Here is a 72,089-nt window from a genome sequence, read left to right on the forward strand (position 1 = left end):
CAGAGTTACTTCACCAGACTTTTTAGTCTTTGCCCAGTGATGCCTGCAGAGTTTGTATTGTACAGATTCACGTCTCATGCTTCTACCCTAGAAATCTAGGACGGCTACAGTAAGGAGGAACCTTGATCATCTACACAGCATGAAGCTCCAGGAATCAGGAACTGGAAGCATAATAAATCCCTGACATTGTGCTCTTTGACTGGAATATTACATGTTAGATAGAGATCTAGCTGCAGAGTTCAGTCTTACCTCAAGCCATTCATGTCAGAGTCTTTCAGCACTGACTTTACCTTCGGAGGTATTTATATCTGTCTAGAGGAGGGCGGAGAAGGAAGTTGGTTTTGATGAAATAAAAATAAAACTTTCTGTTGTTTTTTAACCATGTGCCCCAAGTCTATGTAAAATATCAGCAGAGGTTCGTATAGCAGTGCTCGTCTACGCCAATTACCAAATAGTAAGCAACATTGTTAGGTAGCTGTGCTCGGAGATTTCTCTCCATGTCTGGTTGTGTGATTGCTCTTTAAGGAAGCCCATCTGGATAGACAAATAATAGAATCACCATCAAACCTACTGGCCATGAATAGACTCCTTTCTATTCTAGTAGAGAGTATCGTGGACTTATCGGGGTAGATTCAAGTAAAGGAAACTCCACATAACCTCATCAGACACATTTCTAGCAATTGACCTTATAATTTACCTTCTGAGAGGCTTCACTCAGTAGAAGGACCATTTCTGGTCCACTGAGTCCAAGGTGACTAGAACTGGACTTGTGCACAGGGAATGGGATAATCATTCCCTTAGAACCATAATGGTTAGGTAGGATTGTCACTGGTACAAGTCACTGATGACAAATTTCGGCCTCATGACTATGTAGCTGCAAAACCTTGACTTTGTAAAGATAACGACAAGAGACAATATCTCAAACATCTGATCATCTAAACAAAGAGTTATAATAAGTCAACTAGTTACCTTCTTCTTATAATCTTAATTCTTTTCTTCTAAGCAGAGATACAGTTCACGTCCCCTGAGCAGACCAGTTCTCATGGACATCTTTCCATTCTGCTAGAGCTTCTCCATTACTTTGGAATATTTTTATTTTCAAAGTTTTTAATAGAGTTTTGTAGAGGATCATCAGTGAGTCAGCATCTTATTCCAAGAACACTAAAGTAACTATAACCTGAAGAGATATGCTATTAACAAACATGCAGAACAAAAGCTGAGTTCCAATATATAGCAAACAACATAAGTAAGCATGTCTGGCAGAACCAGGGTTGAGGTAGGGAGAAGATGGACTGGACATGCAACGCGCCGGTCCGCAGGGGAGAACACGTGAGGTTCACGGTGGGCCGACGGGTGCAGCAGTTCATCGGTTACTCACGGTTTAGCAGAAGCCTCCCTGGGCCAGCAGTGAAGAGGAGAACAGCACTGGGTTCTCCGGGGCACACTCTATTATAGGAGACACCGGCCAGGTGGTGATCGAGGTGCCCTTGATAGTGATTGGGTTTCTGGGTGCTTGTGCAACTGGGCCCCTGACTTAAGTAATGTCGTGACGCCAGCACCTTGATGGTGCAAAATTATGAGAGTGGTAGTATGGAGATAGAAGAATGAGGCAGGGTTTGAATCCAACTCAGAACTTTACTGTAACCAGGATCTTGACAGCAATTTACATCCAGTTATAAAACTGTCTCTTATGAACATGCAGGTTGGATGTGATAAATCCCAGTAACAGGCTGTACATGTGGCTATATTTCAGGCTATAGTAGGAAGTTGTGTACTCACTGGTATTCAGCTCTTTGCCTTGCTTCAGTCTCAGTAAAGGTGGTTCAAGTCCTTGTCTTCTACACACAAGTGATGCAACGGATGCCTGTCTGTCCTTGAAGTAACGGTGAGGCTGCTGGAAGCTTATAAACCTTTACCTACATACAAAGGCGCCTAGAGCCTAGAATAATGGCTATTGCCCTCTCCTTCCCCCTTGCCCCTCACTCCATCTCCTCCTGCTTCCACACTCTAACTCCAACTCCCTACATCTCACCAACTGACTAACTAGGCCTGAACTGTGGTATATATACTGTGGTGCTACCCCATCTAGTGGTGGAATGTGTGTAATGCACCTGACAGCCTGGTAACAGGGATTCTACACAAGAATAAAATATAGCATGATACAACATATGACATAACAAGCTTTTGCAGTGCCCACGTACACTAGTGGGACGCTGCAGACAGATACGGAGACACCAGCATCTAGTTTCCATAGCAACCAGGCCAGAGCTCTGAGTTTAGGAGTGCCGGCCAATCAGATGCAGAACACGTGATTAATGGTACATCATATGACCTGCTTGGGGGGGGGGTGTATTTAAACAGGTAAATGCTGGTGACAAGTGCCTATGTATTGGATCTTGACCCTGACTCCGTTTGCATCTTGACGTGACCTTCTGTGCTTTACCCAGCTTGGTATCATTACTCATTTTGTCTATTGATTTGGGTTTGTTGTACTCTCCTGGTTTTGACCCGGTCAATCTGTTTATTCCTCCTGGTTTGCTATTTTCACCTGTCATTTTAGGTGCCCGTCTGTCACCTAGTCAGGAAGGGACCGCCGTCCAGTTGTGGGTTATCATTTAAGATGGATCGTGCATGGAGGTAGGGACTGTGGTGTAGGCAGAGCTTTAGGGTTGCACTATACTGCGTCCAAGACTGTTTCCAAGGACAAGAAATAGTTTCTTGTGCAGCTAAAAAAGCATAATGCTTCTGCTTGGCTCAACGGACCCCTTAAAGTTCAACATCTTTACTAAGAAGAGCTTCCCATGAGCACTTATCTTTATGGTAACCCAAGACAGTATGTATGAGGTGGTAAAGTCCAGACAAAAAGCTTGTTTTTATTTTCTCCAAGCATGTAGAGAGGAGATAAGAAACAGCTGCTGCCAGACACATCTGTTCTCTCTAGACCCCTCTGTCCTCCTCTCCAGACACCTCTGTCCTCTCCTCCAGACACCTTTGTCCTCTCCAGACACATCTGTCCTCTCCTCCAGACACCTCTGTCCTCTCCAAACACATCTGTCCTCTCCTCCAGACACCTCTGTCCTCCCCAGATACCTATGTCCTTCCAAGACACCTCTGTCCTCTCCAGAAACCTCTGCCCTCTGCAGACACCTCTGTATTCTTCAGACACCAATGTCTTCCCCAGACACCTCTGTCTTCCACAGACACCTCTGTCCTCCCCAGACACCTCTGTCCTCCCCAGACACCTCTGTCCTCCCCAGACACCTCTGTCCTCCCCAGTCCTCCCCAGACACCTCTGTCCTCCCCAGACACGCCTGTTCTCTCCAGACACCTATGTCTTCCCCAGAAACCACTCTCCTATCCAGACACATCTGTCCTCTTCAGACATCTCTGTCCTCTTCAGACATCTCTGTCCTCTTCAGACATCTCTGTCCTCCTCCAGAATCACCTGTCCTTCTCCAGACTTCTCTGTCCCCGCCAGTCAAGTCTGTCCTCGCCAGAAACCTCTGTCCTCCCCACACAACTCTGTCCTTCCCAGACACCTCCATTCTCCCTAGACACCTCTATCTTCCACAGACACCTCTGATGACCTGTCTACTGAAAAAACAAAAGTCAGGGACTCTTGTTGTTGGCCAGCTCTGACAAAATTGTGGGTTTTGTCTACAACATGTATAAGGACCTTAAAGGGGTTGTCCCATAAGAACATAAATGGCATAATAATAGGACATAACACAAATGTCTGATAGGTGCAAGTATCACCTCTGGGACCCTTTCATATATCATGAACAGGGCCTCTGTGAATGGAGATGAAGTCACGCATGTGTTTTTCTCTACTGCTTTGGGACTTCTGAATATAGCTTAGTGCTGGCTCAGCTGTATTGAGAAGTCCTATAGCAGTGAATGTGCTCTACGTTCATGCCAGGGGCCCCTGTTCTTGTGATAGGAGTGGGTACCAGAGGTCGGACCCATACCTATTCAGCATTTATGGCATGTCCCATTGATATTCCATAAATGCTCAGATAGGACAACCCCTTTAAGCCCTCTGGTCCTAGGATGGTGATGTGGTTGACATAAACAAGCACAAGGGTGGGAGCTCCATTATAATCTTTTCTGTGGGATAGTAGGGGCCCAGACGTTCACTCAGCACTATTATTGAAACTAAAGAGACATGGTGCGCCCAGTGTCCTGCTTTGATTCGCTCCCTGTTATGTCCACCCTACTCTACTCTTTATGCTGTCAAATTTTACACCTCACTAATCTTGTAAAATGTTTGTACACTCGCCAAATTTAAATTTAAGTTTTTCTATCGCATCATTATTTGCTCTTTGGGAGAGGTCTGAGAGTAAATTCTGGAGATGCCTTATTTTCACTTTCTCTTATCTGGACTCGACTGGATTTATTACAGTAAAAACTAGATAAACCCGAGATACAAGATGCTATGAAAAACTTCCAGTAAATGTGCTTGTTACCTATTTTCTTAGCACACTTCCTGGGTCATGTCTTCATGTATGATTTTTTTTCATAATCCTTGTTCTTTTATAAAACTTCTCATATAAACCGCTCACTTTCCAAGTTTCATTATACATTATTTAATAAAGATACACAAAGCGGTCAGCTCGCCCACTCCTCACATATAAAGCTCCTGAAGTGCATACAAAAGCTGGAGAACTCACCGGTAGACAAACTTCACAGAGATCCAGTGCCTCACAAGGTGGCATCAAATCTTCAATCCTTTATTCCAAAGACATCAACACGGATACAAACCGGTCTATCTGGCTACAAGCTACAAGCAAAAAATAACTGTTTGTATCCATGTTAATGTCTTTGGAATAAAACACTGGAGATTTTATGCCACCTTCTGAAGAGCTGGATTTTTGTGAAGTTTATCTACTCAATGATCGGTGAAGACTCCACATTGGATTCAGAGTCAGATGCTGAAGACAGAGAATGTCCAAGCTGTGAACTATACTAAGAATTCTCCTTGACCCAGACACAACAGAGCTACAAGAGAATAAGACCACATAGTTGTCCCATTTGGAAAATAAAGTTGTGAGACCTTTATTAGGCCTTTCATTATCCAGAAAGATGAACAGTCAGAGATACATTTACTACTAGGTCAACGGGATCTGTGTTTATTTAAGGTCTGGGGCTGTGTATTTGGGGGTCTGTATTTTGGTAGACTGCATTTAGGGGGTCTGCATTTGTTTTGAAGGTCTGATCTGAGGGTCTGATTTTATTCTGGACTATATCATTATTCAGTTTCTTCTTCTGGGTCTAATCTGAGGTATGAATGTATGTTGGGTTCTGTATTTAAGGGGCAACGACTGGGGACTGTAGTCATTTTTGGAGTCTGGTGTCTGTATTTATCTAGAGATCTGCAGCAAGGGTTGGGGTCTAAGGTATATATTTATTCTGGGGTCTGTATCTGAGGGGTCTGTGATTTGTATTTATTCAGGGGTCTAGTCTAACGTTTTGAACCTTTGACTTCCAGGCTCCATATCTCACCATCCACTACAGCTTCAGACGTGAGACTCCCATCATCCTATAGACAATCATCTTGGCTATCTCATACATAAATTGGACTTGCAGCTATTGATTACTTATGCAGATTCTTCTCATGTAACTGCATTGTTACTGTTTTGCTCCTAAAATTCAAATTTAGCTCTCAGCACCGCTCTCGATCAGATTCAAGCATGTCTCGACCGGAATCTGTTCTCAGGTCTCTTCTACACAATGTTGGTGCACACTGGTGGATTGGGTTGAAGTCTGGGGACTGTAGGGGCCAATCCAGCTCCTCTACATCATTTTCATAGAACCAATCTTGACTTATGCTTCAGGTTATTGTCCTGCTGGAACACTATTTCATCCTTTTCATACCCATAGTACTCGAGTCCAAAACAATGATAGAAATGGCTGCAGCTCTCACCTCTGACTTTAATCCACAAAGCACGGAAAAAAGGCCAGAACTGGGCCTAATAGAATATCCAACAGAAAGAGAGAATCCAGCTTCTTGTGGAGTAAAAAATAGTTCTTTATTGGCTCATCATATAAAATCCACCAAAATCACAGGAAAAAGGTGCAGTAACATGTTTCGGGCTACAGAATCCAGCCCTTCATCAAGACATAACACACATATTAAAACCATTCCTTTTTATGTAGCACAAGGTCCGACCCCCTCTAATCAGCAAAGTGTCCGCACCTGGAGCCTGGAATGGGAACCACTCAGCGGTCCAGAGGAGGAGATCCAGTATCACAGGTGATGCATACATACACATAATGAACATGTCTTAGGCCACTTTCACACCTGCGTTAGGTGCGGATCCGTCTGCCATCCGCACAGACGGATCCGCACCTATAAATCCAAACGATGGCATCCGTTCAGAGCGTATACGTCCGCATTCTATGTAAAAAAGTTTAAGTCCAATTGTTAGTCAGACGGACCCGTCCCGACCCCACACCGAAAGTCAACAGGGGACGGATGCGCCCGCAACCGCACCATATTGAGTCAACGTCAAACGGATCCGTCCCCACCGACCCACACTGCAAGTCAGAACGGATCCGCCTGGCTCCGCACGGCCAGGTGGACACCAAAATGCTGCAAGCAGCGCCCCGGTGTCTGCCTCCAGAGCGGAATGAAGGCGGAACGGAGCCAAACTGATGCACTCCGAACGGATCCGCATCCATCCAGAATGGGGCCAAACCAATCCGCCCGTGGCCGCCCGTGAGAGCCCCGAAACTGACCTCACAGACGGACACCGAAACGCTGGTGCGAAAGTAGCCCTAGCTGTATTGCAGAGTGAGGTCATGTTTTCTATTTAACCCCTTTGGCACGCAGGTATCAAGTGAAAACATCCAAAAAGTTTCCCTGCTAAGGAGTTTCTGTCTGCGGTCCCCTCTTCTTATGGGCAGTGACACCACTTCAATCCCCTGTGCACAAAACGCAGATGCGTCACCTCCGTGAACAGTGGCGAAGTGGAAAGTCGCTGCAGATACATTGAGAGTCTGAAGATGAGGAATATCACGGAGATGTTTTCTGATCCGTATTTTCAGCTCATTTACAGAGCATCCAACATATTGTACTTTACAGATTCTGCATGTAATAACGTACACCACAAACGCCGTATTACAGCTGACATATTGTTTTAGAGCGTATCTGTTATTCACTGTAGATGTGACCTCCTCAGTGACACACATGTATCGGCAGCAGATCCATTTCTTACTTCCACATTTATAATTGCCAGTAGTTTTTGGCCGAGGAATGGTATCAGTAAACAGGCCGGGGCTGAGGTTTTTCCCCACCGTAGATGCTTTCTTGGATACACACCTGATACCCGCAGACACCACATCTCTCCACTCCTCATCGTAATTGAGGACAGGGAGATGTTTACGGATAATTCTGCAGATGTGTGGATATTCTCTACTGTAGTTAGTAATGAAAACTGTAGGTTTTTTGTCCTCCTCAGCAAGGTCTTCACTTTTTTGACTTTTTTGACATCTATAGGATTTTTGCAAGGTCTGAGGAAAGATCAGAGATTCCCTATCTTTCAGTCTGGCAAACTCAACGCCTTTGTTAATGTTCTGGAGTGTATAGCCTCTGCTCAGGAGTCTCTGTGTAATCATCTCTGCTTCTTTTGAGAACAACCCCTCTGTAGAGCGATGCCGTCTAGCTCTAATCATTTCCCCCTTCGGTATGTGTGTAGTGTACGGGAACTGTAATACCCGTCACTACCAAAGTGTCACTTGGTGTGCTGTCGTCCCTCCTAATTATGGGGAAGTTGTTATATGTCAGTTTTATAAAATGTAATGTGATGCATGTATTTTCCTTATACTGAAACTTGCATGTACAGGCCTGCTGGGGTGTCATTCCTACTTCTAGTCCATAGAGGGAGCTAGGGAGCCCTAGTTTATATAAGGCCAGACAGGGAAGTGCAAGGCAGACGGAGTCTAGTGCCTGTAATCTACAGTTGGAGATTAGACAATGTCTGAGACAAGTCCAGGCCTGAAGCCTGCTGTCCAGGAGAAGATTCCCTCCTGAATTCCCATATGCAGAAACAGGAATATGTTAGATCAAGAACCTGAGGAAGTTTCCAGCAGCTGAGAGAGACAGAGGCAAAGATCAGGAAAGCCAGAGGTACTAAGAAAGACAGAGGAGGTACTTATAAAAGCCATAGCCAAGGAGATAAAGCCAGGACTAGGTTAATGGGCCTTGGTGAAGAATTGCTGTATTCCAGGATCAGACAGAATTAGAGTGCAAGCTCCTGTGCTGCAAGTCCTGTGTTCAACACTCTGTAATTACCCTGCTATAACTGAATTGCCTGCATCGACCGAATTGCAAAATCGACTGTATGCTTAGGAACTGCATTTCCAATATTGTCTCTGCTTGCAAAACTACTAAAGTTGGAGTTCTGTTTTAAGACTACGTTTCCTCAATTTATTCCTGCATCCGCAAACGGCGTGCCACCGTTTACTTGGCACTGGCGTCACGAACTATTTCTACCTATACCTGCCCTTGCAGAGAGTCAGCTGTACCAGGTTAGTGTATATTGCACTACATCACCCAGAAACACCTATTGCACACAACTTGAGTACGCTGCACCTCTCTTTTGGCGTCACGAACAGGATACGCACGCTTTCTAGTGCAAGAAGCGTGAACTTTGTGCCTTATACAGTTGCCCTGTGACCAAAGTGACAATTTGCCTGTTTTATGCAAGTGGACTTTGTGGACTGAAAATCATACCCAAAGTGTACCAAAAACCTCTAAAAAGCGCTGTGCAGTATTGCGCTGCACAGAGGAAGAAAATCGCCGCATTGGAGTGTGGTTTTGTGGACTTTAAACATTCCTGCTTGCCGTCAGTGAATAGACAGCGTTTGTACCTAAAGATGGCCGCTGAGCTTGCTGAATTTACTGCTGCGTCACCTTCATCCCGAAAAGGCGGGAAAAATTGGCGCCTTTCTGAGGAAAAAGCGGGAAGAAGGTCAAGGGCAGGCGCCACGGCTTATCTGGACATTTGCATGTCTGCCAGCATGGACACCGCCTTCCCTATACTGGAATACCTGGGGGGCGGCTCCCCAGTGCAGTGGGAGGAGCTGGCTACTCTAATTGACGCGACCCTATCGCTCTCCTCAGAAGGATCGAGCATGTTGGATTGTGAGCAGAGTGTTGCTGCAGCGTCCGCACCTGAAATTGAAAAGATGACTGACATCGGTGTAGAGCTAGAAGAGGCTCCACCGGCCTACGTTCCGGGACCGGAGCAACCCGCCTGCCGCCCAAGGGAGAAAGAACCCGAGCCCTACTATGGCTCGTGGAGGGACTTTTTCCAACCATCTTTTAAATGGTCCTCCCTGATGGCGGAGATCCGAGAGGCCGCTATAAAGCGGAATACAAAGACTAAAATCGTCTATGAGGAACTAACCAAGACCATACATGAGAAGCATACGCACACCCAACCCCGCCTGGAAAGGAGAAAGGGAGTGGTGCTATCGTTTGACAAACCCCGTGGCTACGGGTTTATTCAGGACTATCTAACTGGCAGAGACCTCTATGTTAATCGAAGGTCTGTCAAAAGAGACTACCTCCCTTCGTACCAGCACAGCCTCCGCGAGGGAGAGGAAGTGGAGTACACCCCTGCCGAGAGCCTATGAGGCCCTTATGCGACTGCTGTGACCCGTCCCAAGCGAGCACCTGAGGACTGGGAGGCAGAAGAAGGAGAAGACTACTCTGGCTGCGAGCGGGAACCTGAACGCTCTCCAGAGCCGGCCCATCACGCCTTTCAGGAGCGGAGCTCCTTCATTGGGCCTAATGTCTTCTGGCAGCCAACCGTGTTGGAGAAATGGGTGAGCCCCTATCCTTCCCCCGAGCTGCCTCGTCGGGAGAAGACAATATCGGAGCTGGAGCAGTTAAAAGGACTTAGTGCTACCTTTCAGAACATCCGGATGGGACGGAGACCAGACGCATCGCCAGAACCTGCAGAGGCCGAGTCCGCGTCATCGGTGACTGTACCTGCGCCGGCGGCGCCAGCAGAGGACAGCGACTCCGACACGGAGAGCATCGGTGAGCAGATCGTCCGGCTGGAGGAGAAGTTGCGGGAGTTGCGCAAGACATACACCGCCAGGATCCAGACACCGCCGAGGAAGGATGAGGTAAGGGTGCCTGTCACCACCCGTAGACCGCCTTCTGTTGCCACCGCTCCGTCAGTGCCCCAGACCGGACCCGCGATTGCCGTAAACTGCTGCACCCAGAGCACCGGACCGCTTGCTGCGGCGGTGCCAAGCATGTTACACCCTGCAGTGATCATGTCAGGACCGGCAAGGTCGACCAGAGGGTTCACCCCTAGGCCTATGGGGCCAATACCTATTAGGGGCCCCTTTACTCTACAGCTGCCCCCTGACACAGTTATGTGGGCACACCCTCCTGTAGAAGAATACTATAGACGATACCTGCCAGCGGAGCCAAGTGGATATGATATGCCACTGTAATCAGCCTGCTAGGCCTTTGATTTATTTCACTGCAGAAGTTTGATGTTAACCCTTCCAGGACAGGAGTCCTACGTTTCTGGTCCTTTGTTGCGGCTGCCAGTTTGTCCACGGCTCAGTGGTAGGTGTTGACCACTGAAATCACAAAGTCAGCAAGGCCACGTTTGTTTCCAGGATCTCCTGCCTGCTTTTGCTACCCCACGCCCAGTTGTGCCTGTTCCTTTGTTGCACCTTTTACCTTTCACCCCCTTTTCAGGTTGATCTGGGGTTTTACAGCACTTTTCTTGCTGTCCGTTTATTGTGCAACTTCATACTAAGGAACCGTGCCCGGAGACAGACTCAAAAGTACCTGAGCCTCTGAGATTCTTATTCTTTTAAAAGTATTGTGCCCAGAGATGGACTCCACCGCACGAGAGCCTCTGTGATTTAATAAGAAATAACCTGGGTACGGACTCATGTTTGTTATTTGAGCCTCCAAGAACTTTTATACCGTTTTCTACTGTTCTATCATGGACTTATTCATTGTCATGGACTATCCTGGTTATAATGTTACGCTGTGCCAGGTCAGCGCCCCCGTTCCATTCATTATCCTGAGAGAAGAGAACGACGCCCCTTGTCACTACCCTTCACCTTTGCCAATTGGACCTGATGTAAATGTAAATGCAGATGAATTACATGTATGTATGCCTGCATGTCTCTATTTTCTATTTCAGGTAGAGATTCCAGTTGGGCGACCCATGATGGAGTACGAGGTCGTACTCAGCTTAAAGCAGTGGGGTATGTAGTGTACGGGGACTGTAATACCCGTCACTACCAAAGTGTCACTTGGTGTGCTGTCATCCCTCCTAATTATGGGGAAGTTGTTATATGTCAGTTTTATAAAATGTAATGTGATGCATGTATTTTCCTTATACTGAAACTTGCATGTATAGGCCTGCTGGGGTGTCATTCCTACTTCTAGTCCATAGAGGGAGCTAGGGAGCCCTAGTTTATATAAGGCCAGTCAGGGAAGTGCAAGGCAGACGGAGTCTAGTGTCTGTAATCTACAGTTGGAGATTAGACAATGTCTGAGACAAGTCCAGGCCTGAAGCCTGCTGTCCAGGAGAAGATTCCCTCCTGAATTCCCATATGCAGAAGCAGGAATATGTTAGCTCAAGAACCTGAGGAAGTTTCCAGAAGCTGGGAGAGACAGAGGCAAAGTGCAGAGAAGCAAGAGGTACTCAGAAAGACAGAGGAGGTACTTATAAAGCTATAGCCAAGGATATAAAGCCAGAACTAGGTTAATGGGCCTTGGTGAAGAATTGCTGTATTCCAGGATCAGACAGAATTAGAGTGCAAGCTCCTGTGCTGCAAGTCCTGTGTTCAACACTCTGTAATTACCCTGCTGTACTGAATTGCCTGCATCGACCGAATTGCAAAATCGACTGTATGCTGAGGAACTGCATTTCCAATATTGTCTCTGCTTGCAAAACTACTAAAGTTGGAGTTCTGTTTTAATCCTACGTTTCCTCAATTTATTCCTGCATCCGCAAACGGCGTGCCACCGTTTACTTGGCACTGGCGTCACGAACTATTCCTACCTATACCTGCCCTTGCAGAGAGTCAGCTGTACCAGGTTAGTGTATATTGCACTACATCACCCAGAAACACCTATTGCACACAACTTGAGTACGCTGCATGTGATTTATGAGATGCGGTGGGTGGCAGGAGGAGGCGAGAAGAATGGTGTTCCCAGATGTCTTTTCTCTAAAGGTGCAGGTGGTGACCGATCCCTCAGAGAGGTCCGATTCCACATGTAAATCAAGAAAATCTATTTTAGCTGAATCGCTAATATAAGTGAGTTTGATGGAATCTGTGCAGTTATTAAGATACTTGATGCACTGGGTCTCCCTATTCTCCCCTCCCCCCTGCCAGACCCACAGCATATCATCTATATAACGTCCGTACCATTTAATAGAACCAGCAAAGGGGTTGTCATCAAGAAACAGAAAATGTCGCTCCCACCACGCCATGTATATGTTTGCAATAGATGGTGAGTGTTTGGCCCCCATTGAAACACCCGACATTTGGAGATAGTATTTCCTATTGAACATAAAGAAATTATGTCTCATCAGAAAATCCACAAGAAATCCTGCAGATCCACAGTATAGTCGCTATAGTGCGTCAGAAACCATTTAAGAGCCACAATGGCTGAGTCCTGAGGAATGTTAGTATATAGTGCGGTAATATCAGCCGATACCCAAATAGATTCTTCACTCCACTTAAAGTTATACAAACTCTGAAGCACTGTGCGACTATCCTGCAGATAGCCAGGCATCAAAGGTATCAGTGGCTGTAGCAGGGAATCGGTCCACTCTGATAGTCTCTCAGAATAGGACCCGATGCCTGCCACATTCGGACGCATAGCGGGCGGGGAACCCGGTTTATACACTTTTGGAAGTGCGTGAAAGATTGGTGTGGTCGCGTGTCCCACATAAATATACTCCACTTCTGTTTTGGATAAAATTCCCAATCATTGACCCTTAAACAGAATGTTGTGAAGCTTCTCTTGATAAGGGAGGAGCGGATCGGAATCCAGCAGCAGAAAGGTGTTCTTGTCATTCAACATATTTAGAACTTGTTCCTTATACACACTGCTGTCTAAGATTACAACCGCTCCTTATCAGCCTCAAGGATCACAATCTCCTGCACATCATGTAAAGCCTGCAAAGCATTCACCTCCTCCCCGGTGAGATTGTTGGATTTTTGCTTGGACCTGTTTTTCTGTTTTAGAGATTACAGATCCTTATCTATTAACTCCTGGAATTTGTCAAGGGCCACAGAACGGGATTGTATTGGGTAAAAACCCTTATTTAATACCCTGGATGTTTCAGAGACATTTTGTAATTGTGAGTTCTCTGCCCTCTGACAAGATTCCTGAAGAGATGAGACACAGACCAGTTCTTTACAGTCAAACACTGGATAATGCACAGATGTATCACTAAGGTAGGAACCGTCTGCAGCATTGTTTGATTTGTTGAGCCCGTGTTCACACTCATTATTGTTTCGCCTGTTTGGCCCGTGTTCACACTCATTATTGTATGACCTATTTGCCCCGTGTTCACACTCATTATTGTATGACCTATTTGCCCCGTGTTCACACTCATCGCGTCTTTACTGGATGAGAAATGTTTTTTTAAAGTGAGATTTCTGGCAAAACGATTGATATCAATGATCGTGTGATACAGGTCAAAACTGCAGGACGGAGAGAAAGAAACCCCCTCCGCAGTACCCCTCCTGAATGGGGGAGATGGGCACTGAGGATAGGTTGATTACCTGAATGTCATCATGAGCTATTTCCGGCGAGTAGGATATCGCCGATTTTTTACGGTGCTTTCTCCCCGCCCTGCGTTTTTTGCCTGCTCCTTGTGAGTGGAGTCATCATGCGTTTTATGCGGGGTCCCTGTATCGGAACCATTCGTTTCATCTGTAGCAGACTCCGCCGAGTCCATGTCCGCGGAGCTGAATGAAACACGTGAGCTGCGTCTTCCCTTATTGCGGTTCATCTTCTTAAGAATTGAGCGTGGAACACCATTTATACTATTAGACCAAGTGAAAACTGTGTCCGTACTATAGTCCAGAAGATCTCTGTTAGGGCACTTTCACACTAGCGTTTTTCTTTTCCGGCGCTGAGTTCCGTCCTAGGGGCTCAAATCCGGAAAAGAACTGATCAGTTTTATCCCCATGCATTCTGAATGGACTGGAGAGTCAGTCCTTCAGGATGCATCAGGATTGCTCCGCTTCAGTCTTTTCGACTTTTCCGTCGAAATGAAAAACCGTAGCATGCATAATTTTCTTCTCCGTCTCAAAAGCCGTATCATTTGCCGTAACGCCGGATCCGTCCTTAATTCCCATTGAATTGTATTAAGGACGGATCCGACTTTAAATGTTCCGGGGAACGACGCAACGACTGATCCGGATATCCTGTCTGCGCCTTCGTCGGATAGAGGAGGAGCAAGTTTCCATCCTGTCTGGATCCTGCCTGCGAGGGAGTCGGGTGCAAGCCAGAGAAGGTGAGTATATGTGGTATTTTATGACAGAAAAAACTCATATAAACAGCTCCTATGTACTTATACATAGGAGCTATAAGTACATAGGAGCTGTCAGTACCCAAGTGTATGTTAGGAGTAGTAGTCCTGTCTGCTGCTACTCCTAGCATCCACTATGTACTTATATTAACTGCATACCCCTATGTACTGTAGCATAGGGTTTGCAGGTGATATAACTACACAATGCATGCCAGCAAGCCAGCCAACAAGCCAGCCAGCCAGCCAGCCAACCAGCCAGCCAGCCAGCCAGCCAGCCAACAAGCCAGCCAGCCAGCCAGCCAACCAGCCAGCCAGCCAGCCAACCAGCCAGCCAGCCAGCCAGCCAGCCAACAAGCCAGCCAGCCAGCCAGCCAACAAGCAAGCCAGCCAGCCAACAAGCCAGCCAGCCAACAAGCCAGCCAGCCAGCCAGCCAACAAGCCAGCCAGCCAACAAGCCAACAAGCCAGCCAACAAGCCAGCCAGCCAGCCAACAAGCCAGCCAGCCAGCCAAAAACACAGCCAGGCAGCAAATTATTATGACCAGTAAGTTTTTTTTTCGTCGGTATGTCTGTTATTTTATTTAAAGTTTAAATATAAAATTTTTTTTTTTTTTTAAAGGCACATCTTCATCTTCGAGCGAGGCCGGGAGCTCTCCTCCCCGATCACGACACCTCCAGGATGTGGTATGACAAAGGCCTCATTGAGTAGGCCGAAACGTTGCTGGGAATAAAGTTTTGGGGTCGTCACCCTGTCACCAAAAGCTGGAAGTGCTGCCTCGTCATTTGTTGAGTATATATATATATATTATTTTTTTTTTTTAGCCATCTCGTCCTGTTGCCAGTGAGAAAGGTCATCAACGATCTTCCAGAGGACGCCGTGGAGCACGCGGCGGTCGTGGTCGTGTGAGTATTGTAAAGTTATGGTTTTTATTAAAAAGAAATTTATCGAATATTAAACTTAATTTTTATTCTATATTTTTTTCTTCTTTTAGGGGTCTCAAACCTCCACCAGAAGGCATGAGGAGGACGTTGAACGATTTTATATCAACAATGACCTCCTCATCCACATGGTGGAGGAGCGTACACCGTTGTGGGACCACACCGACCGCCCTCAATGCGCCGCACTCAATGTTTATTATACTGGGGGGGGGGGGCGCCGCACTCAATGTTTATTATACTGGGGGGGGGGCGCCGCACTCAATGTTTATTATACTGGGGGGGGGGGGGGCGCCGCACTCAATGTTTATTATACTGGGGGGGCCGCACTCAATGTTTATTATACTGGGGGGGGCGCCGCACTCAATGTTTATTATACTGGGGGGGGCGCCGCACTCAATGTTTATTATACAGGGGGGGGGGCGCCGCACTCAATGTTTATTGTACTGGGGGGGGCGCCGCACTCAATGTTTATTATACTGGGGGGGAGGCGCACTCAATGTTTATTATACTGGGGGGGGGCGCCGCACTCAATGTTTATTATACTGGGGGGGGGCCGCATTCAATGTTTATTATACTGGGGGGGCGCCGCACTCAATGTTTATTATACTGGGGGGGGGGGGGGCGCCACACTCAATGTTTATTATACTGGGGGGGGCGCCGCACTCAATGTTTATTATACTGGGGGGGGGGGCGCCGCACTCAATGTTTATTATACTGGGGGGGCGCCGCACTCAATGTTTATTATACTGGGGGGGCGCACTCAATGTTTATTATACTGGGGGGGGGCGCCGCACTCAATGTTTATTATACTGGGGGGGAAAGGCGCACTCAATGTTTATTATACTGGGGGGGGGGGCGCCGCACTCAATGTTTATTATACTGGGGGGGAGGCGCACTCAATGTTTATTATACTGGGAGGGGGCGCCGCACTCAATGTTTATTATACTGGGGGGGGGGCGCCACACTCAATGTTTATTGTACTGGGAGGGGGCGCCGCACTCAATGTTTATTATACGGGGGGGGGGGGCACCACACTTAATGTTTATTATACTGGGGGAGGAGGCGCACTCAATGTTTATTATACTGGGGGGGGGGGCGCCGCACTCAATGTTTATTATACTGGGGGGGGGGGGCGCCGCACTCAATGTTTATTATACTGGGGGGGGCGCCGCACTCAATGTTTATTATACTGGGGGGGGCGCTGCACTCAATGTTTATTATACTGGGGGGGGGCGCAGCACTCAATGTTTATTATACTGGGGGGGCGCCGCAATTAATGTTTATTATACTGGGGGGGGGTGCCGCACTCAATGTTTATTATACTGGGGGGGAGGCGCCGCACTCAATGTTTATTATACTGGGGGGGGCGCCGCACTCAATGTTTATTATACTGGGGGGGGCGCTGCACTCAATGTTTATTATACTGGGGGGGGCGCCGCACTCAATGTTTATTATACTGGGGGGGGCGCTGCACTCAATGTTTATTATACTGGGGGGGGGGCGCCGCACTCAATGTTTATTATACTGGGGGGGGCGCCGCACTCAATGTTTATTATACTGAGGGGGGAGGCGCCGCACTCAATGTTTATTATCCTGGGGGGGGGGGCGCCGCACTCAATGTTTATTATACTGGGGGGGGGCCGCACTCAATGTTTATTATACTGGGGGGGCGCCGCACTCAATGTTTATTATACTGGGGGGGGCGCCGCACTCAATGTTTATTATACTGGGTGGGGGGGCGCCGCACTCAATGTTTATTATCCTGGGGGGGCGCCGCACTCAATGTTTATTATACTGGGGGGGGGGCGCCGTACTCAATGTTTATTATACTGGGGGGGAGGCGCACTCAATGTTTATTATACTGGGGGGGCGCCGCACTCAATGTTTATTATACTGGGGGGGAGGCGCACTCAATGTTTATTATACTGGGGGGGGGGCGCCGCACTCAATGTTTATTATACTGGGGGGGGGGCGCCGCACTCAATGTTTATTATACTGGGTGGGGGGGGCGCCGCACTCAATGTTTATTATACTGGGGGGGGGGCGCCGCACTCAATGTTTATTATACTGGGGGGGGGGCGCCGCACTCAATGTTTATTATACTGGGGGGGGCGCCGCACTCAATGTTTATTATACTGGGTGGGGAGGCGCACTCAATGTTTATTATACTGGGGGGGGAGGCGCACTCAATGTTTATTATACTGGGGGGGGGCGCCGCACTCAATGTTTATTATCCTGGGGGGGGAGGCGCACTCAATGTTTATTATACTGGGGGGGGGGCGCCGCACTCAATGTTTATTATACTGGGGGGGGGGGCGCCGCACTCAATGTTTATTATACTGGGGGGGCGCACTCAATGTTTATTATACTGGGGGGGGCGCCGCACTCAATGTTTATTATACTGGGGGGGCGCCGCACTCAATGTTTATTATACTGGGGGGGGCGCCGCACTCAATGTTTATTATACTGGGTGGGGGGGCGCCGCACTCAATGTTTATTATCCTGGGGGGGCGCCGCACTCAATGTTTATTATACTGGGGGGGGGGGCGCCGTACTCAATGTTTATTATACTGGGGGGGAGGCGCACTCAATGTTTATTATACTGGGGGGGCGCCGCACTCAATGTTTATTATACTGGGGGGGAGGCGCACTCAATGTTTATTATACTGGGGGGGGGCGCCGCACTCAATGTTTATTATACTGGGGGGGGGGCGCCGCACTCAATGTTTATTATACTGGGTGGGGGGGGCGCCGCACTCAATGTTTATTATACTGGGGGGGGGGCGCCGCACTCAATGTTTATTATACTGGGGGGGGGCGCCGCACTCAATGTTTATTATACTGGGGGGGGCGCCGCACTCAATGTTTATTATACTGGGTGGGGAGGCGCACTCAATGTTTATTATACTGGGGGGGGAGGCGCACTCAATGTTTATTATACTGGGGGGGGGGCGCCGCACTCAATGTTTATTATACTGGGGGGGAGGCGCACTCAATGTTTATTATACTGGGGGGGCGCCGCACTCAATGTTTATTATACTGGGGGGGAGGCGCACTCAATTTTTATTATACTGGGGGGGGCGCCGCACTCAATGTTTATTATACTGGGGGGGGCGCCGCACTCAATGTTTATTATACTGGGGGGGGGGCGCCGCACTCAATGTTTATTATACTGGGGGGGGGGCGCCGCACTCAATGTTTATTATACTGGGGGGGGCGCCGCACTCAATGTTTATTATACTGGGTGGGGAGGCGCACTCAATGTTTATTATACTGGGGGGGGAGGCGCACTCAATGTTTATTATACTGGGGGGGGCGCCGCACTCAATGTTTATTATACTGGGGGGGAGGCGCACTCAATGTTTATTATACTGGGTGGGGAGGCGCACTCAATGTTTATTATACTGGGGGGGGAGGCGCACTCAATGTTTATTATACTGGGGGGGGGGCGCCGCACTCAATGTTTATTATACTGGGGGGGGGGCGCCGCACTCAATGTTTATTATACTGGGGGGGGAGGCGCACTCAATGTTTATTATACTGGGGGGGAGGCGCACTCAATGTTTATTATACTGGGGGGGCGCCGCACTCAATGTTTATTATACTGGGGGGGAGGCGCACTCAATTTTTATTATACTGGGGGGGGCGCCGCACTCAATGTTTATTATACTGGGGGGGGCGCCGCACTCAATGTTTATTATACTGGGGGGGGGGCGCCGCACTCAATGTTTATTATACTGGGTGGGGGGGCGCCGCACTCAATGTTTATTATACTGGGGGGGGGCGCCGCACTCAATGTTTATTATACTGGGGGGGGCGCCGCACTCAATGTTTATTATACTGGGGGGGAGGCGCACTCAATGTTTATTATACTGGGTGGGGAGGCGCACTCAATGTTTATTATACTGGGGGGGGAGGCGCACTCAATGTTTATTATACTGGGGGGGGGCGCCGCACTCAATGTTTATTATACTGGGGGGGGAGGCGCACTCAATGTTTATTATACTGGGGGGGAGGCGCACTCAATGTTTATTATACTGGGGGGGGGCGCCGCACTCAATGTTTATTATACTGGGGGGGGAGGCGCACTCAATGTTTATTATACTGGGGGGGGAGGCGCACTCAATGTTTATTATACTGGGGGGGGAGGCGCACTCAATGTTTATTATACTGGGGGGGAGGCGCACTCAATGTTTATTATACTGGGGGGGGCGCCGCACTCAATGTTTATTATACTGGGGGGGGCGCCGCACTCAATGTTTATTATACTGGGGTGTTGGGGGGAGGCGCACTCAATGTTTATTATACTGGGGGGGGGCGCCGCACTCAATGTTTATTATACTGGGGGGGGGCGCCGCACTCAATGTTTATTATACTGGGGTGTTGGGGGGGGGGGGCGCCACCAATGAAGATAACTGAGCTGTTAATACAAATACAGGAGGCGGGTGCTGGAATCACATAGCGGCACCTGACCTCCATGACATAATAATGATATAATGTTATTCTGCGGCGGGCCCCCATCCCGCCCGGGCCCTCGGACCATGCCCGAAGTGCCCGACCGGTCAGTCCGCCCCTGCGCACTTTGTTGTCCACAGTGGCAGAATAACAACAGGAGAGAGTGGACCCAAACCAATCACTTCGCTCCACCCCCCACCATTTCCTTAATTTGTAATTATTTGTTTTATTTATTTTATTGTTATTTATAATAAATCTTATTTTTTTTGTTTAAAAATCCAAGGACTGTTTAATTTTTTTTAAATAAAGATAGATATTTTTAATTTTAATAAAATTAAAATCTCCCAGCACTGGCGGAGCGACACAACTAATTGTCGCTCCTCCAGCATTGGTAGATTGTGAGAAAGCTAGGTGTCTAATAGGCCAGACATAATCTCCCAGCACTGGCGGAGCGACACAACTAATTGTCGCTCCTCCAGCGTGGGCAGATTTAACCTCAGTCTCCATAACAGGTCTGATTAAATATACCAGCGCCAGTGGAGCGACACAAGTATGTGTCGCTCCTCCAGCGTGGGCACACAATATATTAAAATAAAATCTCAATTACGTAAAAACAATATTTATTGAACCCAAAATGCAATTGAAATCAAATACAACACACTGTAACCATCAACCAACGGGACAACAAACATAAATTAACGGTTATTTGAAAATGAATCCCAAAATGTTTATACAAATCGGTCCTGCCAGTCCACCCTTCCTGCTTCAGAGCAGAAATAATCCGCAAACGAGTCTCTCATCCGTGCAACCGCTACAGTTGACCGATGTCGACAACTTTGAATGCTTGCGATCTCGCTGTCATCCAATACCTGTTTCAAATTGAGTGGTTCTTTTTGAAGGAGGTAGTTGTGTAACACCACAGCACACTTTACAACCTCGTCTACCGATTCAACCTTCATCTGAATTGGTTTAGTGAAAATCCTCCATTTTGCGACCAAAATTCCAAATGTGCATTCTACCATTCTTCGAGCCCTGGTCAAGCGGTAGTTGTATGTGCGTTTTTTTTTATCTAATCCGCGGCTGGAATACGGTTTAATTAGATTTCCATACATTTGGAATGCCTCATCACCAACCAATACAAACGGCATGGGTGGGCCATCAGTACCTGGCAGTGGTTGAGGGAGAGGAAAATCGAATTGTCCGTTATATAGACTACGGCCCATATTTGAATTTTAAATACCATGGAATCGTTGGCGCGTCCATAGGCCCCTACGTCCACTGCAACAAAACGATATTGAGCATCTGCGATGGCCATTAGTGTTATTGAAAAATATTTCTTATAATTGAAAAACTCGGATCCGGTTCCGTGGGGCTTGATAATACGAATATGTTTCCCGTCTACCGCACCTATGCAGTTGGGAAACTGACAAACATCCCAAAATCTTTCAGATATTTCTGTCCAATGCTGTCGAGTTGGATATGGGATGAATTCATCATGCAGTTGTTCCCACCAGGGCTGGGACAAGGCCATTTGGTGCCCAGGGCGAAGATGGCAAACTGCGCCCCCCCCCCCCCCCCCCCCCGGCATACTGGTGGCAATTGATCAGGCAAACTGGCAGCACGCTGGCGGCAATTGATGGGCACAGTGGGGCAAACTGGCAACAATTGATGGGCACAGTGGCTGTGTTTGATGGGCAGAGTGGCTGTGTTTGAGGGGCAGAGTGGCTGCGTTTAATGGGTACAGTGGCTGCGTTTAATGGGTACAGTGGCTGCGTTTGATGGGTACAGTGGCTGCGTTTGATGAGCAGAGTGGCTGCGTTTGATCGGCACAGTGGCTGCGTTTGATGGGCAAAGTGGCGAAAATTGACGAGTGGCACAGTGGCTGCGTGTGTTGGCACAGTGGCTGTGTGTGATGGCACAGTGGCTGCATGTGATGGCACAGGGGCTGCATGTGATGGCACAGGGGCTGCATGTGATGGCACAGTGGCGACAATTGATGGCACAGTGGCTGAGTGTGTTGGCACAGTGGCTGCATGTGATGGCACAGTGGCTGCGTTAGGTGGCACAGTGGCTGCATGATGGGCATAGTGGCGACAATTGATGGCACAGTGGCTGAGTGTGTTGGCACAGTGGCTGCATGTGATGGCACAGTGGCTGCGTTAGGTGGCACAGTGGCTGCATGATGGGCATAGTGGCGACAATTGATGGCACAGTGGCTACGGTTGGTGGGCACAGAGTGGCTGCATGTGATGGCACAGTGAAGCTGCCCACATGAAGGACTTATCACTATCCGGCTAGGCCAGAGAGACTCATTCACTTCACTCACTTTAGCCTATAGGATTAAAAATAACTAAGATTGTTTAGTGTTCTCCCCTACTACTGACATTCTACCGTCATTGATTGCTGAGCTGGTCTCTCCTGGTATTTCTAGAGTGTGAACTCGTGACAAGAAGTGGAGAACAGCAGGGGACAATAGTGGAACTAGTAGTCTACTTGTGCCACTATTGTCCCCCGCTGTTCTCCACTTCTTGTCACGAGTTAACACTCTAGAAATACCAGGAGAGACCAGCTCAGCAATCAATGACGGTAGAATGTCAGTAGTAGGGGAGAACACTAAACAATCTTAGTTATTTTTAATCCTATAGGCTAAAGTGAGTGAAGTGAATGAGTCTCTCTGGCCGAGCCTGATAGTGATATGTCCTTCATGTGGGCAGCTAGAAATACCAGGAGAGACCAGTTCAGCAATCAATGACGGTTTCTAGGATTTTACTTCTTGTAGGTAGCCCATAGGAGAAACTCACTCTCACTGTGTGCCTCTGGCCTGGCTCTAAGATGGAGGCGCCGCCGCCACTATCGCACCTTACTGGCTGCTGCTGCTCCTGCTCAGTCCTCCTCTTCCTGCAAAAAGAAGGAGGAGGCAGAAGTAGCACGTGGTAGCTGGTAGGCGGCGCCCCGCTGTGCTGAGCCGCACAAGACTACGAGGAGGACGTCGGCGCCGTCACGCAGATGAGTCTGACGACAAGTGCTGGCATTTTGCCAGCAGCATTAGCAAACTTAGCGGTAGGCTGAGTGAGCGGGCATTATAAAATTGTGAGCGGGGCCACAATAATTGCTGCGCGGCCGCCCACCCGCGCAGCTTAGAGGGAACACTGTCAGCAAGCACAGCAAGTGGCGCTTGGCTAATGTGGTACAGTGAAGCTGTACACTGCTGGCACTTCACCTGCGCCTAGGGTTGCCACCTTTTCTTCAAGCCAAACCCGAACAGAAGGGAGGGAGGGCCCCCTTCCAGGCCCCGCCTCCAGCCACGCCCATGTCCCGTCTCCACCCCTGGTCGCTGTCGCACCGCGATCGTTACGCCCCTGATCCCACGCCTGCGCCGTCCCGTTTAGTATTCAGCGCAGGCGCGGTATTTACGGGACGAAGAGGAGAACTCGGACGTCAATCAACTGGACATGGGCGTGCCACTGCCAAAGGGTGAATAGACGGAGCCTCTAGGTGCTGCAGGAACGCCCTCATAGCACCTAGAGGCTCATTAGCATATTATAAGTCTTTATTTTAAGAGAACGGCGGCAGCGGCAGGCAGGGAGTTATAAAACACACTGTTATGTACTCCTGACATTAGCACATCGCTAGTGTCAGTCAGCTACATAACGTAAAGTTTTTTCTGATGATTGACAGATTCAGAAACACCCCACTAAACTCTTTTTTTTTTTGGCTTCTTATAATCCCTATACTGCGATATATGAATACATAATGTTATTAGTCATTTTGGTTCAGTAGATAATGAATAAAACGGACTTTTATAATATGTAAATTACCTGTCTACCAGCAAGTAGGGCGGTTACTTGCTGGTAGCAGCCGCATCCTCCTATCATAATGACGCCCCCTCCGCATGTTGATTGACAGGGCCAGCGAACGCGATCGTCCTCTGGCTGGCCCTGTCTGCTATCAAGATCTTGCGCCTGCGCCGTAGCGGTCTTCAGTCGGCACAGGCGCACTGAGAGGAGGACGCTCGCTCGGCCGCTCCATCCTCAGTGCGCCTACACCGATGACGTCACATCTACACCCGGCGCAGGCGCACTGAGGATGGAGCGGCCGAGCGAGCGTCCTCCTCTCAGTGCGCCTGCGCCGACTGAAGACCGTTACGGCGAAGGCGCGAGATCTTGATAGCAGACAGGGCCAGCCAGAGGACGATCGCGTTCGCTGGCCCTGTCAATCAACATGAGGAGGGGGCGTCTTTAGGATAGGAGGATGCGGCTGCTACCAGCAAGTAACCGCCCTGCCTGCTGGTAGACAGGTAATTTACATATTATAAAAATCTGTTTTATTCATTATCTACTGAACCAAAATGACTAATAACATAATGTATTCATATATCACAGTATAGGGATTATAAGAAGCCAAAAAAAAAAAGAGTTTAGTGGGGTGACAGAAGCCCACACTGTTACATACAATTACACAATTCAAATGTTTTATATTTCTACCTTTTTAGAAGTGAGTGACAGACTAGGACAGGTGTCAGGACTCAGAGTCAGGACTGTCTTGGTCAGGTTGTCTGCAGGCAGGGCACAGTGGGCACTGGTCTGGGCACTACATGGGCAGGCTCAGGCTGCTGGAGCTGGACTGGAGAGGAGAAGAAGAATGATTTCTCCCACGGAGCTCCCTCTGCCTCTCTCTGATGTCATCACTTCCTTATCAGAGAGAGGGAGGGAGGGACTGGGAGGCAGGGGAGGAGCGAGGGGAGGAGACTGAACAGTGAGTGAACACAGCGCTGCCTGGCACCACTGTACTGTATGTAGTGTGTAGACTGGAGGAGGGAGGGGGGAGGAGGGGAGGCTCGGGAGCGCTGCGCTCAGCTGATCACCCGGAGTGACAGCTTAAATATGCGATCGGAGTCTCGGTCGGACCACACTGCAGTTTGAATGAGTAATCCTGTGCCCGGGGCCGGGTCTAAGAAAGGCTTGTACCCGGGCACAGGATTACAAACCCGGACTGTCCGGGTGAATCCCGGACGGGTGGCAACCCTACCTGCGCCCCCTCCTGTCCGCAAATGGTAGCGCCCAGGGCACCCGCTCCTTCGGCCCCTGCCTTGTACCGGCCCTGGTTCCCACAAAACACGTCATGTCTCCTTGACAATTATTGAGACAGTTGATATCCCAAGGTGAAATTGAAAATGGAGTGAGCTGAAACTTTCTCCACTTGCCCAAAACCTAAATTTTAAAAGAAAAAAAAAAGGGTATAAAATTTTTTGCCAAACAACATAATATACAAGGTATATCAATCTGACGCAATTTTATTGCACCCCTACATATATTAGTTTGGTCAAGATTTTTTCTGTGGCCAATATCATTTTTAATAAAATTCAACAATAAATGTTTGTTCTCCATGGCGAACAATATTCAACACAGTTTATTCTACATCTTCAATGACGAGTATATTGATTCAAACTTTTCAAAACAAGATGTACAATTAAAAAAAAAATGATGAGCATCAATTGGGGCCAAAATTAGACACTTTGTACAGTGATCCCAGAAAGTACAGTGATCCCAGAAAAAGTAAGCAAATTTTGATAAAAAAAAATTAGGGCTTCACACTACCAAACAGCAGCTTTTAAAAATTTAGACCAAATATTAGTACAATATGTAATAAAGTATATACTTTACCTTATCGTCAACAATAGGCGTTCTGCTGGGGAAACACAGCGACGGAAAGTGGTGTCTTGTCTTTGAATGTGAGGTGACACACGTTGTAAAAGATCATCAAAACTTTCTACCGTCATCCGTAAGTAGTTAAAGAATTTTTCAGGATAATCCCTCAATTCAGGAAACAGAGTTTCAAAAACTCCCCTTCTTACTCTTGCAGAGGTTATTGGATGCACCCAATAGCGACGCTTTCTACACCGTCTGGCTTGAAGACGTCTCCAGCGTGAAACCAGAATTAAAGCCTGAAATCCAAAACGAATATGGTCCGGCATCATCTTTGCACTCTGCTGAAGGAACTTCTGAGTGGTAATTGACCTTCGGTGGTCTTTTATAGCCAGTTGTAGTATTTGCTTTAACAGATTGCATCTTTTTGTGACCTTCTGTTATCTTTTATAGCCAGTTGTAGTATTTGCTTAACAGATAGCATCTTTTTATCTCTAAATTTAAACGCCGGATCCGTCTTTCGTCTAAAAACGGAAGAAAACGGAATAGACGGATCCGCTTTTACGACGGATCCGGCGAAAATTTACGACGGAATGAAACTGAACGACGGATCCGGCTTTTATGGTCCTCGACGGAACGACGGATCCGTTACGTTAAAAATGTGCGGCAGTGTGCGTTTTGTCGGATCCGGCGGGCAATTCCGGCGGCGGAACTGTTTGCAGGATCAGTCTGCCGCAAGTGTGAAAGTACCCTCAGAAGATCTGGCAGACGTTCTTCTCTACCTGTTGTATGATGTTCTTTGTTTTGGTTTCACTTTCTCATCTCCTTTCCTTCTCCCAGCTGTCATCTATTTGCACTGATTGTCTCCCTTTATATTCCCTCCCATACTGCCTCACTTTGCGGTTTATACTTCTTCCTGACTCCGTCCGTATTAAGTGAAGGGAGCCGGGTTTCTGTTGTGGGGGTATAAATCATTTGGCTAATGTTTTCCCTTCTAGGAGATTCATGGAGTTTTCTGAGGGTAATAAAAGAAAAACAAAAAGAAAAAACCCTCTAAAAACTTTCCATTTGCTACTATTGGCAAGGTTGATGCGGAAATTGAAGGTTTGCCATTTACTTGTAGTTCCCGTTTTCTCCTACCTGCCAGGGTGGCGCTAGACAGCAAGAACATTGTTTGTGAGATTTTTGTAGATAGTGGAGCAGCTGTCAATCTCATTGATAATCAATTTGCTATAACGCATGATTTCCAGGTATGCACTTTGGAAAAGGATATACCTGTTTTTGCTATCGATTCCGCTCCACTTTCTCAAAGATCGTTAAAGGGCATAGTTCACAATATCCGTTTGACTGTGGGTGATGCTCATGTTGAGGATATGTCATGTTTCGTCTTAAGTGGATTACCTACTCCTCTAGTGTTGGGGCTACCCTGGTTCACTAAACATAACCCCACCATTGATTGGCAAGCAAGGCAAATAAATAGTTGGAGTGACTTTTGCAGAGGAAATTGCCTCACGGCGTCTCTTTCAGAGATTTCTACCAAGACTGTACTATCTTTTCTCTCTGAATTTTCGGATGTGTTTTCCGAGAGTGGTGTCCAGGAGTTGCCCCCGCACCGGGAGTACGACTGCCCTATTAATCTCATCCCAGGCGCCAAACTGCCAAAATCACGTTTATACAATCTCTCCCAACCTGAAAGAGTCGCTATGCGTTCTTATATCTCTGAGAGCCTGAGAAAGGGACACATCCGACCCTCGAATTCACCTGTTGCCGCTGGTTTTTTTTTGTTGTTAAGAAATAAGATGGTTCTCTGATTGTTGGGGCTAAGGTTTTTTCTAAGTTGGATTTAAGAGGGGCATACAACCTAGTCAGGGTCAGGGAAGTGGACGAATGGAAGACGGCCTTCAATACCCCTGAGGGTCATTTTGAGAATTTGGTTATGCCCTTTGGTTTGATGAATGCTCCGGCCGTCTTCCAACATTTTGTGAACAGCATTTTTCATCATTTAATAGGGAAATTTGTACTGGTGTATCTGGATGACATTTCGATTTTTTCTCCTGATTTCAAAACTCATCGAGACCACCTACTTGTCTTGCTGATTCTGCGGGATAATAAATTGTTAAACTGGAGAAATGTGTGTTTGCGGCTCCGGAGATTCAATTTCTTGGTTTTCTTCTCTCCGCTTCTGGTTTTCGCATGGACCCTGAGAAGGTCCGCTCTGTGCTTGATTGGGAGCTTCCTGAGAATCAGAAGGCGCTGATGCGGTTTTTGGGTTTTGCCAATTATTACAGAAAGTCCATTTTAAATTATTCCTCTGTTGTTAAGCCACTCACTAATATGACTAAGAAGGGGTAGATTTTTCTTCGTGGTCGGTAGATGCGCTTAAAGCCTTTTCTAGTATCAAAGAGAGTTTTGCTTCCGCTCCCATTTTGGTACAACCTGATGTCTCTCTACCTTTTATTGTTGAGGTGGACGCTTCTGAGGTGGGTGTGGGTGCGGTCTTATCTCAGGGTCCCTCTCCTGCCAAATGGCGACCGTGTGCCTTTTTCTCAAGGAAACTCTCCTCTGCAGAGAGAAATTACGATGTGGGAGATAGGGAGTTGTTGGCCATCAAATTAGCTTTTGAGGAATGGCGCCATTGGTTAGAGGGAGCCAGGCACCCTATTACCGTGTTTACAGATCATAAGAATCTGGCCTACTTGGAATTGGCCAAGCGTCTGAACCCGAGACAGGCCAGATGGTCTTTGTTCTTTTCTAGGTTTAATTTTGTTGTTACGTTCCGCCCTGGGGTTAAAAATGTGAAGGCAGATACCCTGTCACGTTGTTTTCCGGGAGGGGGGAACTTTGAAGACCCGGGTCCCATTTTGGCTGAAGGGGTGGTCGTCTCTGCTCTTTATCCTGATTCGGAGGCAGAGGTTCAGGCAGCCCAGGCAGAGGCTCCTGATCTTTGTTCCCCTGGAAGGTTGTTTGTGCCTCTCGCTTTACGACCCAAGATTTTTAAGGAGCACCACGATACTGTCCTTGCTGGGCACCCGGGGAGCAGAGCCACAGTGGATCTCATTGCTCGGAGATTCTGGTGGCCGGCTCTTCGTAAGACGGTTGAGGGTTTTGTGGCAGTCTGCGAGACCTGCGCTCGTGCCAAGGTTCCTCATTCACGGCCATCGGGTTCTCTCCTCCCGTTACCCATTCCTTCCCGTCCTTGGATCTGTCCATGGACTTCATTAGTGACCTGCCTCGTTCCTCGGAGAAGACTGTGATTCTGGTAGTAGTGGACTGTTTTAGCAAAATGGCGCATTTCATTCCCTTTTCTGGGTTACCCAATGCTAAGACGCTGGCGCAAGCGTTTGTTGATCACATTGTTAAATTGCATGGCATTCCTTCAGACATCGTTTCTAATAGGGGCACGCAATTTGTTTCCAGATTCTGGAAGGCCTTCTGTTCTCGCTTGGGGGTTCGGTTGTCGTTCTCTTCTGCTTTTCACCCGCAGTCGAATGGTCAGACCGAATGCGTCAATCAGAATCTGGAGACATATCTGCGCTCTTTTGTGGCGGAGAATCAGGAGGATTGGTGTTCTTTTTTGTCCCTTGCTGAGTTTGCTTTAAATAACCGTCGCCAGGAGTCCTCTGATAAGTCACAATTTTTTGGTGCATATGGGTTTAATCCGCAGATTGGGACATTCTCTGGAGAGGGGTCTTCTGGTTTACTTGATGAGGAGAGATTTTCCTCGTCTTTGTCATTTATTTGGCAAAAGATTCAGGGTAATCTGAAGAGAATGAGTGAGAGATATAAGTGTGTGGCGGATAAGAGACGTGTGCCTGGTCTGGACCCGAATGTGGGGGATCTGGTGTGGTTGTCTACAAAGAATATCAAACTGAAGGTTCCCTCCTGAAAGTTGGGTCCTAGGTTTATTGGGCCTAACAAGATCTTGTCCGTCATCAATCCTGTTGCCTTCCGTCTTGATCTTCCTCAGACTTGGAAGATCGATAATGTTTTTCACAGGTCTCTATTAAAACCTTATGTCCAACCCACTGTACCCTCCTCTTTGCCTCCTCCTCCTCCGATTGTTGTTGATGGTAATCTTGAATTTCAGGTCTCTAGGATTGTGGATTCTCGTATTATCCGCGGTTCTCTCCAGTACCTCGTTCATTGGGAGGGTTATGGTCCTGAGGAGAGGATGTGGGTCCAAGTGGCGGACATTAAGGCCACTCGTCTCATCAGGGCTTTCCATAGGTCCCATCCTGAGAAGGTGGGCTCTGAGTGTCTGGAGTCCACCCGTAGAGGGAGGGGTACTGTCACCGCCAGCTCTGTGAGAAGATCTGGCAGACGTTCTTCTCTACCTGTTGTATGATGTTCTTTGTTTTCACTTTCTCATCTCCTTTCCTTCTCCCAGCTGTCTATTCTCCCAGGATCTATGTGCCAGCCTCTCTATGACTGCTGTACGCCTGCCCAGGCTCTTCTACAAATTGTGAGTACCAAGAGCAACCCTCGGTCTGCTAACTGATCATCTAAGGTGATCATTAAAGCCTACTAGGCCAACAATGGGCCCACGCTGCAGAATCATTGTTTTCTGGGTCACTTAACTGTCACTGAACTACCTTTAGCACGACCATAGGCTTTGAAAAACCGCCATCGCCTGCAATCTCCCAAACGTGCGCACGAGCACAGTCATCACTACACCAAGATTGACGCATAGAGGAATAAAATTTATGTCATGAGTGTGTCAAATATTGACAACTCTTTGCGGTTGTTTCTGGTGCGTTAAAAGGGGAGTTTGGTCTGTCACTGTGAAGCGGGCGTAACCCTTACACTACCTGATCGATACAACATCATACCTGATCGTATACACACACTGGATGTTTTAAAGCACGTTTGTCACCGCCAGCTCTGTAAGAAGATCTGGCAGACGTTCTTCTCTACCTGTTGTATGATGTTCTTTGTTTTGGTTTCACTTTCTCATCTCCTTTCCTTCTCCCAGCTGTCATCTATTTGCACTGATTGTCTCCCTTTATATTCTCTCCCATACTGCCTCACTTTGCGGTTTATACTTCTTCCTGGATTGTGTTCACTGCTGGAGGCTGCTTCTCCTGATTCCTCAGATAAGTCTGTTTCCTTTATTTGTGTTTTCTTGCTGGTTTGATTGTAGGTGACTCTGACTCCATCCGTATTAAGTGCAGGGAGCCGGTGGTCGTGTCCCCTCACTATTATAGGGTTTTCAGGTGTCACATAGTATAAGGTACGAGGGCATGCAATCGTCTACCATAAAGATCTTTGCATGGGCATAGCAGTCAGGGAGAACTCTAGGGGTTTTATAGGGCTCATCCATATGCTCCTTAGTTTGGGATCAAGCCAGTCGGCTGTTTATTTATAAGTTCCAGCTTTCTGCAACACCATCCGTGACAACGTTATTCCAAACAATTTAGGAATGTTAGGTGATTTATGCCCTTTATGGATTAAAACCCGACTCTACGTCAACTACGTAATTTTCCATGGGAGTTTTGCCATGGATTCCCCTCCGGCATGCCACAGTCCAGGTGTTAGTCCCCTTGAAACAACTTTTCCATCACTATTGTGGCCAGAAAGAGTCCCTGTGGGTTTTAAAATTCGTCTGCCTATTGAAGTCTATGGCTGTTCGCCCGTTCGCGAACATTTGCGTAAATTCGCGTTCGCCATTCGCGAACGGAAAATTTTATGTTCGTGACATCTCTAGTGGTGACTGCATAATCTGTATGTAGTGAGCTCCCTCTAGTAGTCACTGTATAATCTGTATGTATTGAGCTCCCTCTAGTGGTGACTGTATAATCTGTATGTAGTGAGCTCCCCCTAGTGGTGGCTGTATAATCTGTATGTACTGAGCTTCCTCTAGTGGTGACTGTATAATCTGTATGTAGTGATCTCCCTCTAGTGGTGGCTGTATAATCTGTATGTAGTGAGCTCCCTCTAGTGGTGGCTGTATAATCTGTATGTAGTGAGCTCCCTCTAGTGGTGGCTGTATAATCTGAATGTAGTGAGCTCCCTTTAGTGGTGGCTGTATAATCTGTATGTAGTGAGCTCCCTCTAGTGGTGGCTGTATAATCTGTATGTACTGAGCTTCCTCTAGTGGTGACTGTATAATCTGTATGTAGTGATCTCCCTCTAGTGGTGGCTGTATAATCTGTATGTACTGAGCTCCCTCTAGTGGAGGTTGCAGAGGGATTGGAGCACTGTATTAGATGTTTTATATAGACATATTGTGGAATTTTTCAGCACAGAAAACCATAATGGAATTTGCTGCAGAACCACAAACAAGAAGTAAATGACATCAATTAGAAGGTTACAGAAGAAGAGAATTACACATAATTACACCTCTGCCCATTCCTTTCCCAGTTGTACAGTCACACTCTTTACGGTTGTGCCTCTGACCCACTACCTTCACTAATGTACGCGGCTGACATGTTGGTTCATTATTACATCATTTCTTGAAAACGTTCACAGTTTGTTATTTTAATATATAAATTAATTTTTATTTTCAGAAAATATAGTAAAATCTCATTACAGATATTCATTGAGGCATCGCAGATCTCGTGACTCGACAAATTGCACAGTGAAAAACCGCTAGGGTTTGTAATGGAATGGAATAGATTATGGGAGTCCAACCTCTGGGCACCCCACAGACCCTGAGAATGAGGTCAAACCCCCCTTCCCCCTTCCTTCCTATCAATGGTGGAGGGGTGACAACATGTGTATAGTAACTCTGCATTAACCTCAATGGAAGTCGTGTGGTTATGTGATGCGCGCTCCGCTGTCCCGGACAGTGTTCCATTTCTCCTCGTGGTCGTCTTATATAAATCCACATATAAAAATCTGTAGAGCGCTCCCTACATGGAAAAACCACCACCAGAGCATTGTATCTCGGGGAATCAGAAAGGATTGGGCCCCTTGTAAGACAAATGAAGGGGCCACAAGTGTCTATAAAATCTGTAGTAGATTACATTTGTCTACAGTGTTGACCCAGAGTCTCAGTGGGCCATGTCTCCTCTGCCTGGTGTCATCGGCTACAATGTTGGCTTTGGCACCAGCTCTTGGGTGTCTTCTGATGTTGCTGCATCATCATTGCCTGTATCCTCAGTTTTCTGACTTTTGTTCTCCTCGCTATGTCCTATAAAATTTCCTACAACAGCTCCGATTCCAGTTCCGATGGCCCCTAGTGGGACCGACCCTCCAACTGCACCCGTGACCATGGCGGCAGTTGTGCTGCCTAGTACAGCCACTGCTTCCGTAGCCAGGACTGTTCCCAATACAACTGGTACCGCAATGCTTCCAGCCACACCGAGGACCACACCACCCACGGCACACCCGATCCCCACCGCACACTTTGTGAAGAGCTTGGAGTATTCATCAGAGAATTTTTTCACTTCTTGGTCCAGAACCACCTTCATCTCCTCCTTGAAGTCCGCCTTCACTGCTACGTTGGTGCCTTTCAGACTCTGCTCATAGTCATCCAGAAGACGAGACGCCTCCGCATTGACCTTCTCACTTATCTTAGAGGTCCCGACCTCCAAGATCTTTAATGTTGAAGAATTGATTGGAGCCTAAGGAGGACACACAGAGGTCAGAGTTCATTGTTTGGGATTAGTGCGTTACATACAGAGCGTGACAGAGAGAGGGTCATCACCAACCAAAGAGTTTCCAATCTGTGCAGGAATGATGACATCATGAGTCCACTCCTATCTGATGGCATCATGAGTCCACTCCTATCTGGAGACATCATGAGTCCACTCCTATCTGATGGCATCAGGAGTGTAGTGTACGGGAGCTGTAATACCCGTCACTACCAAAGTGTCACTTGGTGTGCTGTCGTCCCTCCTAATTATGGGAAGTTGCTATATGTCAGTTTTATAAGATGTCATGTAATGTATGTATTTTCCTGTTACTGAAACTTGCATGCAGAGGCCTGCTAGGGGTGTCATTCCAGCTCTTAGTCCTTAGAGGGAGCTAGGGAGCCCTAGTTTATATAAGGCTCAGTCAAGGAAGGGAAAGGCAGTGTAATCTGATCTAGTGTGGAGTGCAGAAGCTTCTAGAACCTGAGGAAGCTGAAAGAGGGACAGAGGCCAAGTGCAGAGAAGCAAGAGGTACTCAGAATAACAGAGGAGGTACTTTATAAAGCTACAGCCAAGGATATAAAGCCAGAACTAGGTTAATGGGCCTTGGAGATGATTTGCTATATTCCAGGATCAGACAGAAATAGAGTGCAAGCTCCTGTACTGCAAGTCCTGTGTTTAACACTCTGTAATAACCTTGCTAAATCTGAATTGCCTGCATCGACCGTATTACAAAATCGACTGTATGCCAAGGAACTGCGATTCTAATATTGTCTCTGCATGAAAACTACTAAAGTTGGAGTTCTGTTTTAATACCACGTCTTCCTCAATTTATTCCTGCATCCGCAAACGGCGTGCCACCGTTTACTTGGCACTGGCGTCACGAACTATTTCTGTCATCACCTGCCTATGCAGAGAGTCAGCCGTACCAGGTTAGTGTCCATTGCACTACATCACCCAGAAACACCTACTACACACAACTTGAGTACGCTGCACCTCTCTTTTGGCGTCACGAACAGGATACGCACGCTTTCTAGTGCAAGAAGCGTGAACTTTGTGCCTTATACCGTTGCCCTGTAACCAAAGTGACAATATTCCTGTTTAATTCAAGTGGACTTTGTGGACTGAAAATTATACCCAAAGTGTACCAAAAACTTCCAAAAAGCGCTGTGCAGTGTTGCGCTACACAGAGGAAGAAAATCGCCGCATTGGAGTGTGGTTTTGTGGACTTTTTACAATCCTGCTTGCTGTCAGTGAATGGACAGCGTTTCGCTAAAGATGGCCACCGGCTGCCTGGAGTAAAGTTTCCCGCGCCGCTGAGGACCTTCGTGGGCGGATCCCTGCAAAGACACAGAGAGTCCCGCCCCTCTTCATCATCGCACCGCCGCGGCCCTGCTTCTCCTGCGTCACCGCGGTCTCAGGACGTCCGGAATCTCGCGAGACTTGACCTGCGCAAGCCCGGCGATACCGGTAAGCACTTGTAACCAGAGGGAAGGGGAGTGTACCGGCCCCTTTAGTCGCCAACGGCCACCTCTAAATAGACTACCATGTCAGAACCGGGAGTGCCTGAGCAGCCGGCCCCAGGAGAGCTTGCGGCTCCTGATCATCCGGCGGCCCCCAGCATGATGCCCTTTACCTTGCCTTACTATTTCGGGGCCCCATGGTTCCCCCGCTACAGGGGAGAGACCCATACCCTACGGGACTTTGAAGAAAAGTTGCTGGCACTATTCCGATTATACCCTATAAATGCCGACCAGCAAATGGAAATCATGCTGGCGCAACTGGAGGGGGCGGCCCGCAGGGAAGTGTTATCATGGCCTGCTACTGAGCGGAGTACTCTAGAACAGATCTTCACCCGCCTCAGAACCACTTTTGAAACTAGGACTGCCTCAGAGATAAAGATGCACTTCTTTGGCAAGAGACAGAAGTCCGGTGAGTCCCTCCGTGACTATGCCCTATCACTTCAGGAGGCTTTAGGGGCTGTAATTCAGATAGATCCCAAAGAGGCTGATAACCGGGACCAGACCCTAAGGGAACAATTTATAACCGGGGTGTCTAGTGAGCAAATAAGGACTCAATTAAAGATGCTGTCCGCCCAGCACCCTAACAGTGCCTTTCTGGACTTTAAAGAACTGGCTATAAAAATTCTGGGGTCCGCAGTATCTCCTGAGTTGAGCACCCTATCTGAGTCATCAGCCTGCAGGCCGAAACCGCTTGTCCCTAACCAAGCTCAGGCCGGCCAAGCTGTTCAAGTGTCAGCTACTGATACTATTGCCATGCTGACAGAGCAAGTAAATCACCTCACTAAAAGTCTAGAAAAAGTGTGCAGAAAAATAGAGGAATGGGAAAAACCCATAATGACGGAAGAAGAATTCCTGTCACCTCCTAGGCCGTTCCCACCTCCTTACCAAGAGACTCACCCCAGGGATCCTGGGAGGCGTAATAAAGACCGTAAGCGGCCCGTATGTACATATTGCAAAAAGCAGGGACACACAGAATCCACGTGCTGGCAGTTAAACGGGCAACCCCTGAGGCTGAGGACCACCCCTCGGGAGGTAGAACACTAGGTCCAAAGGATCCAAATTGGATGCCACGGTATGTAGGATCCCATCCTAAAATCAATATAGAGATCAACGGGGTCCCCTTTGAAGCCCTATTAGACACTGGGTCTCAAGTCACTACTATTCAGCTGCCTGCATTTGAAAAGTTCTGGGACACCAACCAGTTAACCCAGCCGCCTGAATCCTGGGTGGAGATTATCGCCAGCAATGGCAAACCAGTAAAGATTCACGGATACTGGGAACCCACCCTGCAGGTGGGAGAAGTAACCCTGCCTCAACAGGGAGTGATCGTAGTACAGGCCGGTGACAGAGGAGGACATCCTGTCATTCTAGGCACCAATGTCTTCAAAAACTGTTATTCAGAAATACTTGCTGTATTACATCAGACTTTGCCCACTGCTTCCTCTGCATCCAGGAGGGTGATTCAAAAGACTATTACTGTGTTAAGTGCCCAGCAGAGGTTTGCTAATGGGAAAGGAGAAATTTGTACTGCCAGGATCCGTGATATTAAGCCTGTGACTTTGCCTCCTAATTCTCAAACTCTTTTGTGGTGTCGTGCTGTCCTGGGAGTCGAAGGCCGAGATTATCCAGCCCTGGTGGAACCAATCCAGATGGAGGATTATCCTTATGTGAGAGCTGCCAAGTGCCTGGTGAACGTCTCCCAAGGTAAAGTACCTGTCCGTCTGATTAACCTGAGTAATCATCCTGTTGCGCTTACTAAGCATTGCCCTGTTGCCCAGCTGTCCCAGGTGTCCTTCCAAGACATCATTCGTCTTCCAGTGACAGAAAAGCCGCCAGCTGCAGACAGCGGATGTTCGCCGGTGACCCAGCCACAAGTGCCCTGGTGGGAAGAGCTCCATGTCGGGGACGAGAATACCCCCCAACGGCAACAAGAAGGGATTATACAGCTTGTCAAAGAGCACCACCAGGCCTTCAGTAAGCATGCCACTGATTATGGAGAGGTGAGTGCCATACAACACACTATACCTACTGGCTCTCATCCTCCTATCAAGGAGAGGTACAGACCTTTACCGCCTACTTCATATCAGACTGTAAAGGAAATGATCCAAGAGATGAAAGACTCTAATGTAATCCGGGACAGCCGTAGTCCGTGGGCTGCACCCCTGGTCCTTGTAAAGAAGAAGGACGGGGGTATCCGTTTCTGTGTGGATTATAGGAAAATTAATCAAATAACCCACAAAGATGCATACCCACTGCCCCGCATTGAGGAGTCCCTAACTGCTCTGGGCTCCTCTGCCTATTTCTCCACCTTAGACTTGACCAGCGGCTACTGGCAAGTGCCCATGGCCCCTGCAGATAGGGAAAAGACTGCTTTCACTACTCCCATGGGCCTGTTTGAATTCAATTGTATGCCGTTCGGGCTATGTAATGCCCCAGGAACTTTCCAGAGACTAATGGAACGGTGTTTGGGTCACAAAAACTTCGAAACAGTGCTGCTGTATCTAGATGATGTCATTGTGTACTCCAAAACATACGAAGACCATCTGAAACATTTGGCAGAGGTATTTGAAATCCTGATCAAATATGGGTTGAAGGTAAAGCCATCCAAGTGTCACCTACTCAAACCTGCAGTAAGATACCTGGGGCATGTGGTAAGCGGAGAAGGCGTGCAACCTGACCCTGATAAGTTAGCAGCTGTCCGTAATTGGCCAGTTCCTACTACCGTCAAGGAAGTGAGGGGTTTCCTTGGTTTTGCAGGCTACTATAGACGTTTCATCCCCCATTTTGCTCAAATAGCTGATCCTATCCAGGAGCTTCTGAGGGGGCAACCCAAGAAAAGTCCTAGAGCTCCTGTACCCATTGAGTGGAATGAGGAAAGAGAGATAGCGTTCCAATTGCTAAAAAAGAAGCTGACAGAGCCTCCTGTGTTAGGTTATCCAGATTATAGCAAGCCTTTCCATCTTTATACCGATGCTAGCAAGCGAGGCCTGGGAGCTGTGTTAGCCCAAATCCAAGAGGGAAAAGAGAGAGTGATAGCATATGCAAGCCGCTCCCTGAAAGGAGCTGAGAAAAATGACCAGAATTATAGTTCCTTCAAACTAGAGTTCCTGGCATTAGTGTGGGCGGTGACAGAAAAATTCAAGGATTATCTAGCCGCTACCCCGTTCATTGCATTCACTGACAACAACCCTCTGGCGCATCTAAATACAGCTAAATTGGGGGCCTTGGAGCAGAGATGGGCCTCTCGCCTTGCCAACTATAATTTCTCTGTAAAATATCGTGCTGGACGTACTAATGATAATGCTGATGCTTTATCCAGGCTTCCCACAGAGACAGCTCCTGATGATGTGCGAGATGCTTGGGAAGATGTAGAGATGCCGGCTTTCTATAACAAATTTGCTCAACAGGACCAGGCTCGAGCTACTAATAACAGAGCTGCAGTTCCTTCATCCTCCAATAGGCCTGAACCTAAAGAAGAAAGGTGGGTGAAACTACAGTCTGAAAGTAGAGTGCTGGGTGAGCTGTTGGACTTCATTACTAGTGGCAGAGCCCCTGAGAGGATTCGGCGTAAGAGTGCAGATCCTGAGCTCATCAAACTGTGGAGACAGCGCCATCAACTCTTCATACAAAAAGGCCTATTGCTACGGAGAAGCCTAGACCCAGTGTCCAACGAAAGAGTGCACCAGATTCTCATACCCCGACGAGATGCAGGTATGGTGTTGGAGATGTACCACAATCAATCCGGTCACTTTGGGGTCCAAAAGACTGAGGCTACTATCCGCCAGCGGTTTTACTGGGTGGGCATGAGAGAAGACATGGAGAAGTGGTGTCGAGAGTGTGTAGCCTGTGCCTTGAAACGAAGTGAGCACCATGATCAGAGGGCACCACTGAGACCCATTGTAAGTACCCGTCCTCTTGAACTTGTCGCCATCGACCATGTAAAACTGGAGCCTAGTCGCTCAGGGTATGCTTATGCCATGACTATTATTGACCATTTCACAAAGTTTGTTGTAGCAGTGCCTGTGAGAGACCAGACAGCCAAGACTACAGCCGAAATGTTCTGGAAGCACTTCCTCCTGCCCTATGGATGTCCAGAAAAGATCCTCACCGACCAAGGACCTGCTTTTGAGTCGCATCTGTTCCATGAACTGTGCCGCTTACACAACTGTAAGACGATCCGGACAACGGCCTACCATCCTCAAGGTAACGGATTATGTGAAAAAATGAATCAGACCTTGATAGAGATGCTGAGAGCCGTGCCTCCTGACAACAGAGGAGATTGGCCCAGTCTGTTGCCACAGCTCATGTTCACATACAATCATACCATACATTGTTCCACCGGGTATACCCCTTTTTACTTGATGTTTGGGCGCCAAGGGACATTGCCTGCTGATCATTCATTGGACATACACGTACCTGATTGCATTAACCCATTACCTAACACCGACTGGGTTGCTGAGCACCAAAGGCGATTGGATGCAGCCAAGGCCATTGTTCAGGAACGTATGGACTTTGCTAGAGACCGACAGCAGAGAGACTATGATCAGGCAGCCCATGCAGAACCCTTGACCATAGGGGCCGTGGTATGGTTAAAGAATAACCGTCGTACCAGTAAATTGGACAGTAAATGGGAGCGAAGTCCTTATGTTGTCACTGCAATCCCAAATGTTGGAACTCACACTTATGAGATCACCCGGGAAGACAAGGGATCCCAAATTGTACACCGAAACCGGTTGAAGCTCTGCCTGACACCAGAACCTAGTGCCGAGAGTTCTGGATCTGAATATCCTGTGTCAGAGTCAGCAATACAGCCCGAGGATCCTATGCAGGCTGTTAGTAATCTGAGGTATGACGCTGATCCCATGCATTGGCTTCTGACACCTTGGTTGAACTTGCTGGTGCCTGCTCCAGCACCTACCGTAGCTTCACCTCCAGAAGAGCCGGTTCAAGATGCCCCGGATCCAGTTCCCCCTCTCGTGGATATTGTTGTTCCAGTTGTTCCAGTTGTTCCTGACCAGGGTCTCGCTGATGGAGACCCTCCTGTTGCTCCTGTCTCTTCTACTTCGTTGCTCAGGGAAGAGGAGACCCCCGTACTGAGAAGGTCCACCCGGATGACCAGGGGACGCCCGCCAGTCCGTTTAGGAGACTTTGACTATTCTGGTGGTGTCTCCTCCCAAACCGTTGCTACTGGGAATACCTTGTTGGACATTTGTGCGCAAGAATGGACTCCCCCACGTGAGCCCTTGCCTGTGATACACCCACAGGAAACTCCTGGGTAGTTTCGTTGTTATATTGTTTTATTCATTCTACTGTTCTATCATGGACTTATTCATTGTCATGGACTATCCTGGTTCTAATGTTACGCTGTGCCAGGTCAGCGCCCCCGTTCCATTCACTATCCTGAGAGAAGAGAACGACGCCCCTTGTCACTGCCCTGCACCTTTGCCAATTGGACCTGATATGAATGAAAATGCAGATGAATTGCATATATGTATGCCTGCATGTCTCTTTTTCTATTTCAGGTAGAGCTTCCAGTTGGGCGACCCATGATGGAGTACGAGGGCGTACTCAGCTTAAAGCAGTGGGGTATGTAGTGTACGGGGACTGTAATACCCGTCACTACCAAAGGTCACTTGGTGTGCTGTCGTCCCTCCTTAATTATGGGGAAGTTGGTGTATGTCAGTTTTATAAGATGTCATTTAATGTAATGCATGTATTTCCCTGTTACTGTGAAACTTGCATGTACAGGCCTGCTAGGGGTGTCATTCCAGCTCTTAGTCCTTAGAGGGAGCTAGGGAGCCCTAGTTTATATAAGGCTCAGTCAAGGAAGGGAAAGGCAGTGTAATCTGATCTAGTGTGGAGTGCAGAAGCTTCTAGAACCTGAGGAAGCTGAAAGAGGGACAGAGGCCAAGTGCAGAGAAGCAAGAGGTACTCAGAATAACAGAGGAGGTACTTTATAAAGCTACAGCCAAGGATATAAAGCCAGAACTAGGTTAATGGGCCTTGGAGATGATTTGCTATATTCCAGGATCAGACAGAAATAGAGTGCAAGCTCCTGTACTGCAAGTCCTGTGTTTAACACTCTGTAATAACCTTGCTAAATCTGAATTGCCTGCATCGACCGTATTACAAAATCGACTGTATGCCAAGGAACTGCGATTCTAATATTGTCTCTGCATGAAAACTACTAAAGTTGGAGTTCTGTTTTAATACCACGTCTTCCTCAATTTATTCCTGCATCCGCAAACGGCGTGCCACCGTTTACTTGGCACTGGCGTCACGAACTATTTCTGTCATCACCTGCCTATGCAGAGAGTCAGCCGTACCAGGTTAGTGTCCATTGCACTACATCACCCAGAAACACCTACTACACACAACTTGAGTACGCTGCAGGAGTCCACTACTATCTGATGGCATCATGAGTCCACTCCTATCTGGAGACATCATGAGTCCACTCCTATCTGATGGCATCATGAGTCCACTCCTATCTGGAGACATCATGAGTTCACTCCTATCTGATGGCATCAGGAGCCCACTCCTATCTGATGGCATCAGGAGTCCACTCCTATCTGATGGCATCATGAGTCCACTCCTATCTGGAGACATCATGAGTCCACTCCTATCTGATGGCATCATGAGTCCACTCCTATCTGGAGACATCATGAGTTCACTCCTATCTGATGGCATCAGGAGTCCACTCCTATCTGATGGCATCAGGAGTCCACTCCTATCTGATGGCATCAGGAGTCCACTCCTATCTGATGGCATCATGAGTCCACTCCTTAATTAGGGTGACATCATGAATGCACTGTGACATCAGACCAGTCACCACGATGAGAACTGTTTATTCATTCCCAGTAATACAGACTTTCTACACAATGGTATTAGTATTCAGTAGTGATGGTAAAAGGGAGGAGCTGTGACAACCAATGCACCAGAAAGAGGCCAGTGGTCATCATTAATAATTTAGGACGTGGTCAACTTTAGGAGCGGCTGCTGCACAGGCCGAACCACGGGAAGCCTCCACTATAGACCAGACGTGTAGAGGAAAAGCTAAAGAGATTGTACTGGATTAAAAAACATGGCGACTTCCAAACAGCGCCAACCCCGTCTGTGGACTGAGCTGCAATACCAGACACAGCCCCTAGACGGCGCTGTTTCTAGAAATAAAATCTGTCATGTTTATCTAATTCTAGACAACCCCCTTTAAGTACTCCCCAATAACCAGCTCAGTGCATGGAGATATGGAATATATTGACCGATATTATTCTTACCACTATTTCCACAAAATCCTTGAATTTCTTTACCGTGGTCTTTATATTTTTTTGGTTTTCAAGCCAATAATACATCTGGAGGAAGAGAACGAGGAGTTAATGTGGGTGATGTCACCCTGTGAATATAGGGCATATGGGGTGAGGTGCTGACATCTAGTGGCCATTGTCAGAACTGCACAAATGAGGATAAAAAGAAATGGCACAAAGAAAAGCTGCCGAAAACTAATAGAACGCTCATAACTTGCTGGACCTCATCTTATTCTTTAGGAGACTTTTTCAGAGACATTTTAAAAAACATCCGAATCCCAACGTCTCATGACAAAGGCACTTTACATCCTCCTACATTTGAATAGTTTGGACTCTGAACCAGTTGGAGCTGTGATCCAGGTGGCCATAGATCAGTGGTGGCGTACCTATTGCACGGGTGCCAGAGGTGGCACTCAAAGCCCTCTTTCTGGGCACCCACACCCTGGAAAAAGTCTATGGTGTGCCAATATGCCTTAGACTTTTCCTGCCATTCATCAGCACAGGGCGCACTATGAACAGCACAGGCAGCGCACTGAATGGACTCAGGCTATTATAGCTACATGATAAAGTACATGGAAGATATACTATATTGGTATTCAGGTTAAATTGCTGTGTTGGCACTTTGTGATAAATAAGTGGGTTTTCAGTTGCAGTTTGGGCACTCGGTCCCTAAAAGGTTCACCATCACTGCCATAGATCATACAGATCAGGGGTGCGGTGACATCATCCTGATCTGGGACGCGCTGCCTCCAGTGGCCATACGTGACATTACACTCTTACCTCTACTGGGGATGCACAGCTGAAGTGTTCTCTCTGCAAAGTGCGGACAAAATCCTGAAATGTAATAAAACACAATTAAAAGAGCGAAGAAACCCTCTACAAACACATCAACCTTCCTGTTACATCTCGGGGCTGAAAACCTCACTGCTGATGGTTTGTTACAATGTGTGAGGCTGACAATCCTCTGTGACAGCAGCACAAATATCGCTCCTGTCTGATAGCTCTTACCTGCACTGATACATTGTAACAGATTCTAGCAGGACATAAATGTCATTGACCTACAAATGTAACTGCGCTACTGTACTAATCTAGAAACCGCACATTGTGAATTACAGCTTGTACAGCAATCTCTGTAGGTAAATGTCACACCTCAATATTAGGATTCATGTCCGACCTTAACCTTCATGATGTTTTTCAGACTATAAAGGTCAAATGTTAAGAAGATAGATCATTAAAGCTATTGGGGTACCGCTGTCACTATTATTTTATGGCGTAGAGATCTCGTCTATCATCTGATATTGGAGTGAAGTGCACATGAGATTCTGGTGGGGGGGGGTTGATCCACCAGTATTTTGGGGTGAATCTATAGGTGTCTCGATTAGCCGGTACGTCCCAGGTCCAGTGGTCCCTGTTTGGTCTGGCTGCAGGTTACCTATTGGATTCGTCCAAAATAAAGGAGTATTCGATTTTGTGAGCAGTTGCTTTAATGAGCAGTCATACATAGGTGCGGAGAGAGACCTCTTCCACCCCTAGGGTCTTCCCTTGCTTCTTTCTTACAACCCTAAGCGGGGGAAGGAGACAGGGGGAGAATGCACACTAAAGTTGCCCACTCACTTCTATCTTGAGGTAGATTCTGTAGGTCTGTTAGTTAGAAAGCTCTATCCCGTGCCAGAGATGAAAGAATGGTTCCCTGCCTGAAATATGATGCGCGTGAGCAAAACCTCCCTACATGTTTAACTGATGCATCTGCTTCATCAGGGGAGGTTTGGTTGTCCACAACCTAAACTCCCCTGATGAAGCCGTAGAGGTCTCTCTCCACACCTATGTATGACTGCTCATTACAGCCAGTGTTCACAAAATCGAGTACTCCTCTGCTACTTGGGAAGAATCTAGTAGGTAGCCTGCAGCCAGACCACACAGAGACCACTAGACCTGGGACGTACCAGGTAATCTAGATACCTATAGATTCCCCCCAAAATACTGTTGGATCAACCCCCCCACCAGAATCTCATGTGCCCCTTGAGCCAACAGGAAATGTGCATTTTGCCATGTAGGGGATTTGGAGTTCTGTACCAGAAAATCAGAGCTCAATTAGGATATATTATACAATGAATCTCTGCTGAATGCTCGACCTCTCATGACCTGGTTTAGACGGGGACATTCAGTATGGATTTTATTCTCAGAACCTTCTTAGCCCGGCACCTATAGATTGCTATAGGGTCTCTGGGGAGGAGAGAGCAGGCGCCTCCAGTATGGATCCCGCAGCTCTTCGGCTTCTCTACCACATTACTACAGGTGTAGATGCCGTTATAATGACCGGTGATGTCCTCCTGTGTGATAGGATTATTAATGTTTTGTGTCCAACCTTCAGCATTCCTCCCAAATGGCCACACGTGATCCTCTCGCTGCGGACGTCAGTTTTACGGTGTAACCAGAGTCCTTCCACGAGGTCTGAGACGTACGTTGTCAGGTGACCCCTGAAGTCGTCATCCATGTCTGTGAATTAAGAGATGTATCATCATCATTGTCATCAAATCGGATAGTGTGGACTATAACCTGCAGGAAGTTATGGTGAGATGAGGAGACTACCAAAGTTGTACACAGGTGAATTTCCTAGTATCATCACCCTCATCATCAAACAATGATTAGTCCTGTCATCCTCTTGTTACTGAGACGCAGCTCGGGCTCCTCGAGCTCCTGTGTAGCTTTTCCTCCTTGCAGCAGCTCCCTCTGTTCTGGGTCGTAGAATCGTTCCATCAGTGGTGGTTCACACCTTTCCTGCTCTGTTCAGTGACCGTCCCGTTAAGCAGCCATCTTACCTGAAAGCCGCCCCTGACTTGATCTCAGGAAAGTTTTCCCCGGATTAGGCAGGAGGAAGCTGCTGACGGACGGACTGCGCAGAGTCTCCAGCACACGGTGGTTTTTCTGACTCTTCTGTAATTTCTACAAAGGAAAGACATAAAACTTTCTATCTGGTAACCCCAGGTTCATACATCGCCCACGATCACCCGTGATTACCCACTGCCTGTGCAAGTTTCCATTATTACAGCCCTGTACTCCTCCCAGTAATCTCCAAGACCAAAGGGTCGGATCAGTTTCACCATCAAAGGCGTTTTCCGGGGGAAGAAATGGGATAAAAAAAACAATTATTTACCTCACTGATCTCCAGCCACTGCCACCATCCCCACTGTGATTCCACCAGCACTAGAGTCACTGCTGTTACTCCACCACTGCTATGGTCCCCACTGTCACTCCACCACCGCTATGGTCCCCATTGTCCACCACCGCTATGGTCCCCACTGTCACTCCACCACCGCTATGGTCCCCATTGTCCACCACTGCTATGGTCCCCACTGTCACTCCACCACCGCTATGGTCCCCACTGTCACTCCACCACCGCTATGGTCCCCACTGTCACTCCACCACTGCTATGGTCCCCACTGTCACTCCACCACCGCTATGGTCCCTATTGTCACTCCACCACCGCTATGGTCCCCATTGTCACTCCACCACCGCTATGGTCCCCACTGTCACTCCACCACCGCTACAGTCCCCACTGTCCCTCCACCACTGCTACCGTCCCCACTGTCACTCCACCACCGCTATGGTCCCCACTGTCACTCCACCACCGCTATGGTCCCCCTGTCACTCCAGCACTGCTACCGTCCCCACTGTCCCTCCACCACTGCTACCATCCCCACTGTCACTCCACCACTGCTATGGTCCCTACTGTCACTCCACCACCTCTACAGTCACTGCTGTTACCCCATTACTGATACCGTACTCGCTGTTACTCCACTGTTGCTAGAGTCATCTCTTTTGCTCCACCACTGCTATGGTCCTCACTGTTACACCACCGCCACCACCGCTAAGGTCCCCACTGTCACTCCACCACTGCTACCGTCCCCACTGTCACTCCACCACCGCTATGGTCCCCACTGTCACTCTACCACCGCTATGGTCCCCACTGTCACTCTACCACCGCTATGGTCCCCCTGTCACTCCAGCACTGCTACCGTCCCCACTGTCCCTCCACCACTGCTACCATCCCCACTGTCACTCCACCACTGCTATGGTCCCTACTGTCACTCCACCACCTCTACAGTCACTGCTGTTACCCCATTACTGATACCGTACTCGCTGTTACTCCACTGTTGCTAGAGTCATCTCTTTTGCTCCACCACTGCTATGGTCCTCACTGTTACACCACCGCCACCACCGCTAAGGTCCCCACTGTCACTCCACCACTGCTACCGTCCCCACTGTCACTCCACCACCGCTATGGTCCCCACTGTCACTCTACCACCGCTATGGTCCCCACTGTCACTCTACCACCGCTATGGTCCCCACTGTCATTCTACCACCGCTATGGTCCCCACTGTCACTCTACCACTGCTTTGGTCCCCACTGTCACTCCACCACCGCTATGGCCCCCCTGTCACTCCACCACTGCTACCATCCCCACTGTCCCTCCACCACTGCTACCATCCCCACTGTCCCTCCACCACTGCTACCATCCCTCCACCACTTCTACCATCTCCACTGTCACTCCACCACCGCTATGGTCCCTACTGTCACTCCACCACTGCTACCGTCCCCACTGTCACTCCACCACCTCTACAGTCACTGCTGTTACCCCATTACTGCTACCATACTCACTGTTACTCCACTGTTGCTAGAGTCACCGCTTTTGCTCCACCACTGCTATGGTCCTCACTTTTACACCACCGCCACTACGGTCCTCACTATTATTCCTTCACCTCTGCTACTGTCCTGTCACTCCACCGCTGCTAGATTCACTGCTGTTACTCCACCACCGCTATGGTCCCCACTGTTACACCACCACCACTGTTACTCCACCACTGCTATGGTCCCTACTGTTACACTACCGCCGATACAGTCATCACTGCTACTCCACCGCCACTATGGTCCCCACTGTTACACTACTGTCGCTACAGTCACTTCTGTTACTCCACCACCACTATGGTCCCCACTGTTACACCACCACCACTACAGTCACTGCTGTTACTCCACCACCGCTATGGTCCCCACTGTTACACTACTGTTGCTACAGTTACTTTTGTTACTCCACCGCTGCTACGGTCCCCGCTGCTCACTCTCCACTTCCAAATCTCTGGCTTGATTTGCCAAAAGTGGCTTGGACTGTCTGCTCAGCCAATGATTGGCACATAATGTAATCACTCCCATCATCCCTGCCCCCAGTAAATCACAATCCATTCTCCAGGCCCTATGGTTGTGTGTAAAGACACAAGAACATATTCCACCATGCAGATGTGGCCCCTGGTCAGAATAAAGCCTAGGGCCCCGATTCTGCTGAGGAAACATGAAAAATCACTGAGTTGTCATGAATTCTGATTGGTTGGCTGGATGTGATGTCTACGGCTGCTCCCATCATACCTTAGTCTCATGCTCTATGTAGGACTTAGCAGCTTCTCGTCCACAGTTCTCGCCCTGCCAGTCACGAACCAGAATATTCAAGTGCTGAAATATAAAACATCAAATTCTAATAACATCTCATGGGAGGATGGACCTAAGGAACGAAATGTGTAAAAGGGACACTTTAAACAGCTGCCTATTTCTAATGTATTTGCAATGTATGGTATTTCCTATTAATCAGGCTGGCAATGTCATTATACCCACTCGCCCCTAGGTGGTGCTGGCGTCACATACTATATATAGCTAGGGTATGCTGATACAGAGAGGAAGTTAGTTCAAGGAGGAGGAAGCAGAGAGAGAGAGAAGAAATTTAATGGAGGAGAGAAACAGGCCTTATCCACCATGTAGCTGCAATCTCTTTCCTCCGGGACCTGATCAAGCCTGGAGAGGACAAACTAAGAGTAGTTACAGCAGCCAAGCACCAGACAGTAAGTCTATGTCTAAATATGAAGCAAGCCTAGTGAAGGTGAAATCTGAACCTAGCCTATGGACTTTCCTAGCACCAGTGCCTGAGAGCAACTCTAAGAGTGTCGGAACACGAATGGATGATTAGTGCACAGAATTATCCTATTTCACTAGAAGCCTTCCGGGATATAGTGAGTCTGAATAATTCCAGAGAGCATCCTGCAAATAATGAAGCAGAGAGTTTGCCTGCCACGAGCATTGCACTCTCACTGAATCCCGACCCATTCATTTCTATGGGGCTGTTCACATGAGCGGTGATTTTCACGCATCACTTGTGCGTTGCGTGAAAATTGCAGCATGCTCTATTTTGTGCGTTTTTCACGTAACGCAGGCCCCATAGAAATGAATGGGGTTGCGTGAAAATCGCAAGCATCAGCAATCAAGTGCGGATGCGGTGCGATTTTCACGCACGGTTGCTAGGAGACGATCGGGATGGAGACCCGATCATTATTATTTTCCCTTATAACATGGTTATAAGGGAAAACAATAGCATTCTGATTACAGAATGCATAGTAAAATAGCGCTGGAGGGGTTAAAAAAATAAATAATAATAATTAACTCACCTTAGTCCACTTGATCGCGCAGCCCGGCTTCTCTTCTGTCTCCTTCTTTGCTGATTGCAGGAACAGGACCTGTGGTGACGTCACTCCGGTCATCACATTGTCCATCACCATGGTAAAAGATCATGTGATGGATCATGTGATGACCGGAGTGACGTCACCACAGGTCCTGTTCCTGCAATCAGCTAAGAAGGAGACAGAAGAGATGCCGGCTGCGCGATCAAGTGGACTAAGGTGAGTTGAATTTTTTTAACTTTTTTTTAACCTCTCCAGTGCTATTGTACTATGCATTCTGTATTCAGAATGCTATTATTTTCCCTTATAACCATGTTATAAGGGAAAATAATACAATCTACAGAACACCGATCCCAAGCCCGAACTTCTGTGAAGAAGTTTGGGTTTGGGTAGCAAACATGCGCGATTTTTCTCACGCGCGTGCAAAACGCATTACAATGTTTTGCACTCGCTCGGAAAAATCGTGCATGTTCCTGCAACGCACCCGCACCTTTTCCCGCAACGCCCGTGTGAAAGAGGCCTTATTGGATAGCGCAAGATAATTAGAAAACAGTATATTTAGTACCAGAGTGCTAGAGTTCGAATAATTACAGAAGTCTTGCCTGTAAAGTGTCAACTCTAAAGAGAACTCCTTAAATGACAACTGCCTAAACCTGATAAAAGTTATTTCTGAGTCATCACTTATATCATACAAATGAACTGTATCTGTACTGACTACCTAAAGACAATTGATTCAGTAAATGTTCAACTGTTTGATTACAACCGAATCCTAATCATTTAAACTACTACACAAAAATTTGCACCTTACGGTGCTGAAGTGACGAACACATGGGCCCAGACGCAAAAGCACCTTAAACAGCCCACTACCATCAAGGACACCTCAACTACCATCCGGCTGGTGTTCCATGCAATGGAGAGTGCCCCGGAGGATTTCGTGCTGTCTTCCCGATCACTGCACGCCGGCCCAGGGAGGCTCTGCTAACCGTGAGTACAATTGAACTACTACCCACATCGGCCCACCGTAGCCTCGCGTGTTGTCCCTGCAGTCTGGTCCGCTGCATTGGAAGAATTGTGGTCAGTGGGTACAGAGACAGGGGAAGAAAACAAAGTATTGCCCCCTGCTCGTGTCTATCACCTCTCCATACACCCCTCACCTATCTACTAGAATTTTGCTTGGTCATCCTGAAGTTCTACTACCCAAGCTGACAATGGCTGTTAATCTCAGCAGGATCCCGAGCAGATGCAGAAGAGACTCAGACGAGAACTTCAGAGATTAAACGATGGGGACATTGAAGCCGTAGGCATGGAGGATCAACTAAGGTTTGTTTCATGAATATCAGCCAAGAAAGACCTATATTTCAGGAAATTGAGCCCCACATATCCCACAATACATTGAGAAGAGGTCAGAAGATGATGTGTGGACAGAATGACACAGAGCAGTAGTCACCTGTAGATATTGTAGAGAAAAAGATTCCCCAGTCAGCTCCGAAACGTGGAGATACATCTAAAAAGACAAACATCATGGTCACTCCAGTCCATCTCATCCAGCAGGTCACACGGAGAGAGGTGCCTTTATTCCAGTGACTGACACATTGTGACAACACAACAAACAACTGTTCTCTGGACATAAACTCCTGATCATGGATCTGATGAAGCTTCACGAACCTGTAGATGACACTCAGGGACTGACACCAACAACATGGATATTTAAAGAGATTTGCGCCGTACCTCGAGGTAATCCAGCTCCGTTGTTTTCAAGCTTTTGGTTATGTTGAAGATCTGAACAAAGATTACATTGGGAGACCTTCACAAAGAGCCCGTAACAGGTGTAAACCCCATCACCCCCCACTACAAGATGTGATTCCAGCCTGTCAACTCCCTGGGGGAGCGAGTGAAATGACATCACCCCCGCCATACTGGAGATACAGGAGAGAGAGGCATCGGTACGTGTGGTGCACTCATGTAACTCCCCCTAGTCATGTAAACGGAACAAAATTTTCAGCTGCAGAAATTTCTCCCAGAAACAAGTCTATCTAAGAGTATGGCCGCACGGTATGGAAGAGATGGAGTCTCTACAGTGGAATAACCAAAGCTAGTTTATACTGCAGTTCTGTGGTGGAACATCTGCTGTACCATTCTATGTGGCAGAATGGGCAGGCCCTATGGAAGTCCACACACTACAGAAGGGTGTATTCTGAATAACTTGTTGTTCATAGTTGGTCGGTTATGGTTGCATTTCTGGATGCCATAAATTGCAAATCATTCTTTGCCCTGGTCACTGGGTGCAGTGGGGCTTCTATTTACGGCAGGGGCGTAGCTATAGGGGGTGCAGAGGTAGCAGTCGCTACCGGGCCCAGGAGCCTGAGGGGGCCCAAAGACCCTTGTGCCACATAAGACGCTGGCATTATAGAAAGTGCATACTGGTCAATTTACACCTCTGGCTGGAGGGAAGGGGTTAGGTTAAGAATTTGGCATGAGGGGGTGCCCTTTCAAATGTTTGCCTCAGGCAGCAGGAAGGATATGTGCTCCCCTTCCCCTTGCCATCAAGCACTGAGGGACGGGGGCCCAAGCTGAACTCTTGCATCAGGGCCCATGAGCTTTTAGCTACGCCCCTGATTGACGGGGTTCTTTTCAGTTGTCAGAAAATGGTCTAAGTTGTATGGTGAGCTTCACCATCTGAGTTAGGTTCTTCCATTATGGTTGATTTACCCCGGACAGCAACCCAAAACCTCCAATCCCCTCCAGATTTCCAAGAATGAGGTGAAAGAGAAGATCTCCACATAGACTGAGAGTCACCTACCAGGTAGGAGCTGAGGAGCATGGACAGGGCAGACAGCTTGTTACAGGTCTCTTGACCGCTCTCAATGTCCAGTGACCCCTCTGTGTCCAGAACAAACACGGCCATCTATGAAGAGAAAAGTTATCATGACTGAGGGCCATATCGGAGATCATGAAAATCCCATAAGTCTGAAAAGAAAAAAGTGGGGGACCAGATTCACCGGAGTCATTAGAATAGTCACAGAGGGTTTGTTACAATGTATTGGTGTAGACCATCCCCTGTGAATGAAGTACAGGAGCAGCACACATCTCCTATCATATACACCAGGCTGATAGCTCTTACTTATGCTGGTAAATGGTAACAAGCCCTTAGTCGTGTGAGCTGGACTAAATCTGAAGAGATTTGAAGCTACATATAGACACAAGAGTCTTCTCATTCAATGAGAGCAAAGATCTTGAATTAAGTCTACACTGACCTGTCCACATTGTGGATGAAGCTCTGTCCGAAGCTCCGATATGTTTGTCCCTGTGCAGCTAACAGATAAAGACATCACCTGCCATTCATGGTGGAGACCAGAGGAGAGAGAAACACTGGGCTCCTTACCTTCTCTCCGTTCCTCTTCAGGATGAATGGGCTACTCCACACCCATATCCCCTTGGTGACACTGTCTGTCCCAGATCTCCAGTCAAACCCTTTGAGGGCCTCATCTTCTTCCCCCAAGCTGACCGGCTGCCCCTTCTCCTGCACACAGAAAGATGAATTTAATGAGATCATGGGTGAATGTGCTGAGAACACGAGGGGAGGAGATCTGTGGAGTTATGAAGGTCATAGACCGTAGATAAATGCTGGATGAACCTGTTGACTGTAGCAGGACCAACTGACCTAATGTGTATGGCGGTGTATTGACTCTCCTCAGATGGAAGAGGTTGGGTAGAAAAAGAATCAGGTTTTTTTGATTTCAACATGCCCAATCATATGTTTTTAAGACAAGTTGCTGCGAGAGGAGTCTGGAGGGGACTAAGGTGTCTTCTGGAAGGGGATGTAGGCATCTGGCACTGGATTTTTCCTCTCTGCCCTTTCAGGACACATGATAAGCTGAGATGATTGTGCATACATATGGAGGGGTCAGGAGAGAAAGCTGTTGACTGAATGAAAGCTTGACGGACATCTATCTTACACAACATTCAGACTCTATTAGCAGTAGATGAGGACCAAGGACGGTTGTGTCATTTTCCCATTTACTCATGATGGAAGAGCAGACCTGAGCTCAGCTTCATCCCAGATCTGGATTCCTTGTGTCTGGCCAGGTGGCTTGGAAGCACATGTCCTCATAAATGGACAACCAGTGGTTGTCAACATCCATCCTTCAAAGTTTTCTGAAGTGGTCCTGGTTCGGTGAGGAGGGGCATGCGCTATACAAAAGATTGATCCGTCTCAAGAACAGAACTTCTGGATGGCAGTGTAAACACACAATTAATGGAAGTAAAATCCAGCTCCACGTCAGAGCAGTTTCGTCAACTAGTTTCAGACCATATAGCAATTTTGGTCCTTCAAGACATGTGAAACTTGCAAAGGATTGTGCCTTATGTGTTCCCTAATAACCTGGCCGTGCAATCAGCAGGTCACATGGCCCAGAGAAAACACACCCGGCACAATCACTGTTAACACTTAAAAAGCCAGACTCAGTGTGATAAAATGGTACAAATAAATACAAAGACATACACAAAAAACTGTGAAACCTAGAAAAAATAAACATATAGGCACATAGCCCTACTAAACAGCAATACAAAAATGAATATATAAAACAAAACACACAATGCAAAAAAAATAAAAAATATATATTGTGATAAGGTGAACAGAAAGGTGTATGGTAAAGTCCTGGAAAGGGTGTATATCTCACCCAGCTTCCTCAACTGGGTGAGGTGAATAAAATCCAGGACAGGTTTTCCCCTAGACTGAGGGATCCCCAGATGAAGGCAGCTGGGATCATCAAGTGGAAATAATGCACAGTCCAGGCTGTGAGTCTGAGGAGGGGAATGCCTGGAGAAAGCCTGGGAAGATGGCTGCGCTGCTGGCTAGAGAAGCCGAGTTCTCTGTGTGACCTGTGTGCAATAGGTGAGCTAGGATCCTTACTGTATTAGCCAGAGCCCAGACGGGCAGGGGTTTATTTCAGTTTGGTTTATGTTTTGTGGTGCTGGACCTTCACCTTACCCAGTGAATTCTAACTGCGGTGCCTGTATTGCCGGAGTGTGATAAATAAAGCAGCATTTGGACTTTAACCCTGTGGTCTGCAAGAGAATCTGTCACCGCCGCCCAACCTGAGAGTGTAACCCCTTACAATTGGTGGAGGATGCGGGCAAGCGTCCCTGCTGAAAAAGGCAACAGTCGGTTGCTAAGGGCAACGGCGTGCCAGGGTGGATTTGATTTAAGTCAAACCGATTTAAATCACGATTTAAATCACTAGTCAGTAAGGCTTGATTTAAATCATAGTTTTTTACATAAAGATTCATATTTGGACAATTTTTCTGTTGTACTTAGGAAGGAGAAAAATAATCATTACCTTAATAATAACAATTTAAATAGGATTTATTCAACTGAAACAATAACATTACAGCATGTTATTTGCTTAAACATCCATGTTTGTTAACTAATTTGGCTAAAGAAAAAATATATATTTTAAGAAACGTAGACAGTCAGCCCAGCCTACACAAGAAAAGCTTAATAATGTCCTCTGTAGCTCACTCGTCATCTTCTTCTTCTTCTTTGTTCATAATCTGGAAAAGAAAAACAAGCTTTCCTGCTTTATCGGGACCCAAACGATTTCTCAATTTAGAATGAACGAGTCCAAAGGAAGAGAATATTCTTTCAACGCCCGCAGAAGAAGCTACTGCTGTTAAAAGTGAAATCATTACTTGAACAGTCTCTAAATCCAAGTGCTTAAAGGGACACTGACAGGCCAAATCAGCATATATAGTTAGATATATGACATTACAGGTCTTATAGAGTCTTTTAAAAGCATATAAGTATCCCCCCTGTCCACCTTATAAATAGCGAAATATAAAGTTTTATAACCTGCTTGTCCGGTCAGCAATCTGCCCAAGGGGCGGCGTTTCATGTGAAAATGTGCCCAGCTAGCCGCTCCCAACTGCCGTTGTTAAGCCCCGCCCAGCTCATCATTATTCACTTCGCTGGGCGGCGGCTAGAACTCTCCCCAGTCCCGATCCTGCGCATGGGCAATTCAATCCTCTGGGCATCGTTCATGCCCAATCTTCTGCGCCTGCGCCCCGCCGTGGTTAGATCGCGCCTGCGTACACACACAGCCTGCCTGCGACTTGGAGGCAGCTGCAGCCTCAGCCTCAGCCATGCACTGTTCAGAGCAGCGCTTCAGAGCGCTGCTCACTCACATCGTCAAAGGGGTTAATAGTGCGTCCCAGAGGATTGAATTGCCCATGCGCAGGATCGGGACTGGGGAGAGTTCTAGCCGCCGCCCAGCGAAGTGAATAATGATGAGCTGGGCGGGGCTTAAGAACGGCAGTTGGGAAGGCTGGCTGGGCGCATTTTCACATGAAACGCCGCCCCTTGGGCAGATTGGTGACCGGACAAGCAGGTTATAAAACTTTATATTTCGCTCTTTATAAGGTGGACAGGGGGGATACTTATATGCTTTTAAAAGACTCTATAAGACCATAACTATATATGCTGATTTGGCCTGTCAGTGTCCCTTTAAGTGACTTCCACCAGTTCACTGGTGTGACTTTCTTTAAAATATCTTCAGCAAACATATATTTCTTTAATGGTTCCCCCTTGGCTTTGAAGTTCATTATAGTTGGCATTACAGATGGATGATTGCTGGATACCCATGTCATAGCTAACTCCTCTTCCTCAGGACTTAAGTTTTGACCCTGATACTGGATATTGACAATATTATATATATAATATTCTCAACTCTTTTCATGTTATAAATTCAGTTTTGAGAACTCCAAAATTAAACCAAGCATCTATGATAATATATTGTAGGCAGAGAAACTACCCAGTAATCTTACAAAAACCTCTGGAAGAGCATGACCTTGTGAATGGATTAATGGAATTTAACAAAAAATTAAACATATACAGCCTTATTCTACATAATTAAAAAAGTTATCTTTATTTCATAATGAAATAACCTTTGGATGGTAATATATTTTCCTCAAAAAGCATTTTATATTAAAAAATCTGATTTAAATCAAAAAAATCCAATTTAAATCAAAAAAATCTGATTTAAATAAAAAAAATCCGATTTTTTCGATTTTTTTTTAAAAAAATCATTGATTTTTATCCACTCTGGGCGTGACAGTTAATGATTTAATGTCCTGGGTGAAAGCTGCTGCAGCTTTGCAAAGTTCACCAAATACCATGGAGGAAATGATGTTGTTACAGGCCAATCTGGAGGAAAGGAAAAGACATGCTGAGGATAAAAAGGGACACTAAGAAGCCTTAGTGTCCGACAACAGGCTAATGCGCAGCAACAACAGGCCATGGCACAGCAGCAGGAAACTAATCGTTTGTTGATGGAGCAGATTGCTGCAATAAGAGAGACTGCTGTAACTCCAGCCCCACAAGTAGAGGTAAGCCCCACAGAGACTTTGAATGTGAGGAGGGTTGTGCAGCGGGCCTTGCAAAAAACTGACACTTGATGATATCGAGGCCTACCTGACCGTATTTGAGAGGGTGGCGGAAAGAGAGAGGCTGCCAATAGTAGAGTGGGCAGAGGTCCTTGCGCCCTTTTTGTCCGGCGAACCACAAAAGGCCTACTATGACCTCAGGGAGCAGGATGTCCGGGACTATGTCAAATTAAAAATGGAGATCCTGGCTCGTTTGGGCGTTACACCAGCGGTTCGTGCCCGGAGGGTCCACACGTGGAGCTACACCATGGACAAGCCTGCCCGATCTCAGATGTTTGATCTCCTCCATCTTGTACGGAAGTGGCTGGAACCTGAGACTTCTACACCAGACCAGATTGTGGAGAAAGTAATGGTGGATCACTACTTTAGAGCCCTCCCATCGGAGCTTAAACGGTGGGTCGGACATGGAGACCCCAAAACTGCGGACCAGCTCGTAAACCTGGTGGAAAGGTTCCTGTCGACTGAGGACTACCTCCGTGACGTCCCTACCGCAGCAACACCTCCCCGGAGTGCCCGACCTGTGTCATCTGTGGGTAAGAGAGTTCCGGCTGTTGGGGGTGTGTGGAAGGGTGCAAGAGGGAATAAGGCTCTAGAGGTTGGACATGGGCATAAGGCTGAGTCTCTCGGGCAGTCCGGACCCGGAGAGGTTTTCTCACCTAGAAGACCTGGGGCGACCCAGTGCTGGAGGTGCCGTGAGTGGGGACACATTTCTGCCTATTGCCCTCTGACCTCAGAGCCCATGGAGTGTGGCGGGAGCCGGAGACAGTCGCTGTATGCGGTGCCAGTGTGTGCGGCCTCCCCAGGACTAGAGACTGAGCCGCAGATGTGTACCCTGGTGATAAATGACTGCTCCGTCAGGGCTCTGTTGGACTCCGGTAGTCTGGTCACCTTAGTGCATGCCAGCTTCGTGGCTGGTAATTATGTGCCGGACAAAAGAGTAAGTGTGCTGTGCATACATGGGGATGCAAAATCATACCCGGTGGCTTGCGTTAAGCTGGAGACTCCGGCTGGGACTGTATCCTATGAAGTTGGGGTCGTAAAAAGACTTATGCATGATATGATATTGGGCCGGGACTTCCCCTTGTTTTGGAAGTTGTGGGAGAAGAGAAACATTCCTGCAGAATCTGTGCCGTCTCCTTTAAATAATCATTGCTATGAGGGGCCCATTGAATCCAATGGTTTAAAGGAAAAGACCATTGAAAACAATGGTGCCGATAAGGTGCAAAATAAAGATGTCATGGTAACTGAAATGTCTGATTAATATGCAGAGTTATGTGACGTACCTGATAATGACACTTTTCCATTGCAGGTGTTAGCTGGTGAAGATGAAGCTTCCCCAACTGGGGAAAATGTGTTGGACTTAGGGGTGTCTCGGGGTAACTTTGGTACAGAGCAGTTGAGAGACCCCACTCTCATGAGTGCTCACGAAAATGTTACCGTGACAGATGGTGTACCACAGGTACTAGAAGCTGACCAAAAATTTCCGCATTTTGCCATGAATGGAAACCTGCTGCATCGAGTTAATAAATGCAACAATGAAATTGTGGAGCAGCTTCTGGTGCCAAAACTAAATAGACGTATGGTACTAGATCTTGCACATAACCACATACTTGGGGGACATTTGGGTGTTAGCAAAACACAGGAGAGGGTACTACAAAGATTTTTCTGGCCTGGAGTATACAAGGAAGTGGAAATATACTGCGGGTCCTGCCCAACCTGCCAGATAAGTGCCCCGACCTCACATTTCCGGAGTCCCTTGGTGCCTCTTCCCATCATTGAGGTACCTTTTGAAAGAATTGCCATGGACTTGGTGGGTCCCATTGGTAAGTCAGCTAGGGGGCACCAGTATATCTTGGTTGTGTTGGACTATGCCACACGATACCCGGAAGCGGTACCCTTGTGAAACATGGCGTCCAAAAATATTACCCGGGAATTATTTTTCATGTTCTCTCGCACAGGGATCCCTAAAGAAATTCTCACGGACCAGGGTACCCCCTTTATGTCGAAGGCCATGAAAGAGTTGTGCAAGTTGTTCAAAATCACCCAGATACGTACCTCGATGTATCACCCACAGACAGATGGGTTGGTCGAGAGGTTTAACAAGACACTGAAACCGATGTTAAAAAAAAGTAGTAGAAAAGGATGGTCGGGACTGGGACTGCCTCCTGCCATACCTTATGTTCTCTGTTAGGGAGGTGCCTCAGGCTTCTACAGGGTTCTCACCATTTGAGTTGCTATATGGCAGTCACCCGAGGGGTTTACTCGATGTAGCTAAAGAAATCTGGGAGGCTGAGGCTACTCCCTATAAGAGCGTCATTGAACATGTGGCTGACATGCAAGACAGGATAGCGACAGTAATTTATAACAGGTCTGCCAAGGTAAGGGACTTTAATCCCGGGGACAGGGTCCTGATTCTAGTTCCCACTGTAGAAAGTAAGTTTCTGGCAAAGTGGCAGGGTCCCTATGAGGTTGTGGAAAAAGTGGGCGAGGTGAACTATAAGGTGCACCAACCAGGAAGGAGAAAACCCTACCAGATTTACCATGTAAATCTGATTAAGCCATGGAAAGATCGGGAGTCATTGGTGGCCGCACAGACCATGAGTAAGGAGGTGTCGCCACCAATTCCTCCGGTAAAAATTAGTGAGGCATTGTCAGTACCCCAGAAACAAGTAAAGGAGTTTCTACAGAAAAATAGAACTAGTTCATGACTGGAAGACGCCAATAAAGGTCCGATATTTAATTAGAGATTTAAGACCATGTGTATTAAGGACCAAGAAAAGGAGAAGCAGTGGGGGGACCCCTCGAAAGTAGATGTTGCTATCTTTAAGCTGTTTAGACGCATCTTAGTTCCTAGTGAGGATGGCTCTAATTTTACAGACCATATGGATCAAGAAATAGATAGCAGGTAGAAGATTAGTATGGATAAAGCCTTGGGGGGGGGGGGGGGGGGCAGATTTCCACTCAAAGAATACTCTTTGTTCAATAGAATTTCATCACAATAGACTTTTGGGGCCTGAACTGATTCTTTAATAGATAGTCTATCAGACATAAGGGCAAATCTCTTCCACAGGTGAAAGATGGTGAAGATGGTATTCTTCCTTTCGTACATCGCACAGAGCGGAGAAGATCAGACAAGTGAGAAAAATCAACTGCAAGAGGAGGAATCTCTCTAAGATCTTCTACACAGCGGAAAAGAGGTCGTGGAAGAGGAAGAGCATCTTCTTATCGCGAGTTGGATTTCTGACATCACAGGAATGCCTGTAGGGGGAAGGTTAAATCTTTCTTATGCAGTTATAGACACCATAAAAAATGGCTATCGTATAGAACTGTCTTCTCATCCCCCTGAGAGGTATATCATAACACAAAAGCTGTCTGTTCATAAGCAGTGCCTGTTACAGCAGGCGATAACAGATTTCATTCACATGAAGGTGCTGGAGTTCATTCCAGCAGGAGAAATCCACCACGCGGTCTATTCCAGAGATTTCTTGAGTCTGAAGCCTCAGATGAGGTGGAGGATGATTACCCCAATGTAGGCCAATCAGACACCAAAACAGGTAGTATTTAGCATAGGTTCCTGTCTTAAAGAGATCACCTTGTTGGGGCGGACAGGGACAAATAATTTAGTAGATAATGTATTTGCCAAGAATCTCTAATTTATATAATGAGCATAGCATTTGTGTTTGTGGAACGCTGTGTGCACCTGCGCATTGGGATGTGCTGACAAACCCACTTTTTTTTCTTTGCAGAGGACAATTATAGACCTAAGATTCTTAAACAAGTTTATACGGAAAAAGAGGTTCTGCAGGGAAACAGTTCAGTCAGCCCTGAATCTTTTAGAAGCAAGACATTAACTTGCCACAATAGATTTTAAGGATGCATATCTGCACATTCCCATTCACAAAATACATCCAAAATTCTTGCTCATAGCGGTATACTTAGGGGAAGACCGTCATCAACTACAAAATAGGACAATATAACCACCGTCGCGTATCTAAATCGCCAGGGAGGTACCAGATCCCTAACCCACCTCAAAGAGGTGGAATGGGTCTTTATCCAGCAGCTCTTGGCTGTACACAACAGAGGGAAAAGCAACACACTCGCCGGCAGACTAAGTCATGATCTGTCCCTCCTGGGAGAGTGGTCCCTAGACCAGGACATTGTTCTCCAGCTCACAGAGCATTGGGTTCTATTCCAGGTGGATCTGATGGCTACCTGGGCCAATGCCAAGGTAGCTCGATTTTGCTTCCTGTTCAAGAACAACAACCTTTGGGTACTGAATGCCCTCTCAATCCGCTGGGATTTCAAGTTGGCATACATATTTCCTCCCTTACCTATGATCCCAAAGGTCTTACAAAAAAAGGACCAGGTCTCGATGATACTTCACTGATGGTGATGAGCAGGAACACGTCACAAACATGTCTGCATCTGGTGACTCAGGGCAGCAGATGTTGTCCGCACTTACGCCACCTGCAGTTGACGGCTTGGAGGTTGACTGCTCCATTTTAACTACAGATGGGCTCTCAGAGGTAGTGGCGAATACTCTCCTGCAATCCAGAACACAGACTACAAATAAAGTGTACCTTAGAGTTAAAAGGATTTTTTTCTCTATGGTGTGCAAAAATCAAGTCTCCTCTCGATCTCCCTCAGTTCAAAATCTACTAGACTTCCTGCAACAGGGTCTCGACAAAAGGCTTGAAGCCTGGCACGATTAAAGTATAGATATCAGTCTTGTCAGCTTCATTGGGAAGAAAGTTATTACAAGAACTGCTAATACAAAGATTTGTCAAGGCAATCCAGAAAATGAGGCCACAAGTTATCGCCCTTTGCACTGTCCTGGACTAGCTGTGCAGCACTCCTTTTGAACCTTTACACGATTCGGAGATTAAAGGGATTCTGTCAACTCGTTTTAGGTTATAGAGATGCGGACATGCACGGCTAGATCGCCGCTAGCATGTCCGCAATATACCAGTCCTATAGGGCTGTGTGCTTTTATTTTGTTTAAAAAATGATTTTTGAGATATGTAAATGAGCCTTGTAAGGTGCCCAAGGGGCTGTACGAACCTTCCTGGTGCTCAGCCACGCCCCCTGTGAAGGAGCCCAGCACCGCCTGCGTCCTTTGCAGTTAGGGTTCGCTCAACTCTAGTGGCCATGCAAAATTGTGGTGGAGGGCGTGATTGCATGCTAGGGTGTGGGAGCGCGGGATCCAGGGGGCCCAAGTAAATTCTTGCCCTGGGTCCAATCAATATTAAAGACGGCCCTGGATAGACTACATCTGCAGAGCAGCATCCTAGAGTTTATCCAATACATTTGTGAAACATTATAGACTGGACATGCACAAAGTGGGGGAAACGGCTTTCGGCACAGCAATAGTACAGTCCACGGTATGAGATCACCGCCCTTAAGGATTAAAAGGGTATTCCGGTTGTTTGAAGTTATTAAAACTATTAGATCTATGGGGATCCTACCACTGAGACCCCTACCGATCACGAGAACAGAGCCCCCGACCCCCTGCTGCCTTCCTGAAAACAACTGGAATACCCCTAGTTGCTAAATCCCCATTGGTGCTGCTGCTGTAGGATGACAAGGAAAGTGTAATTGTTACTTACCGTAAATTATATTACCTTTAGTCGAAAGCAGTAGCACATACCCCCCCCCCCATTAAAAATGACTGCGGACCGACCTTGAGTGGTTATTATTGAGTGATTTATTGTGTTTCTTTAGAAGTACACAGTAAGCAGTTCTAGACTAGGGGTTCTTATAGGGTCAGGAATAGTGTTGAGCGAGCATGCTCGGCCGAATACCGCGTGTGCTCGAGCGCAATGCTCGATTCTCCTCCCCCAATAAACGTGCAGGTAAGTACTGCCCTCACTGTACTGCCGGAGCCATGTTGGTTACTGGCCTTACAGTGATTGGCTGGCCGGGACGCGTCATCGGGGGCCATAAAGAGCTCAGTCTACGTCAGGGAGAGCTGTGCTGTAGAAGGGACAGATAATGTAGAGAATTTAATTGAATTTTTTGGTTAGGCAGGGTTGGTGTTAGAGACCCAAAAGTCCTTTTAAGAACTATTGTTGTGTCTGGTAGCCATATATATTTTTAGCGCAACCTGCACTAAATAGCTTGCAATTGTTTGGCCGCTGCAGACAGCAAAGGGTGTATTGTAGTGCCGGTTCCTTGTAATTTTTGGCACCCCTTTCCCTTAGTGCATAGGCTTTATGAGTGTAGGAGTCCCACTACCTGAACAATTGTACCACAATGTGAATGAGGCCCTCCTTTATGTGATATACGGGTTGTATCGGAGTGCCTCTTCCTTGTAATATTTGGCAGCACTTGCACTTTATATACAAGTAAATATACAGGAAAGAATGTTTCCGAACAATTTTTCCTCTAAAATCGATATCTTCGGTTTTGTGCGTATTATTGTCAGTCTGTGAAAGTGGCGTACTACTCGGACAACATGGTTCCCAGCAGCGACCTGGGAGTCCAAGATGCATCCAGACATCCTTCCCATGCTGTTCCCGAACCATTTCGGTGGCATTTCCATCAATTTCTGACCTTTTCCTATTAACCAGACGCCCTCCCCTCTTCAGAGCAGGCGGTGCCTGGTTTACTGCTCGGGTTCTCCCATTGACTTCCATTGTGCTTGGGTGCTCGGTATAGAACCTGAGCATCCCGAAGTGTTCGACCCGAGCACCCGAGCACTTTGGTGCTCGATCAACACTAGTCAGGAATTAACTGCTTAATTGACATCTCCTGTTCTATCTTTGAGGAGGACTGAAATCCCCATTGGTGCTGCTGCTTTGGACTTTCCATTGCACCAGCATCAAATCTTACAGAATCTAACATCTGTTGGACACAGGTCTAGGCCACCAAAGAGCACATCTCATACCGGGAAAAAAGGACTGGAAGAAGTTTTTATATTTTTGCAATTTTTATTCCATTCCATGTATTATGCAGTGCCCATATGACATCATCACACGTAACCACTTGTAAAAATATTGAATCAAGCTTCATCACATGGTCTATACTGATTTACATAATTGTGACTAATACAATTCCCAGCCATAAAGAGATCCCAGATGATGTAAGCTGGCACCCCATAGAAAATGAAGCAAATCGTAAGAGTAGATGTTTTTAAACCAAAAGAAAAGATGAATGGGACTATAACTCTAAAATATATAATAATCTTTATTAATCAAAATACAAATGTCAGGAGAAAGAGGCACAATGGAAATGATCCGGAAAAAATACATGGGGTGCATAGATCAGATACAGCACTTATGTCGCAGATGTAGTATCGGGATGTAGGCCCAGAACTAATATATCAAGCTACATAATAAGGCTAAGTACATAGAAGATACTAAAAGCACTAATTATTGCACCATACCAGGGCAGCAGAAGACACCCCGGAAAAATATACCAGGCTGAATATATCAAGCACTTCACCAGAGCAGCAGAAGATAGGAGCCCAAGATGCAGTGGCGTGCCTAGGGTGTTTGGCACCCGGGGCGGGTCCTTTCTCTGGCACCCCCTCCCCAATACTTTAAAAAAATTGTGACCCCTCACAGTAGTATTGCCCTCATTGTACAACCTTCATAGTAGTTTTGTACAGATGTGTGCCCTCTCACAGTAGTTATGCTCACATTGTGCCCTCTCACAGTAGTTATGCCCACATTGTGCCCTCTCACAGTAGTTATGCCCACATTGTGCCCTCTCACAGTAGTTATGCCCTCTCTGTGCCCCCTTCACAGTAATAATGCCCACTGTGCCCCCTTCATTGTAGTAATGCCCTCTGGCTCTATGCCCCTCCATAGTAGAAATGCCCATTGTGCCCCATTCACATTAGTAATGCCCTCTGTGCCCCCTCCAGGGTAGTAATGCCCTCTGTGCCCCCAGCTGTTTGAAGAGAGGGCAGCGCTCATATGAGAGCCGCTCTCTCTGCTCTGTTCACCTGCTCGCCGTAACATTTGCAGTGATGAGCCGGTAAACAGAGCAGAGAAGGCGGCGCTCATACAAAAAAATAAGCGGACAACCCCTTTAAAAACATACTTGGAAAACATTCCATACAGCGCTACAGAACACACAGGGTCATACAGCCCCACATATCTACCTCTTACACCCAGTGGCGTCTCCTCTCTGATGTAGACGTTCTCTTTCCTCTTCTTCTCCTCTTAGACCAGACCGCCATGGTGACTTCTTTCAGCCGCGCCTCGTCTCTGCAGAGTTTAACAGACATCTTACTTTCCTACTTTTCCATCATCCTCCCACCTTCTCAACACCCCATCCTGCCCCCAATACTGTGCTCACTGTGACCCCAATACTATCCTGCAGAAACATTCCCCCTGAAAATACTGGTACCACACAGAAAACACCCCTTTATATTGTGCGCTAGTACAAAAAAATCCCCCCTTCCTTTCAGATCAGACCCCCATATAAAACCCTAAATGAGATCCCCGCATCTCAGACCAAACCCCCTTTAGACCTCTATGTCAGACCCCATATAAGACCCCAGTTTTAAACCTCAGATCAGACCCCCATTAGACCTCCATGTAAGAACCCGACCCAATATCAGACCTCAGATAAGACTCCCATATAAGAGCCCCATTAGACCTCCAGACCCTCATATCAGACCTCCAGACCCACATATCAGAACTCAGACCAGACCCCCATATCAGATCTCAGACCAGACCCCCATACCAGACCCCCATTAGACCTCCAGACTCCCACTATACCTCCAGACCCCATTAGACCTCCAGACCCCTATATCTGACCCGCATAAGACCTCTAGACCCCCCAGTCAGACCTCCAGACCCCCAATGAGACCCCCATTAGACCTCCAGACTGCCCAGTCAGACTTTCAGACCCCAAATCAGACCCCCATTAGACCTCCAGACCCCCATAAGACCTCCAGACCCCCTCAGTCAGACCTCCAGACCCCCCAGTCAGACCTCCAGACCCCCCCAGTGAGACCTCCAGACCCCCCATAGACCACCATTAGACATCCATATCAGACCTCAGATAAGACTGTAAAATAACAAAGTAACTTACCTCTCCTGTCGCCACTCTCCCTGTCCTGGCTGTCTTCTCTTCTCAGGGCCCGCGCTGCGCTCTGGTACACACAATAAAGTCACAGGTGCAACAAGTGTAATTCAAATAATGTATGCACTATACGAGACAAACAAAGCCCCACCGCCTGTGGGTAAATGTATCAAGCACAGTACATACAAAAAAGTGACATACACTCACCTAAAGAATTATTAGGAACACCTGTTCTATTTCTCATTAATGCGATTATCTAGTCAACCAATCACATGGCAGTTGCTTCAATGCATTTAGGGGGGTGCTCCTGGTCAAGACAATCTCCTGAACTCAAAACTGAATGTCAGAATGGGAAAGAAAGGTGATTTAAGCAATTTTGAGCGTGGCATGGTTGTTGGTGCCAGACGGGCCGGTCTGAGTATTTCCCAATCTGCTCAGTTACTGGGATTTTCACGCACAACCATTTCTAGGGTTTACAAAGAATGGTGTGAAAAGGGAAAAACATCCAGTATGCGGCCGTCCTGTGGGCGAACATGCCTTGTGGATGCTGAAGGTCCGAGGTGAATGGGCCAACTGATTCAAGCTGATAGAAGAGCAACGTTGGCTGAAATAACCACTCGTTACAACCGAGGTATGCAGCAAAGCATTTGTGAAGCCACAAGACGCACAACCTTGAGGCGGACGGGCTACAACAGCAGAAGACCCCACCGGGGACCACTCATCTCCACTACAAATAGGAAAAAGAGGCTACAATCTGCACGAGCTCACCAAAATTGGACTGTTGAAGATTGGAAAAATGTTGCCTGGTCTGATGAGTCTCGATTTCTGTTGAGACATTCAAATGGTAGAATCCGAATTTGGGGTAAACAGAATGAGAACATGTCTCCATCCTCTGATGGCTACTTCCAGCAGGATAATGCACCATGTCACAAAGCTCCAATCATTTCACATTGGTTTCTTGAACATGACAATGAGTTCACTGTACTAAAATGGCCCCACAGTCACCAGATCTCAACCCAATAGAGCATCTTTGGGATGTGGTGGAACGGGAGCTTCGTGCCCTGGATGTGCATCCCTCAAATCTCCATCAACTGCAAGATGCTATCCTATCAATATGGGCCAACATTTCTAAAGAATGCTATCAGCACCTTGTGGAATCAATGCCACGTAGAATTAAGGCAGTTCTGAAGGCAAAAGGGGGTCCAACACCGTATTAGTATGGGGGCACTAATAATTCTTTAGGTGAGTGTATATACTAAATCATCACAAAATCGTGAAAAAAATTACAATTAAAAAATTATATATCATGGGTAAATATTGCTCTTTTTGAGCCCTAATATTGGAAAAAACTTTTCTCTCATCATGGAGTCCACATAGTGATATTATGATTATGTTGATGTATGTTGTCTATTCATAAACATGTTGGTAGACCCATATCAACTATAGTTTTCCATTTTATGGAGCCTGACCTCCGCTATTGATCACATGACCTTACAATCACATGATCACATCAAGACGCGGCCCGGTACATGCTCTGGATGACTTCATCTGGATGCGCTCCGTCACACGTTGACTTCTGTGCCGCGCATGCGCAGTGGTAGCGCGGGGACGCGCAGAAAAATCAAGTTCATCCACCATGACGGAGCCGCGCTACCTATGATGTGTTTCAGGTGATTCTTCTTATTGCTCATCTAGTGCCCACCTCCTCTCCCCTTATATACCCCCATTTTAATTGTATACTCACCGCCTGACGAAGCCCGAGGGGCGAAACACGTGTCGAGGTGTTAGTGCGTGGGGTGATACTTCGGTACACTGCACATCATGTCCGTGGGTAGGTTGCTATAGCTTTATTTGGGCTTTCTCCTGAGTAGTTTGCCATTTTTGCATGTATATATGTGTGCTGTGTGGAACATTTGACATCAATACAACACTGTATTATCTATATATATTCTGCACAGCGCCATTATTACTGCTCTGGTGAAACATAGCACCTAGGGCTCTTTTTATTTTCTATATATTCAGCTAGAGGTTAAGTATAGCACTTGTAGCTCTGTGTAATATTTATGTACTCAGCTTTATATACTCAGCTTGATATATCCATCTTGGGCTCCTATCTTCTGCTGCTCTGGTGAAGTGCTTGATATATTCAGCCTGGTATATTTTTCCGGGGTGTCTTCTGCTGCCCTGGTATAGTGCAATAATTAGTGCTTTTAGTATCTTCTATGTACTTAACCTTATTATGTAGCTTGATATATTAGTTCTGGGCCTACATCCCGATACTACATCTGCGACATAAGTGCTGTATCTGATCTATGCACCCCATGTATTTTTTCTGGATCATTTCCATCGTGCCTCTTTCGCCTTACATTTGTAATTTAAGCTATATATTTTGATTAATAAAGATTATTATATATTTTAGAGTTATAGTCCCATTGTTCTTTTCTTTTGGTTTAGGATGTGTGCTGCTTTGATCTGGGGACAGTTTTGATAATATGAGGTGGATGTAGGTTTTTAGATGACGTTTTTATTCTGCATGTAGACATTTTGCTGACCCTTACATCTCCCTCAGAGTTCCATTAAGTCAGTTCTTGATGATCATTGGATGCTTGGCGAGGCCATGAGGTTCAAGTTGAGTGAATTTTTCATCCCATGTCATCCATCAAGTAAGCTAGAAGTTGAATAGTAGAAGTTGCTATCTGGCTATGACCTTAAAGTCACTTCTACAAAAAACATTTCTAGGGCTGATTTCAGCTCTTAGTTTATACTAAAGGTTTTCTTTAAGCTGGAAAGAGCTTGTTCTCGTGTAATATGTCTCCAGTCATCAGGCAGGTCAGCTGGTTTGGCTTCATATTCTTCAGCAAATTCTTCATTAAACTTAGCAAAAATGTACTTCCAGTAATCTGAGGACTCCATGCTGGAGTCGGGATGGATGGCCCAGTTTGGATAGTAAGTGCGATAATCTTTGTATGGATGAGATTTCCAATCTGTGTCTGAATTTTTGAAACACGTTGTAGACACAACAGCCGTGCTACAAATATATGTCACCAGAGAATTGTTTTCTTCATATCTGAACATTCCCAAACCGTTAGGTCTGTGAATAGATGCAAAGTGTTCCTTATGGTCAGCTCCTCCGGCCTCACAGGGGACTTTACAGAATGGACACTGATGTCCACATCCAATCACCTTCCTGAACAACTCATCCTGAGGCTTCAATGTCAACTTGGAAAGCACAGAATTAATAGTCATGGACCTCAGCTCTGATAAGATTTGCGTTTTGGTGTCCACGAGGAACTGTTCAACATGAGAAGAAAACTGCCCAACTTTCAATGTGTTATGGAAAGTGATCACATTCAGCTCTTTCTGTGGAATAACCAATTCTGTTTTCAGCAGTTCGACAAATTGTTTTAAAAAACCTGGAACAGTGTTTGACCTCAGACAACGGTCATCCTTTAGGACATCTTTGATGTTTTTATCAATAAATGAGAGAAGATTTTTTTCCAGAGTCTGCAAACGTAATGGATTCCGGTATTTGTCGATGATGTAACTCAAGATCCATGATTTGGAAAATGTTTCGTATGAGTTAGTATATTCAACATATTCTTTAAATGAATTTTCTTGTAGTAGCTTCTCCAAGACTGTGCATTGGAAGAAACTTCTGCTACTAAAGGTTAAATTGTCTGAATCAGTCATAACATCATCTACTATTTTTTCACCAAGATGTTTGAAAATATATTCGGTTAACGCTGGTCGGAGGCAGAGATCACAGAACCTTTCCGCCCTGCTCCGGCATTCATCTTTTTTTTCTAATATACTTAAAAATGTGGAAACATATTGAGGTTTTAGCTTATCCAGGCAGAGCTTTGGGTCGTTCTCTTCAATGAACTTATCATGCAAATCCTGAAACTCTTTGGCAGCTTTTCCAAAAATGAAGAGCTTAATGTCCAACTCAAACTGGGTTGTGTAGTGAAGGTTCTTCACATGCTTACTCTGCAATTTTTCATTGATCATGTGCAATAACTCCTTACAATACACATCAGCATAATTTTCAGATGTATTGACCTTTTCTTTGATATATTCTTCACACCTCTTAGTCATTGAAGCTGCAAAACTACCAATCTTGTCATATAGCTCACCACGGATAAAAACTGACAAAACCTTTTGAGAAAATGAGAGATCAATGTAGCTTTTATCTATTGTAAAATTTATCTTCTGATATTTCAGCAGGTTTTTCATTTTGATTAATATTTCATTGATGTGAGGGCCTTTATTGCTCATGTCATTCTTCAGTTGTTGTAGGAGGACTTGTTCAACTTCACGCCTAATCAATGGCTTAAGCTGTAAAGCTGACAAGGTCTTTGTCCACATAACTTCAAACTCTTGTTTGATTTCTTCGTCACTCAGTGCATGGTTTTTCTCTCTACAGATTTGCAGGAGTTGTGTTATTTTCTCTTCAATAAGCTTCTGACTTTGATTCTGAATATTCTGAATTTCCAACTTTCCTTTCTGAATGAAAACCGCTTCATCATATTTGTTAAGAGCAATGCTTCCATGTTCCTTTCGCAGGTTTTTTATATCTCTTTGGAACTCTTCTCTGTACCTTTCCATGAGATTAGCATCTCCAGAATTATCAAAATACTTTTCTAATGCTGCCATCATTTTATTTTCTTCCTCCAGTAGAATATCCTGGAGCTCACTCTTGTTCTTTTCAGATACTTCTGTAGATTGATTTTTAATAAGATTTTCCATTCTGATCGACCAGTCATGGATTCTTTTTAAAAATTCCCATTCCCAGTTTATGTACTCCGTGGTTAATTTATTGTAAGCTTTGGCCACCAGACTGTTTCTGAAACTGTAAATGAATTTCTCATGTTTCACAGCTTTCCACAAGCTTTCTATCCAGGTAATAAAATTAGGGATGTTAGATGCTTTTTGATGAGATTTAAGGGTTTTCATAGATTCAAACAAATATTTCTTCAGTTCAAAGACACTTGCACTGTAGCCAAGATTTACTGGAGCCATTGGCGGGTCCCCCTGCCATAGCCCAGGAATGTACCAGTTGTGTTTTTCAATATCGTAGTCCATCACATCATTGAAATTTTTGATGCCATCTCTCATCTCCATTTTTGCTGCAATATTTGTCATTTCATTCAATTGGTCCAGAAGTTTCTTCCTGTCTCTCATATTCTTCTCAAAGGCAGACACATCACTCACATTCTGATGGACAAACTGACAGCTCGGCTTCTTGCCAAGTTCTTTCATCCTTAGAAATGCATGGACCACTATCTGTAAAATATCTTTCATTTCTGATGTATTTTCCATGGACATGTTGACTATGGTGATGTCACTCAACCCAACCACTAATGTGGCTAATTCATTGTCATGTTCATAGCTGCCCTCCAGAGAAGCCAATTCAGGAGCTTTTAATCCTTCAGTGTCAACCACTAGAATAAAATTACAGTCCATCTCTTTCTGGAAACCTTCTTCCAGCTTAATAAGGGTCATGAAGGCCCCTCGTGTGCAGCGTCCACTGGCTACGGGAAACTGAAGACCAAACATGGTGTTGAGAAGGGTGGACTTCCCTGTACTCTGCACCCCCAGCACAGTTATCACTTTCATCCTGCATTGTCCTCCAGTCTTCTTATCCAGCTCATTTAGGACATCAGTTATCCACTGTAAAGGAATATTGGAGGCATCTCCATCAATCAGCTCCAATGGGAAGCCATCCAGAAGCAGGTCTGCAGCGATTTCTGGTAGATTATAATATTTCTTCTGGTCCTGGTTAATTACATTTTGTTTTACCACTGAACATTCAGCTTCATAGAACTGCCCCAGCTCCCGCAAGAAGTGCTCAATCCCAAGCGAGCTATCAGACATCTTTTGATCCAGTTCCTTGAGCTCTTCTGGACTATATGATTTAGTGGCTATTTTCTCCTTGTATTTGGCCTGTAGAGTAGACAGATTGCCTCGAGCATTTGTATCGAGCCTCAGTTTCATCCACTTAAGGAAATAGTGTTTTTCTACCTGTGACCTATCAGTCATGGCTTCAGTAAACAGTTTTATACCACTTGGTGTTTGCTGCTGATACTGCTCTTTATGAAGTGCATTGTGTCTTTGTAACAGTTCAGACTGATATTTTTGTGGATCTTTGTCTCCTTGTTTCTTCATTCTGCAGCATTCTTTCTCTAACTTAGACAATTCCTTCCAAAGTTCTCTCTGTAATTTCATGGTCTTCTTCTTGTAATCAGCTATGTCTTGGATTTCTTTGATGATCTTGTGAGCAAACCCACTTGCTTTCTGACATTCTGATGAATCTTCATCTGTAACCAAAGAAAGTTCTGAGATCCCTTTGGAAATGTCCCTCAATTTAACCGTTTCATGATGACTTTTTAAAATCTGTTCAATCTTTCTTTGAATTTTTTTGGTCATGGAAGCTTCATTCTCATTTTCATTCTTCACAAGAACACATGTGGCATCACAGTTTAGAAAAGGTAAAAGATCCTGTAGAAATATGACCGTCTCTCTGATAACATGTTTGTTGGGGCCTGGTGTAAGAATGAAGACAAACTTAGTTTTCAAGTCCATACAAGATGATAGCCTTTGGATTTCTCGTTCACAGATATTTTCAATAAAGATGAACACAACTGAGGAGACGTGAGTCAAGAACAAGAAGGATTCCCAGTTTGACTCCAGGTCTCCACGTAGATTGGTTACTGCAATGGGTTCAGGATAGATATCAGATTTACCAGAAGGAAAGTACCAGGACATTTCCACCAGCCCTTCAGATATCTTCCTCTCCATATTCCCTCCCTCCATGTTGTCATGTATAAAGAAATCGTGATGTTGTTGTTCTGGATTCAGAATGTGGTTAAGGGTTTTGGATTTGGATAACTTGTTTTTCCCAAGTCTGACAAATGAAAAGATTGGCATGTCAATATTCACAATGTTGTCTTCTCTGAACCCTTTACTGTCTGTTAATATCTCAGGTCTCCATTTCTTCACAATGTCTTTTAATGCCCAAAGCATGAGGGTGCCATTAGGACCATCACCAGGGGGCAGCAGCAGAGGAACAGCAAACTGACACATGGACATCTTTGTTATAATCTCTTGTTGTAGAAACCTGTCTGAGCAATGAAGAAGAACACA

General features: G+C 46.6%; 2 protein-coding genes and 1 long non-coding RNA gene across 3 annotated transcripts in view; all 3 read right to left on the reverse strand.

The window, feature by feature from the left end:
* Positions 1 to 28,733: 28,733 nt before the first annotated feature.
* Positions 28,734 to 32,304, reverse strand: LOC121008569. The gene is made up of 3 exons (XR_005780599.1): positions 32,162 to 32,304; positions 31,123 to 31,124; positions 28,734 to 28,745 (listed from the first exon to the last, which is right to left on the reverse strand). It is a non-coding gene; the product is annotated as an uncharacterized LOC121008569 (long non-coding RNA).
* A 415-nt stretch (positions 32,305 to 32,719) lies between these two features.
* LOC121007964 (RING finger protein 112-like) lies at positions 32,720 to 52,495 on the reverse strand. Its single transcript, XM_040440233.1, has 12 exons — positions 52,427 to 52,495; positions 51,853 to 51,990; positions 51,271 to 51,375; positions 50,199 to 50,249; positions 49,918 to 49,974; positions 47,392 to 47,475; positions 44,793 to 44,916; positions 44,339 to 44,469; positions 42,754 to 42,807; positions 41,947 to 42,021; positions 32,859 to 33,140; positions 32,720 to 32,752 (listed from the first exon to the last, which is right to left on the reverse strand). The coding sequence occupies exons 1-12, from the start codon at positions 52,493 to 52,495 to the stop codon at positions 32,720 to 32,722; spliced, it is 1,203 nt and encodes a 400-aa protein (XP_040296167.1).
* A 15,205-nt stretch (positions 52,496 to 67,700) lies between these two features.
* Positions 67,701 to 72,089, reverse strand: part of LOC121007966 (up-regulator of cell proliferation-like) — a 4,691-nt gene continuing 302 nt past the window's right edge. Inside the window, exon 1 of the mRNA XM_040440237.1 lies at positions 67,701 to 72,089. This exon is cut by the window's right edge and continues 302 nt beyond it. Within this exon, the coding sequence (XP_040296171.1) occupies positions 67,701 to 72,089 (4,389 nt within the window).

The sequence above is a fragment of the Bufo bufo genome, chromosome 7 (assembly GCF_905171765.1).
Source record: "Bufo bufo chromosome 7, aBufBuf1.1, whole genome shotgun sequence".
Lineage (NCBI taxonomy): Eukaryota > Metazoa > Chordata > Amphibia > Anura > Bufonidae > Bufo > Bufo bufo.

Excerpts from the sequence above, each read along its gene's own strand:
- LOC121007964 (XM_040440233.1), bottom strand. The coding sequence starts at position 52,495 with ATGAGTAAATGGGAAAATGACACAACCGTCCTTGGTCCTCATCTACTG. Across the intron at positions 51,991-52,426 it reads TAATAGAGTCTGAATGTTGT|GAGAAGGGGCAGCCGGTCAG; the intron begins GTAAGATAGATG and ends TTCTGTGTGCAG. Across the intron at positions 32,753-32,858 it reads GTGTGGCTGGAAGCATTGCG|GGGCCATCGGAACTGGAATC; the intron begins GTACCAGTTGTA and ends CGGTCCCACTAG.